Here is a 72089-nt window from a genome sequence, read left to right as displayed (position 1 = left end):
ATAAACCTACAGTGCAGTTCCAAAGAGGAGATCTTCTAGGCCACGAAAGTCAATCTTTGCTTCTGCAGTTACAGCTTCAGTTTCAGCAATTTCCGGCTTCAAACTAGGGCAGTCGATATCTTGCAAACCGTTCGTCGGATTGACTTCATTCCACCACCAAAAGTTGCGGCTTTCAGAGGAGGTTCAGATGAACCCATAGTGCAGTTCAGATGAGGAGATCGTCTAGGCCATGCAAGTCAATCTTTGCTTCTGCAGTTGCAGCTTCAAATTCAACAACTTCCGGCTTCACATGTGTGAGAGAGAGAGACCCATTTCAGCGCAGTAGAGAAGAGACTCATATCTGCGCAGTAGAGAGAGAGAGAGAGATATGTAATGAGATGAGTGAGTCCAAATGAGGAAAAGTCCTCTTATATTTATACACAACGTTGGTGGGTGAATATATGCAATTGTTGGGCTTCTGAGCCTTCATGAGTTGTAGGTCGGCTTGATAATAATTCAATAATCAAAATAAATTCATATCTCCATGAATACTTATCGGAATCGGATGATCTTTATATCAATCCTACACCTCTTGACGAGAGGAATCTAATAAAAATATTATCAGCCATGAATAAGATGACCCACATGAAGTTTTGCCTTGGTTTCCAATTTTAACACTCCCTCTCAACCATGGAGAACTTCATCTGCAATCTGTCTATCGGTCGTTACTATTCATCCATCAAATGCACTGCCCTGTATAGCCTGACCCTTGCCCTACTCTGCTCTATTCTGCCTGTTCTGCTTTGTCCTGTTCTGCCCTGCACTGATCTGTACTGTTTTGCTCTGTTCTGCTCTGCTTTTGTCCGAATTATGAAGAAGAAGAAATGATCGAGGATGTATCATACTGACTCAAAGTCAGTCTCAAAGTATGCACCACTGGTCCCAGACCAGTCTCAACCAACCCAAAGTCAACGTCATAGTGAGTACAACTCTAATGGTCCCAGACCAATATCATCCCCCACTGACTCAAAGTCAGTCCCAGAGTATGTACCACTGATCCCAGACTAGTCTCAACCGACCCGAAGTCAGCGTCATAGTATGGTACAACTCCTACCACTGGTCCCAGACCAGTATCATTGATCCCAGATCAATGGAGGTCATCCTAGCATAGGGAGTATGGTAGTTACAACGATGCGTCCATCAGTACTACTATGGTCCCTAACTTCATTTCCCTGCTCATTGATCAGATGAGAGGTACTTCCCATGAGTCCCAGATTGCATGGGTAGGATGCCTCGACAGGAGAACTAATCAATCCTGTCCTCACAGGAGAACACATCAATCCTGCTACAATTGCCATGGAGAACACATCAATCCAGGCCTCACAGGAGAACACATCAATCCTGCTACAATTGCCATGGAGAACACATCGATCCAGGCTGCCATGGAGAACACATCAATCCAGGCCTCACAGGAGAACACATCAATCCTGCTACACATGAGAGTGAATCATCCTGTTCCACAAGAGAGCGAATCATCTTGTCCCATAAGAGAGCGAATCATCTTGTTCCAGTGTGCACCACCAGGGGAGGGTGAGTCACCTTGTGGTCATATGTTGCTCCAGTAGGAACCGCAAGCCCTCAGAGCTCCCAGAGCTCAATGTATGCAACATGCAAGACCCTTGTACAAGGGTTTCTTGCCTACTCCAAGTCATTTGGGAAAATCACAGATTAGATCTTTCCTCAGAGCTTTGACAAGGTGTATCAACATATACATCATCTTAAAGTGATGGAACCTCCTTGCTCATCAACTTACCATATCCCAGATGATGTCTATCTGCTGGAGCAATCGACGAATACGGGATTCCTCAATATTCGAATCCCACCTCTGGTTGTTATAAAGAATCACAATGGTATCCAATGTAAATCCAAACAGCTCACTGAAGAGCTTTCACAACCAGACTGCCTCACACGAGGTCATGCTAGCAACAGTATATCCTGCTTCAGCGGTGCTCAAAGTCATCGACTTCTGCTTCCTGCTCATCCAGGATATCGAAGCAGATCCCAAGGTGAAACAGCACTCGGAAGTGCTCTTACGGTCCACCACACTGCCTGCCCAATCAGCATCAGTATATCCAAGTAGTCTCACATCTCCGACAGTGTATCTTAGCCCGTTGTGCCACGAAGATATCTCAGAAGATTCTTGGCATCAATCCAGTGAGGCTCAACCAAATATGAGCTCACAATGCTAACTGCAAGACATATGTTCGGACGAAGGTTCACCAAGAACACCAATGCGAATGAGTTTTTGAAACTCAAAGGCATTTCCCAGGTATGGTCTGACATCACTACCATATATCTTCTAAAAGTTAAGATCCTCGAGGTAGTCACAGGCTTGCAGTCCATCATACTGAATCTTTCCAATATATTTACCACATATTTTCCTTGAGATAGGAAAATTTCCCTTGGCTTCTGCCACACTTCAAGTCCTTGGTCCTTCATTTCAAATTCAGAAGCCATCTCCCTCTTACATTTGTGAATGAGAGGGTTTGCACCTGTTAGAAAGAGGTCATCCACATACAACACCAGTATGAGAGGCTTGTCATCTTCAACCTTAAAGTAAAGGTTAGGATCAGCTTCACTCCTAGTGAATCCCAGCTTCATCAAGTAGCTATCGATCCTCTCATACCATGCTCGGGGTGCTTTCTTCAGCCCATAGAGAGCCTTCTTCAACCTGCATACATGAGATTTTCAATCATAAATCTCAAATCCTTCAGGTTGCTCCACATAGACCTCTTCTTTCATAGAACCATGCAAGAACGCGGTCTTAACATCCATCTGATGTAGGTTCCATCCTTGTGAAGCCACAAGGGCTATGATCAAGCGGATGGTCGTATATCTGGCAACATGTGCAAATATCATAGTCTATACCTCCCTTCTGGGATAACCCACGAGCAACAAAATGAACCTTATACTTTTCCATACTTCCATTTGCTACATGCTTTATCTTGTAAAGCCATTTTGAAGTAACAATTGTCTTGTCCAGGGTCTGGGAACTACTTCCCAGACATCATTCTCCATAATAGACTCATATTCTATGGTCATAGCATCCTTCCATAGTTAATGCTTGATGACATCTGAGAATGATGAAGGTTCATTTTGTATGATCGTGCTCATGATGGTCAGGTATCCCTGATACCTGTTAAGTTTCTTACTTTGATGGAAGGTTCCTCAGGGTGCAGCATGTCCTTCAGCATCATCAAGTATCCCCCTAAGCCATGAAGGCCTCTTCCTAGAAGAGGAAGGCTCATGTGGATGAGGATCAATTGGATCCATGGGTTCTTCTACATCAGGCATTGATTCATCATCCTTTTCTTCCGGTTCCCTGGTGTCGGCTTCTTAAGAGCTACTCAAAGTCAGCAGATTTTCCACCTTGCTGAGAGCCATATCTTTGTCAAAGGTGACATCATGACTAAGCACGACTTCACTTTGACCGGTGGTGAACATTTCTTCAGGAGTTTAGGAACCCAATGCTTGATGAGGGCATAGATTTTGTACATATACGGCGGTGATTGCAGTTTCAGCCCATAGAAACTTTGGAAGTCTTTGATCATGTAGCATGGCCCGGACAACTTCCATCATCGTGTGGTTCTTCCTTTCCACCACACCATTCTGCTCAGGAGTATGTGGTGTAGTAGTCTCCCTCTTAATGCCAACCTCAGGTATGCCGGAGTAAACCAATTTTAATATATCGGAGGTCTTGCTTTGGCTTGAGGGGAATGGTCCCCTTTTGAGCTTTCCTTTGGCACATCCCGAACATACACCTTCTTTCTCTACTTGGAATTCTGGCATCCCTGTTACCATTTGTCTTACATCGGGTAGAGATTTGTAATGAAAGGTGTGCAAACCTCCGATGCCAAAGTTCGAACTAAAGAGTTGTGTCACAAGACATGACACCTAGCAGACTTCCATCGACCTGATATAATGAATCAACACTAAACCCAAGAGTAAAGGCATCTTTAACATTATTTTTCCATATACATACCTTGCCATTGCTGGAGGTTACCTTGTAGCCTCTGTCTTCCATTGCCAAGATGGACACTAGATTCCTTTTGAGGTCAGGTGCATTTAATACATCCTAGAATTTCTAGCCTTCTTGAATGCTTGTCCTTTTCCTTGATTCCCAGCTCTCCTCTTACCTTTGTTGTTGAATTTGTCATTCCTTTGATTGCTATCAGAGGGATTTCGAGTTGCACCACTGCATACTGTACCATGCTTCTCTAATCATGATTATCATCATGCTGCCCATGTCCATGATTTTATCCATCATAATGCTGCTCAAACTAGTGTGCATCATCATCATGCTATCCTATATGTCCATGATCTCATGTTGCCCTTTATGTCCATGATCTCATTCATTATGATTCTCATGGTCTCATACATAGTGACTTGCTTTATCGCAAATGTAACATCGTCATTTTCTTCTAGCCTTAGATCCAACCTTTCTTTTCGATTTAGACCCAGAATTATTTCTTTTCTTAGCATGAGAAGAAAAAAACAGCAGGACCTTTAATCAAGGGCATTTCCTGCTCTTCTACCCTTGTTTGTTCTTGAATGCATCTAGCCATTAATTCCTCGAAACTAGGAATTACACTATTGTTCAGAAGAGTAGTCCTGAACACATACCATTCAGATGGTAATCCTCCGAGAGTTGTGAGTGCCATTTCTCTGTCAGTAATGGTTTCCCCAATAGATAGGAGATCGTTCTTGATCTCGGTGATTCTTAAGAAGTATGCTTGCATACTTTCATCTTTACCCTTCTTGATTTCCCTCAGCTTATTTCTAAGAAACAAAACTTGATTTGCATCATTAACTTTAAATAAACTCACCAGTCTATCATAGATTTCCTTGGAGGTGTCCAGTTTAGAGATGTAGGCCACCAAGTGCTTGTCGATAGAGTCTCGGATGATCTTCTATTGTTTTGACTTCTCCATTTTTCCATTTGTTTCAGGCAGCAGTGGATGCATTTGATGGAGGCTCAACAATATTGCCTCTCACATGATCCAACACTCCTTGATTCTCAAGGGTTAGATCGATAAACATCTTCCATCCATGATAGTCAGCTTTCTCACGAAGCTTGTCTTCAGCAGGAAAGAGTGTTGAGGACCCCATAGTTCTTTTAGGATAGCCTTGCCAATATTCTCTTCGATGATTGCTCTTGCTCTTGCTTGGGCTTTGTCTTCACCTCAGCTCTGATACCATGTTAAGTTATGGTATGTTCTATGCTTATAACAGTTTACTTCTTTTTCTTATTATATTCCACCGATTAGCAATCACATGTACATAAAGTAAAGTGCAGATAGAACATTAAACGATCGACAGAAAACAAGCCAAGACAAGAGACACAAGATGTGGCTGCTAGCTAGGGACAAACCCCACAATGTGTGGGGAAACCCTTTGATCAAATCTTCTTTTATCTTCAATAATTCAGCAGAGAGAAATAGTACAATAAATCTGATTCATATAAGCAGTAGCAAACCCTAGATCAGTAGCATCAGCATTAGCGGCTTCATTATCAAACTAGGGCAGACCATATCTCACAAACCGACAGTCGGATTGACTTCATTCCACCACCAAAAGTTTCGGCTTCTAGAGGAGGTTCAAATGAACCTACAGCGCAGTTCAAATGAGGAGATTTTCTAGGCCACGCAAGTCAATATTTTCTTCTGCAGTTGCAGCTTCAGTTTCAGCAGTTTCCGGCTTCAAACTAGGGCAGTCGATATCTTGCAAACCGTTCGTCGGATTGACTTCATTCCACCACCAAAAGTTGCGGCTTTCAGAGGAGGTTTAGATAAACCTACAGCGCAGTTCCAAAGAGGATATATTCTAGGCCACACAAGTCAATCTTTGCTTCTGCAGTTGCAGCTTCAGTTTCAGCAGTTTCCGGCTTCAAACTAGGGCAGTCGATATCTTGCAAACCGTTCGTCGGATTGACTTCATTCCACCACCAAAAGTTGCGGCTTTTAGAGGAGGTTCAGATGAACCTACAGCATAGTTTAGATGAGGAGATCTTCTAGGCCACGCAAGTCAATCTTTGCTTCTGCAGTTGCAGCTTCAAATTCAACAGCTTCCGGCTTCACATGTGTGAGAGAGAGAGACCCATTTCAGCGCAGTAGAGAAGAGACTCATATCTGCGCAGTAGAGAGAGAGAGATATATGTAATGAGATGAGTGAGTCCAATTGAGGAAAATTCCTCTTATATTTATACACAACGTTGGTGGGTGAATATATGTGACTGTTGGGCTTCTAAGCCTACATGAGTTGTAGGTCGGCTTGATAATAATTCAATAATCAAAATAAATTCATATCTCCATGAATACTTATCGGAATCGGATGATCTTTATATCAATCCTACACCTCTCGACGAGAGGAATCTAATAAAAATATTATCAGCCATGAATAAGATGACCCACATGAAGTTTTACCTTGGTTGCCAATTTTAACACCTATATATAGAAAGGAGGTTTTGTCATTTGAATCATCAAAGAATCATTCATTTGTGTAATGTAAAGGAGGTTTCCCCCTCGAAGAGACTGAATTCTAAGGCGTTGATCTATCTTTTCTATCTTTTTGTGAGCTAGTTTCATAACAAAGAGATGATTTGCAAAATCTCACCATGGACCAGTTGCATGGAAATGTGAAATTAGGAAAGAAGAAGATGGTCCATCTAACTAAGAATAAACATTCACAACATCCAAGAAGACCAAGAAAGGAAAACAAGAATCAAGACCAAGCTCCAGTTGTTACAAAGAAGAAGAATACTCAAATGAAGAAATTTCTAACTTTGTGAGAAAGTTGAAAAGAGGAACAACTAAGTTCAAAGGTAAACTTCCATTAATATGTTTCAATTGTGATAAGGTTGGTCACTTTGCAGCTAAATTTCCTCATAATAATTCTAGTAACAAAGATGAAGCACCTAGGAAAGGGAAGAATGGTCAAAGAATATTCAACAAGCAAGGTAAGAAGAAAGGCTTTAAGAAAAAAAATCTCTAAAGAATAAGAAGGTGATAGTGACGAAGAAAAAAACATAGGAAGAGTATTATTCATGGCTAGGGACAACAAGAAGGAAGCACCTATAGAAGAAGGAGATGAAGATATGGAAGAGATCAAATTTTAAAATGAGATGGTTAGAGTTATAAAGGATCTGAAGGTTGAAAGGGGAAATGTCAAATCTATTGAAGTCAAGCTGAAGCTAGCAAAAAAACATGCCAGAAGCCTCAATAAGAAGAATGAAGAATAAAAGGAAGCCTTTATCAACCTTAAAGTAAAATTGGAAGAAACCTAAAATTTTGAAGATTGGTAAGAGAACTTGAAGAAAGAAATAAGGCAAGGGAATATTTAGAAGTAGAGATAATCTATCTAAGAAAGGAAACAAAGAAAAGAAGAAACGTTCATTTGAATTTTACAAACAACTCCAGAGCATTAGATGAGATCATCAACAATCAAAGGCCACATAATTAAAGGAAATGATTGGGATCCAAGGAAACCTTTGTAAAGGCTCAACCTCTTCCACAATAGAAAAGGGAGATGGACAAAAAAAATATGCAACAATTACTAGAGGATCTATTGAAAAGGAAAGAGGATTCCCAACAGAACAAAAGGTTCAATATAAGAAAAAAGGATCATGGATAACAATATCACGGAGAAGGTATACCCCTCTCAGGTATCAAAATATATTTCTTGGTGTTTTTTATTCATGTAGAAATTTTGGACATAAAGTTGTAAATTGTCATGCCTATGGTAGAAACAGAAGCAACTTTGGAAGGTCTTTCAAAAATTATTATCCAAGAAACTCACAGGAGGATTATAGGAAAAACTACAACAGGTTTGGTTATTTAATCAATGAAGAGGAATGCCATAAATGCAAAAAAAATGGACATTTGGGAAAAGATTGCAGGTTAACTACTCCCCCAAGGGAATCATGGCAGAATCAAAATGCTCAAGTCTAGAGGAAGAAAACTGAAATATGTGTAGAAATTTTGAATAATTTAACACATATTCAATGGAGATTATCCTGATCATGTACTAATGTGGAAAACATACACAATACATAAGCTCCTCTACGTTGATCAAGAATATAGCAGCATCAATAACAATAAAACATCAAGAGCATTCACACATTAACACAGTATGTATCACGGGGAAAGCATCTCGCTAAAAACCCCACACTATCTGTATATTAATGATTGAGTCATGTAACATTACACAGCATAATACTTCTCACAAGTATCTCCACCTCTGTTACACACAATACAGCTCAGATCTGATCTCCAAATCTCTTCCACTGCTTGCTTGCCTCCACTGCTCAATACCTGCTCAAGAACTGATGAGAATTGCTTCCCAAACTCGATTTTCACCTGCAAAATAGTCACTCACTCTTTGTGGACGTGAGCAAAGGCTAAAATGCGGGCCAAATACGTGAGCAAACTCATTGGCATACTCAATCCTTTGATTGTGCAAGATCTGGTGCACAACTATAGTCACAACTGATAGCAATCTGATTCTCTACCACCTGTCCCTGTTGAACTGAACATGCACTGACATGCAACTGAGTTAACTGATGTATTCTTTAGTTGTATTATGAGTTAATAATTAGTTTAACAACTCATCATTAGTCTATCTGCAGTTAGACTAACTACAACCAGTTTAACTAAGTTAAACTGAACACAACTCCATCAACTGTACCTCCAGTCCACTAAACTCAACTCACTTGAGTTCTAACTGAAGTCATGCATGCAACAACTCAACTGACTCATAAGAAAAACGAATTTCCTTCTGACAGCTGCATGTGCCACTTCCGTAGCTCAAACTGAAGTGCTCCAAGAGAATAAGATTAAGTTTATAGTCCAAATATTATTGTGAGATAATAATATTTGACTTTTCTATTTTTGACAGCCAGTCTAAAAATAGACTTGATCACTCACACTGTGATCACTCACACTTTCATCAAAAATAGAAGTCCATCTATTTTCCCAACTTGATCAATCATCCATAAACATAGACATGATCCATATGTCTAAAAATAGACATAGTCTAAAAATAGACTTGCGCCAAAAAATAGCCTGCGGGCCCACTTAGTGAAGGCGACTCTTTTCACTAAGCTCCATCATCTTGTTGCAATCTCAACACTCCCTCTCGACAAGATATGGATTATCAGCAACCCCTATCCTGCCTCGGTGGTACTCGAATTTGCTCCTGGTGAGAGCCTTCGTCAGAATATCAGCATCCTGATCCTCCGTTGGAATGTACGAAAGTAACATGATCCTCCGCTGCACACAATCTCTGATATGATGGTACCTGATGTCAATATGTTTAGATCTATCATGAAATACAGGATTAGCCGAGAGTTTAATGCAACTCTGGTTATCACAGTAAATCACAGTAGGATCCAAATGAGAACCGAACAAACCAACCAGGATCTTCCTCATCCATATAGCCTCGCATGCAGCCAAACTTGCTGCCATATACTCGGCCTCCGCTGAACTGAGTGCCACAGATCTCTGCTTCCTGCTGTACCAAGAAACTGCTGTCGATCCGATACTGAAGACCCCTCCTGATGTGCTCTTTCTGTCTGTTGGGCTCCCTACCCAATCTGCATCCGTGAAGCCACATAGCTTCACCTCATCCTCCTGTCTGTACCACAAACCATATCCCGATGTGCCTCTCAAGTAGCGCAATACATGCTTGCCCGCCTTCCAGAAGAGCTTGGTAGGCTTAACCATAGCTTGTGAAAGCTGGTTAACTGCATAGCATATATCAGGTCGTGTATTGACCAAATACATCAGCGACCCCACCAACTGTCGATAAACAGTGGCATCCACTTCTTCTCCCGAAGTGGCATCCTCCTTCCTCCAACCTCCAGGAAGAGGAGTATCAACAGGCTTGCAGCCATGCATGTTGAACTTCTCCAGTATCTCCCGAGCATACTTGCCCTGAGAAACAAACAGTCCACCACTGCGCTGCCATATTTCCAATCCTAGGAAATAGTGAAGGAGGCCCAAATCCTTCATCTCAAACTCTGTAGCAAGATCCTTCTTGCATGACAGTATCAACAGCTCATCACCCGTTAGAATCAAATCATCAACATACAGTACAATGATAAGCAACTTACCCTCCACCACAATCTGGTATAGGTTCGGATCCGCCTCGCTCTTGGAGAATCCAAGTCCTGTGAAATAGCTGTCTATCTGTGTGTACCAAGCACGTGGTGCTTGCTTCAACCCATACAGCGCTCTCTTGAGCCTGCACACATGCGACTCGCTGTTGAAGACTTCAAAGCCTTCGGGTTGCTCAATGTACACCTCCTCCTCAATGACTCCGTTGAGGAACACAGTCTTCACATCCATCTGATGAATGTGCCATCCCATCTGCGCTGAGAGAGCAAGAATCGTCCATATGGAAGAATACCTTGCGACAGGTGCAAAGGTCTCCTCATAATCGATCCCCTCAATCTGTGAAAAGCCTCGGGCAACAAATCTTGCCTTGTACTTCTCCACACTCCCGTCAGCTGCCTGCTTAACTTTGTAGATCCATCTCGAACCTACCACTGATTTCCCTTCCGGTCTAGGAACAATCTCCCATGCACTGTTTCTGACAATAGAATCATACTCTTCCACCATGGCGTCTACCCATGCGGGATCCTCCACAGCTTCCTCGAAAGAGGATGGCTCAGTCACAACACACTTGCTCATAAGAGCCATGTATCCAGTGTACCGATCAGGTGACTGTCTCTGCCTGCGTTGGGCTGTAGGTGGTCCTACAACTTTCTCTGCATCTTGAGCCAGTCGCTCAGCTTCTGTCAAGCGCTTTCGCCCTCTGATGGTTGGCGCTGCATGAGTGGTCTCTTCCACTCCATGAACCTCGTCCTGTGGCTGATCCACGTCCTGAAGCTCATCCTTAGGAACTAATAGCTCCTCATCTGCATGCAAGTGTAGCTCCCTCTCAAGCGAACACTTCATGGCTTTCTCCTCCTGAAATTTTATATCCCGTCGCACAACAGTTTTACCACTGTCTGGCAAATACACACGATAGTTGTGGGGCGTATCAGTGTACCCCACAAATATCCCAACCTCTGCAGTCGGCTCCAACTTCTTTCTGGCATCCTTCGTCACATGCATGTAAACGTTAGCACCAAAAATCCTCAAATGAGAAAAATCAGGCTTCTTACCAGAATAAGCCTCCTCGGGTGTACTCATGCCAAGTATCCTATGAGGACAACGGTTCTGCACATAAACTGCTGTATTGCATGCTTCCGCCCACAAGTGAAGGGGTAGGCCCTGATCATGCAACATTGCCCGTGCAGCACCCACAATCGTTCTGTTCTTCCGCTCAGCTACCCCGTTCTGCTGTGGGTTATGGGGAGCTATGAGCTCTCTACGAATCCCTTCTGCCTTGCAGAAATCCTTGAACTCGTCCGAGATGTATTCACCACCATTATCGCTCCTAAGAGCCTTCACCTTCTTCCCCGACTCCTTCTCGACCAGTGCTTTGAATTCACAGAACTTTGAATATGTCTCGCTCTTCTTCTGCATGAAGAAGATCCAGCACTTACGAGAGAAATCATCAACAAAAATCACATAATACATGTGTTTTGCTGTCGAAGCAACTGAGAAAGGTCCACACACGTCTGTGTGAATTCTCTCAAGGATCGTCGTGGCGCGACTATCCTTCTCGTGAAAGGTGGCTTTCACAAACTTCCCCAAAGTACACCCCTTGCATTGATCTGACTGCGCAAGTGTGCCTTTAGGAAGCCCTGTAGTGATCTGCTGCAGTATCTTCAAGGCTCCATGGTGAAGGTGACCCAATCTCCTGTGCCACAACTCGCCATCATCCCGGCTCACCAATCCTTCTGCCTTGCCTGCCATTGCTGCGCATCCATCTACATGCAACTGATAAAGGTTCCTCACTCGAACCCCTATCTTCCGGGTCTCACCAGTTGTCTTGCTGCGCAGGAAGGCCTTTCCCTCGCTGAAAACAACATCATACCCCTTGTCTTCTAACATCGCCACTGAGATGAGATTCTTCTTCAATCCTGGAACATGCATGACTTCCTTCAATACAAAGGGTTTACCATACTCCCTCTCAAAGGAAATGGTACCGATACCGGTCGCACTGTATCTACCATCATCGCCCATCTCGATGTGCACTCCAAGATCTTTGTCCTCTAGATCAGAGAACAAATCTCTATCTCCCGTCATGTGAAAAGACGCACCACTGTCCAAGAACCACACTGATCCCATCACACTTGAAACCAAGCATGTGATCAATGAAAAATCAAGCTCAAATTGAGAAGCTAAGGCCTCTCCCCCTGCAGATCCAGCAGCTTGCTTGTTCTTCTTCTTCTGCGGACAATTTGTGGCATAGTGTCCATGCTGGTGACAGTGAAAACACTTCACCTTGGACATATCCTGCTTCTTGCCTTTCGCACCGGAATGAGAAGCTTTCTCGTTCTTCCCCTTCTTTGCTTTGGCAACCAAAGCACAATTCTCTTCATCAGATACCTTTGATGAAGATCCATTCTCACCTTTATTGTTACTGAGTTTATCCTTGAGCGCCAGGTCGCTCTTGCTTTGGAATAACATTTGCAATCCGTTGAAAGACATTTCAACAACACTGCTGCAAATTCGATTTTCCACCAGCTCCAAACTCAACTGCTTCCGATCAACCCTCGCTTGATATCCTGTAAAAATCTCTTCTACAAATCAAGCTGCTCCGATACCATGTAGAAACTTTTTCTACAATTATCTAGCTCTGATACCATGTAGAAATCTCTTCTACAAATCAGCTAGCTCTGATACCATGTAGAAATTTTGAATAATTTAACACATATTCAATGGAGATTATCCTGATCATGTACTAATGCGGAAAACATACACAATACATAAGCTCCTCTACGTTGATCAAGAATATAGCAGCATCAATAACAATAAAACATCAAGAGCATTCACACATTAACACAGTATGTATCACGGGGAAAGCATCTTGCTAAAAACCCCACACTATCTGTATATTAATGATTGAGTCATGTAACATTACACAGCATAATACTTCTCACAAGTATCTCCACCTCTGTTACACACAATACAGCTCAGATCTGATCTCCAAATCTCTTCCACTGCTTGCTTGCCTCCACTGCTCAATACCTGCTCAAGAACTGATGAGAATTGCTTCCCAAACTCGATTTTCACCTGCAAAATAGTCACTCACTCTTTGTGGACGTGAGCAAAGGCTAAAATGCGGGCCAAATACGTGAGCAAACTCATTGGCATACTCAATCCTTTGATTGTGCAAGATCTGGTGCACAACTATAGTCACAACTGATAGCAATCTGATTCTCTACCACCTGTCCCTGTTGAACTGAACATGCACTGACATGCAACTGAGTTAACTGATGTATTCTTTAGTTGTATTATGAGTTAATAATTAGTTTAACAACTCATCATTAGTCTATCTGCAGTTAGACTAACTACAACCAGTTTAACTAAGTTAAACTGAACACAACTCCATCAACTGTACCTCCAGTCCACTAAACTCAACTCACTTGAGTTCTAACTGAAGTCATGCATGCAACAACTCAACTGACTCATAAGAAAAACGAATTTCCTTCTGACAGCTGCATGTGCCACTTCCGTAGCTCAAACTGAAGTGCTCCAAGAGAATAAGATTAAGTTTATAGTCCAAATATTATTGTGAGATAATAATATTTGACTTTTCTATTTTTGACAGCCAGTCTAAAAATAGACTTGATCACTCACACTTTCATCAAAAATAGAAGTCCATCTATTTTCCCAACTTGATCAATCATCCATAAACATAGACATGATCCATATGTCTAAAAATAGACTTGCGCCAAAAAATAGCCTGCGGGCCCACTTAGTGAAGGCGACTCTTTTCACTAAGCTCCATCATCTTGTTGCAATCTCAACAATATGCACACTTTCCCTAAAAGTTAAAAGCAAGAAGAATATGTGGTATGTTTATAGTGTTTTCTCAACATATATGATGAGAGATAAGAATAAATTCATATCTTTAAAGAAGGAAAGGATGGGTCAATGTCTTTTGGAAATGACATATACGCAAACATTATAGGAACAAGCACAATCAAGCTTGGAGGTAAGGATGCTATAGCAAAGGATGTGCTTCTCATTGAAAATATGAATCATAGTTTGTTGAGTGCAAGTCAATTGTGTGATCAAGGACGCACGTTACTCTTTGACTCAAAGAAATGTGAAATAAGAAGAGAGACCAACTAGTGGCTACTGCAACTAGGAATCCAAATAACATATAAACTGTGGATGAGACTGTTAAAGTTCGTTTCTTGGAAAAATAATATGAAAGTTGGCTCTGGCACAGATGGATGGGACACACAAACTTTGAAAACCTTTGATGAGTCCCATCAATAGGTATATTTTGAAGATCATCATGCCATCCTCCAGCCCTAAAAATATCCTTCTCTCACATTAATTCACATTTTTTTGTTATATTATGCTTAGTAAGAGGACTAAAAGGTGTTTGTCATAGTATGTGGCCTAATGTAGGTTAATTGCAAGAAAAAGAAGAAATTTTGAGGCAATTACTATGAAGTGACTTGATGGAGACAACAAAGAGAGAATCTAGGGGGTTTTTCCACATCCTTAACTCCTTAACTCAACTTGGGATCACATCATCCTTTGTCACCAGTTCAAATTCATTGGCAACCAAGTAACTCCTAGTCCAAGTGAATCTTAAGAGGGACAAGATCCACCATTTCCGATATCAAGGAGGGAATCACTCCTATTTTCAAGGGAGGTGTTATCAGCTACCCTTATGTATAAATAAACAAGAAGAAAAGCTTATTAGGATTCAAAGTTTTTATTCAACTAGGAGTAGCTATTGAGCTTGAAGCTTGGCATTGTCATTTTGAACTTTTATGTGATGTCTGAGATCTTTACTTTTTGATAATGAGAAGTTGGATACTAAATTGCATCCGAGTTAGTTTCAGAGGGCTGAGACCCTTAGGTTTGGGCCCAATCTAGAGGCTTTGGTCCCTCTTTTTGTACTTATGTTTTGTTCTTGATTCCAAGTAGTTCATATTTTCTTTCATTTTAGTATAGATTAAGCTATAAAAACCTATGGTTGCAAGATTCTACATCACCTCTCTTGTGGGAGAATGAGTGGAAGGATTCACAACCTCAGTCCAAAAATATTGTGTTTATGATTTCTTGGAAATAGATGAATGCTAGTTGTTTAGATTTACATTTTCTTTCTGTAGCTCAGAAGTCAATTTAGTGATTAGAGTAGAATTATGGCATAAAATAGATGTGATTTAAATTGAACTCATGTTTTCCATCATAGGTTATATCACTTTGTTAATGTTCAATGGATGTATGCATGTGATTGGTTGTAGGGTTGTGTTGGTCTGCATGGAAGGGCACATTTTCCACTTCCATCTTGGATTCCTCCATCTTCTCTTTCCACCCCTCAATTTTGTCCCAAACTATGTTTCCATAAGCCACTCTGCCTAGTAAACTTAGGACACCACGAGCATTCATCCTAGTTCAAGACATACCTCTGAGAGTTCATGAGCTTCGCTAAGGAGCTCAACACAAACTGCTTTCATTCTCTTTAACCTCCATTCACCTCTCCATACCCTCAAGACGTAATTTTCACCCTAGAAAGCCTATCGGAACTCCTCCTATAGCAATACATGACCTCCTATAGAAACCACCTGTAGCAAGCCTGTAACATCACTTTTCTTCACCAGTTTTGATCCCCATTCAATTTTAGCTTATTCAAGATGAATAATGATCCCCATCTATGATTTGATGACCAGGGGAAGCTCCTAGGCCACTCCCACCATTCCTTTTCCTCACTAAAAAAAAGTAGAATTATTTTTTTAATCACAAGTATGATGCAAGTTAGGTTTCTGATTTTCAAGAAAGTGTGAACTAGGTAGATGATACATGCAATTATGTTGGTAGTTTGATGAATTATGCAAGATAAAGTAGCTTCCTTTCTGCAAGTAGATTTGGTAGTTTGATGAATTTTGCAAGATAAAATAGCTTTCTTTCTGCAAGTAGATTAGCCCTTGTCCTTTCATGAATTGATTAATTAGCATCTACAAGTTGAGAAAATGGAATTTCCACTTTCATATCTAGAATTAGTTTTCAAATGTATTTTCATCAACAAGATTTCATTATAGTTAATTAGGAGGAATAGTCTCTTAGCATTTTGATAAAATGTCATTACTGAGGGTGGCATGAGAAGAATCCAATCTGATGTTCATGTAGCATTGTCACCTCTAATTTTGTACGAACCCTGGGTTGATAGTTTGAGTTGAGGAGCCCTTGGGAGTTGCAACATTCTTGGTGCAATACCAGGGCTCACCAACCTTGTTAGAATTAGTAAAAAAGAGGTTGTGAGAGAAATGCCACAGATTTTGAAACCAACCAGTACTACATGTAAACATTGTAGGCATGGAAACAAACAAGAGTTGAATTCAAGACCAAAGAACATTTTACATCAAAACCATTGGAACTGATACACATTGATCTATGTGTACCAATGAAGGTTAAAGGACTAATGGTGAACAATACTTCATGCTAATGATTGACGACTATACCATGATGATAATAGTCATCTTTTTGAAGAAAAAGTCAAAAGCATTTGAATGTTTCAAAATCTACAAGGAAATGGTTGAAAACGAAATTGATTTGAATATTAAATGTTTGAGATTGGATAATGGTGGAGAATTCACCTCCAAAGCATTTCAGCACTTCTATGAGGAACATGGAATAAAGAGATAGTTCACAACAACTAGGACACAACAACAAAATGGAGTCGTTGAAAGGAAAAATAGAACTGTAGAAGAGATGGCCAGAACAATGTTGAATGATTCAAAATTGGACAACGTATTTTAGTTCAGGAAATTAGTACAACAATGTACATTTTGAACAGAGGATTGTTAGAAGCAACTTTGATAAGACTCCATATTAACTATGTAGGGGAATACCAACGAATGTCAAACATTTTTGAGTCTTCGAAAGAAAATGTTAAATTAAAAGGGAAGATCAAAGGACGGGAAAATTTGATTCTTGAGTAGATGAAGGAACTTTTGTTGGTTACTAGTGCAAAAGAAAAGCATACAAATGTGATAATCAAAGACTCAACAAAATAATTGAGAGCATCAATGTAACATTTGATGAAGCTCATGGACCAAAGATTGAACAAGGAAGTTTATATTCAGGCAAACTAGAGACACAAAGGGAAGAAATGAAAAGAATGGAAAATTTCAAAAGGAAGTCCCGAAGTAGGTGCAATCAAATGAGGAAAAATCAACTAATTGGGAAGAGGCAAGAAATGAATAGTAGCACCTTCTAAAACTGCCAAGAATGGTATCAAAAGAACCATCCTTTAGATTAAATCATTGGGGACATCCATGAAGTCAAAGGTACTAGAAGAAACTGACAGTTACGCATGCCAAAACAAGCCAATCTTGTGCTCTTGGCCACATTTGAGCCTAGCAGCTTTAAGGAAGCTAGTCACTATGAACATTGGGTAGTAGTTATGAATGAAAAGTTGGATAAAATTGAAAAGAATGATACTTGGGAATTGGTTCCATGACCAAAGGACAAAAATGTCATTGGCACAAAATGGGTTTTTAGGAACAATTTGAATAAATATGGACAAGCTAATAAGAAAAAGGCAAAATTGGTCTATAAAGGGTATGCACAAGTTGAAGGAATAGATTTCGAAGAAACATTTTCTCCCGCTTTTAGAATGCAAAGCAATAAGATTGTTCTTGGATTGTGTATGTTTGAGGAAGATCAAAGTTTATTAGATGGATGTAAAATAAACCTTTCTAAATGGAGAGTTAGAAGAAGAGGTATACATAGAGAAACCTGAGGGATTTTTTCTCACTTACAAGAAAGATTGTGTTTGTAAATTGAAGAAGGCATTATATGGTCTCAAACCGACTCCTAGAGCTTCGTATACTCACCTTGATAGGTACTTGTAGAAACAAGGTTTCAAGAGAGGAAAGGTCGATAACAACCTTTATGTAAAGCCTTTGAGCAAGATAGCTTGATCATCATTGAAGCATATGTTGATGGCATCATTTTTTGGTAGTGATGATGACATGTTAAGAAAGAAGTTTGCATCATATATGCAAAGTGAATTTGAGATATCATTGCTTGGTGGCTTGATTTTCTTCTTGGGACATCATATATCTCAGGAAGATAAGGGAATATTCATCTGTCAAACCAAGTATATCAAAGAAATGTTGAAGATATTTCAGATGGAAAAATACAAACCCGTCAGCACCCAAATGGTGGCAGGTTGCAAGTTAAGCATGGATGACTTATCCAAGGATGTGAACTAGAGGATGTATAGATCAATGTTTGGTAGTCTTTTATATGTGATAGCTTCCAGACTATATGTGATGCAAGCAGTTGGATAGGTAGCACGTTTCCAACCAGCACCAAAAGAATCCCATGTTGATGTAGTGAAGAGAATCTTTTGATATCTAAAGAGAACATCAGATTTTGACTTGTGGTATCCAAAAGGAAATGAATTAATCATCATAGCCTTGATGATCAGAAAAGAACCAATGAAGAAACCTTTTATATTGGTGGTTATCTTTCTTCATGGTTGAGAAGGAATAAATCTCCAGTATACTTATCCATAGTGGAAGCAAAATATATTGCAGCAACAACATGTTGTACTCAAGTTTTCTGGATGAAGCACACATTATAGGATCTTCATGTGAAGTTTGATGAGACCATTCTGATGTTCTACGACAACACCAACACCATAAATATCTCCAAGAATCATGTCATGCATTCAAAAACAAAACACATTCATATTAAATATCACTTTGAGCAAGAGAAGGTAGCAGGAAGGAACATAAAGGTGGAATATATTGGGACAAAGAAGCAAATTGCTGACATCTTCACCCAACCTTTACCATGTAAGACATTTGAGTATCTTCGACAAAAAATTGGGATTCTCCCAAGTTGACATTAAATGCTCTTTATTTAGCCAAGCAGATAGGGGGATCACAAGCATGATAGATGTTCACAACAAGCGGACAGAGTGTTAGGGGGGAGTCACCCTTTACCATTGATGTCAAAGGGGGAGAGAAAGCAGGTCAAGAAGTTCAAAGGCATGAAGTCAAGGGGAGCAGCGATCGCAGGGGGAGTAAGTGTGTTTCCATTAATGCTAAATGGGGAGATTGTTGATATGTGCTTGTCATTGATGCCAACTCAAGAAACACCAGGAGGTGCCCTACCTTTTTTCAGCCAAAATGACATGAAAAATCATAATTTATCGAGATCAAATCATCCTTATTGGATTCTCCTCATTGAGATTATTTTGTTTGTATGTGGTGCACCACGTGTTCTTCACAGTTTGTGAATTATGCTTGTTTAAAGTTGAAGGACCCATCTTGTGGGCATAAGCCCCAAAATGAAAATGATGTAGCAACTACTCTTTGGTCAAGTCAAAAGGTTAAGTGATAAGACTCCTCTCCAAAAATTAAAATAATACATCTTGCGGCAAAAATATTTCTTTGTTTCTAAAGTCAAGGACATGTGGAGTTTTGGCTTGAATGTAAAATCAAAATTAAAAATTAAAAAACCCTCCAAGGGGTTTACCCTATTTAATTTGAATTTAAAAGTCAAATGATATCCCTCCTAAAAGAGAATTTGGTTGTCTTATAGAGATCCCCTCCAAAATCTATATATTAGCACTACATTTCACCTCCAAGGTGTGTACTCGAATAAATATCATTTGAAGCTATGAAATTTTCATTTTTCAACCCTGGAGAGTAACGTTGATCAAATGAGAGGGTTTGGATTTTGGTCTTTGTTTTACACTTGGGGATTTGTTGGGTCTTTTCTTTGCTTGTGGGACTATCTCATATGAATGTCCAAATCTACACTTTATGAACAATAATTCATGGAAGGATTGCATTATAATCTTAGATCATAACTCTTGAGGCAATTAATGTCTTTGATCATGCTTTCTAGGCATTGTATCATTTGTGACTTCATCAACTAAGGTTTGTTGTTAATCAGTTTCAAGTTTGTGACCCTCTCTTAGGGAAAGGTTATGTATACAATTTGGATCACGTAGACCTGTGGATTGGATATGAACCAATGACACTCAATCCTTGCGGCCTTATGAATAAAATAGAGACATACTATTTGGAAACGTATTCGTAATTGTCTTTGTATCCTATCTTGTTATCAATATCTAAGGATTGAATTTAGGCCTTCAAGAATTTGCACACTCATTTTTAATTAGAGTTCGCTGAAAGAATTGCGACCTATCTCTTCTAGCATTTTTGAAGGGTTTTTTGTTAAGGATTTTCATTTGAGAAGAAGCTGAATGGCCAAGAATCAAAGTTCAATTATATGAAGGGACTCATATAGTCTTGATCAACTGTTTGTGCCTTGACTCATAATTGTAGGATATGACTATTGACTAATGTTTGTCGTCAATCATCTGAAGTGTTCTAACTTGGAAATATCAACAAATCTACTAAGTCCTACACGCAATTTACGACATAGATAAGACTTCAATTCTAGATTACTTTTGGCTTATGGTTCAAAGACAAAAAGAGTAAGAGTACTGGAATATCACTTACTACAGGTAGTGCCACTCTTTGGAATTATTTATCATCAAAATAAATTAGTGTGAAGTTGTTTGAGCTTAAAGAACCAAATTGTTACAATGCAAGTTTGATGTGTTATAAAGACATACATAATTGTTCCAATACTTGATTGAAGCTGGCTTTTAGCAACCCAACCTATGCTCATTATGGTATGATTATGATTTTTTTATGGAAGAAGGTTTCAACAAGGTTACAAACAATATTCATACACTACAATTTGAAGCAATAACACCTACAACTGGCAACAATTCCTTCACAAGTTACACATGTTTCCTATACAATGAAGATGTATTGTCAAGTATTGAAAATTTTCTTAGCGTCTCTACAATCGAATCTTGTGCAAGAAAAGGAATCCCATTGTGTCATATTCATTAAAAATCTCAAGGTTTACATTGTTGCTACAGTAACTCAGAAGGGGTGTAATATTTTCCTTACCATCACAACCTTTAGTGCTTCTTATATGGACAAAAGTTGTTTACAACAGTAAGAACATCATCATAAGGTCTGGGCTTTATCTTCTTTATCTTACAAAATTCACATCATTCTCATAGTTACTACAGATAATGATACACTTTTTCATTAGCATTACTATGTTACAACTATTTTGATTAGAAGGGTAACTTGTTTCAAGTCTGGTTGTAAGGGTTTTGTAGTAGGGTTTTAGGTATAAAGTCTTCAAGGTTGATTGTAAGGGTTGTATTTATTATTGATTGTAAGGGGGTCATTTCCCCTAGTACGGGAGTCCAATATAGTTGTTGCAGTCTATTAGTTGTAAAGTGGGTCATTATCCCTAGTATAAGAGCCCACGATCGTTTGTCAAAATTTATTGTCATTTCAAGGAGGTTGGGTGGTGCTAGGAAGGTGCTTGAAATCACCTTCAGGTTGGAGCATGAAAACACTACAGGGTGTTAGGGTGGTGCTAGGGAAATTTGGAGCTTGCTAAGGTGTTGGAGGATCCTTCCAAAAATTACTAATAAAACTAGGGCGTTCGAGCGTCCTTCTAGTTGGAGATGGAGAATTTAATACTTTTTTAGGGTACTAGGGAGTTGGGGCTTCCCTTTTCAGTTGGAGATGAAGCGTTCATGTACTCATAAACTATTAGAGATTCAGTGTTTTTCGTCTTGTAGAGGGTTTTCCACCTAAAAATTCTTATATATACTATTTACAGTTTATTTATGTTTTGAATTGCCAATAAATATTAATTAATGCTATGAAAAGATTAATAAGTTACTAATTGCTAAGAAATATTGATTCACTCCCCTCTCAATATTTCCAACAAGAAATTACAAGAGCCAAAGCCAAACAATTTAGAAAATGACCCAACTTTTGAGGATCTAAATGAGGGATGAATATATAACATTAAATGCCAAATAAATATTCAAGGAACTTATCTATTTTATTTATATTTCATTTAGGAAACAACTGAAAAGAACCCAACATATAAGATCACAAGTATAAAATGTAAAGGATTTAACCTAAGGGTTTGATTTTGTGGCTATTGGGACTCTACAATGGGTTGTGATTTATCTGAATGGAAAGTGGCACCCACCCATGGTATTCATCCACCCATGGAATTTACGCATGGTATTGTAAGTGGCATCCACCCATGGTATTTAACCACCCGTTGATTGTAAGTGGCATCTACCCATGGTATTCATTCACCCATGGTATTTACCCACCCATAGAATTTACCCATGGTATTGTAACTAAAAAATACTATAAGTAACAAGTCACATTTTGCAAAAGGACAGATTGTCCACCACAAAGAAGCTTTTACAGTTACTCTCTATTTTAATAGAAAACAGTTTCTTTGTGGTTTTGCTTACTATGTTTTCTTCTGAAAATTCAATTTTTTAGATCTTGGGGGGCCTCCCCTCAAGATACAGATCAATGGTATCAGAGATAGGTTACTACTCCATGGGAATGAGGGTTTGAAGCATATTTCAGTTTCAAAGTTTTGTAGCAATATTTAGCAAACTCAATACAAGTGATATGACCTCCATAGAGAATTTTATAAGGTGAAAAGTATATCATTTGAAGGTATTATTTTCTATTAGCTCAAGTGCGTTTTTTATAGAATTCGATTTTGTTTCCCAGTTTGAGAGATATGAGCAATTGAAGTTACACACATCCGGAACATTGTGCGATCATGCGTACCATGAGTTTATGGAATCATTTTCTCACTTCGTAGGTCATGAAAGTTCAATTTTTTCTTATCAATGGAAATATCTCTTCAATATCTCAAATGGGTATTTGACACAATTTGATATCATCACCTGTAGTAGAAGTTATCAACAAAGTTGCAGCAAGAGGTCTATAATGTGAAAGAAGCATTTTACAACATCTCATTGGATAGGAGAATCTACTAGAAAATCCATCATACTTTTACCAAGAAGATTGACAAGTATCACAGTTATGGGTCAACGGCACAAAACTCTTCTCATCGAAGGCCATTTGGTAAGCTGCACATTGTTAGTATCATAGTTGGTCACAAGCATTATAGGGTATCTCTATCCTCATATTTTCATTTTTCATGGTTATGGTCATCCATAAATCCACACTTCATCGAAGTCCATTTTCTAGGTCGTACACTATCAGTATCACAGTTGGTCACAAGCATTACAGAGTATATCTATCCTCAGATCTTCGTTTGGCATGGTTATGGGCCATCCACAAACCCACACTTCATCGAAGTCCATTTGCTAGTCCGCACACTATCAGTTTCACAATTAGTCACCAGCATTACAAGGTATCTCTATCCTCAGATATTTGTTCATCATGGTTATGGGTTAACCACACAAAATCATTCTCTTTAATGGCTCTTCATATTCAATAAAGGCTTCTCAAAAGGGAACTTCGCGCAATGGGGACCATTGCTTCTTAAGTGGGGAGGAATGATCTGAATGGAAAGTGGCATCCACCCATGGTATTCATCCACCCATGGTATTTATCCACCCATGATATTTACCCATGGTATTTATCCACCCATGGTGTTGTAAGTGACATCAACCATGGTCTTCATTCACCCATGGTATTTACCCATAGTGTTGTAAGTGGTATCGACCTATGGTATTCATTCACCCATGGTATTTATCCACTCATGGTATTCATCCACCCATGATATTTTAAGTGGCATCTACCCATGCTATTTACCCACCCATGGTATCTACCCATGATATTGTAACTAAAAAAGATTATAAGTAACAAATCAAATTTTGTAAAAGGACAGATTGTTCACCACAATGTAGCTTTTGCCGTTACTCTTTGTTTTAATAAAAAACAATATTTGTGGTTTTGTTGACTGTGTTTTCTTCTTTTTTCTTCTAGCATTAAAATTTCTTAGATCTTGGGGGGCTCCCCCAAGATCCGGATAAGTTTTAAGCAGCTACATTGTGGTGGACAATTTATCCTTTTACAAAATGTCACTTGTTACTTATAGACTTTTTTAGTTACAATATGACACGTAAATTCCATGGGTCGGTAAATACCATGGGTAGATATCACTTACAATACTATGGATAAATACTATGGGTAGATACCACTTAAAATAACATGGGTGGATGAATACCATAGGTGAATGAATACCATGGGTAGATGCCACTTAAAACAACATGGGTAAATACCATGGGTGGATAAATATCATGGGTGAATGAATACCATGGGTGGATGCCACTTTCCATTTGGATCATGATTCTTAGAAATATTTTTCCAAATTGAAGATTTTGTGATTTGACTTGAGTTGAGTTTCTTCTTTTGGATCCAACACATTGAAATTTTTTGTGTTGACCTTTTGAACCAACAAGTGTGGTTTATCCTCAAGGCAAATATGAATGGACAAGTATCTTCTTCTCAAAGATACAATATTTTGTTAATGGAATATTTTGATGATGCCTATTTCATGGCGTTATATTCAACTATAATTGTTTTACTTAGTTTATTGTGATGGGTAGCTATGTTTGCATTATACTTGTATGGATGGTGTAGTATAAGTTAAAATGTTAATGCAAGGGAATGGCCAAATTGTGGAATAGATTTTGAAGGTAAGAATAGTTGCAACTACCTTCTATAAATTTCTTCTAGTCATTTAATATCTTAGAAATGCACTTCAAATGAAACCTTTCCTATTGTTAGAGATGGATCTGTCAATGCTAAACTACAACCCCTTTCTTGAGAAATCCTATGGAGCCTAGTCTATTATTTTTGAACCAACACAATACATACTCTATAATGTAGTAAATAATAGCTACCTTCCACCAAAAAGCAATTGAAAAATAGTGTCATGACAAGACCAATCAATACCTTCCCTTGATAAAGAGTGTGCAACATTTACGAAAAACAAGATCAAGAAGAATGTGAATTAACCATTAGATGCTTGCCATGGTGTAGATAGTATCAAATAAATTAACACAAACATTCCCCAAATTTCAAGCATACCCTGGGACACTATAATTATTTTTAACACAATATCACAAGGAGATAATATAATCCCATTGGGGTGGAAGAGGAATTAAAACTAGTGAAAGATGGATATGGTAATTTATTTTTAATGGGAATGGGTATTTTAACAACTAAGGAAACCAAAGAGAACACTAGTAAGGATGGAATAAACTTCCATGATTATTTTTAACATAATATCACAAGGAGATAACATAATCCCATTGGGGTGGAAGAGGAATTAAAACTCGTGAAAGATGGATATGATAATTTATTTTTAATGGGAATGGGCATTTTAAGAACTAAGGAAACCAAAGAGAACACTAGTAAGGATAGAATAAACTTCCATATTGACATGAAGGAGCAAGTTTTCTAAAGTTTAAGAATATATATGAAAAGCATTGGTCCAAGCAATGCATCGATATTGTTATGAGAATACATAACAAGAAGTCATATTTTAATGCTACAAAAATATTAAAGAGATTAAACTAACATAATAATAAGATTTAATTGAGATTGATAAAGGATACACAAAATTCATTTGAAACATTTATAACAACTTTCAAAAGAAATTGAAAAAAAAAAAAAGGGAAAAATTGTCATGGAGATAAGTTTCATAATTGCATTTGCAAAATATATACTCACTCATAGAATTAGATAAAGTGGGAATATAATTTGGAGAATCCTTCTCCTCATGCGTCTTCTCTTTCTTTAAAGGAAGTTATATTAAACATTTATTTAAGAAATTGATAAAAAGGAAAGCAATTGAAACGCTTTCAACATAATCTTATATTCTTTCTTAGAGTAGATAGCGTTGATATTTTAATGTTATTACTTTTTAATTTGCTATATTATTAATGGTTTAATTTATTTATTAATGTATGTATGTGGATTATTATTTATTTAGCTTATTTTTAAATGTTTATTATTTTTTTCACTGGGTAAAAAAAATTATTTAAATTATTTTGAAAATGAAAAGAAAATTAATAATAACATAAAAATGAAAGAATTTTTTTTTATGAAAACCAAATATTTTATTATATAAATAATGGTGGAAAGCATTATATGTTTGAGAAAAGGTGTGTCTTTTTGAAAAAACCTTTAAAAATAAGTTGAAACTATGTTTTTTTAATTCTAAAAACCTAAGATGTAATAATGGTAACTCTAACATGAAATTGGAATTGAGCGTGAATGTTGAGTTGTAGCAAAATAAGGGGAGTTTATATTATGATGTTTTAATATGAATTTTATAGATAATTCTAGATGAAAATAAAGATAAAAATAACATAAAGAAGAAACGCATAGTTATTATGACAACAATATTTATAACTTACATTATGATTTTATATATATATATATATAACGGCTAGAATTGTACTAATTATTTCTTAGAAGAGATATGTCGCTTACTTCCAAAAAGTGATAACAAGAGGCCAATCTATATTTTACCATAATGCAAAAATCCTAAGATGAAAGAACTCGAACTTTAACATGAATTTGGAGTTAAGTGTGAATGTTGAGTTGTACAAAAAGCTCGCTTAATTCGCAATTTTTATACTATAATATGTATGAATAATTTGATCAACAATACTATGTTGATAAAAACATCACATAAGAGAAATATAAAGTGTGATGAAAACCAAATTATATTCTTCAAGTAATGATGAAAATTAATGTAGATATGAAACTTCAGGGTCCCCACAGTGGGTGCCTATCAATTGTGCAAAGGGGCAGTGATGATGGAAGTTAAGTTTAATGAGGGGTAGTAAGTTGCCCCCACCTGGAAACCAACATGATCACACCACCGCCATGAAGGCAAGTCAACCTTAGAGAGTTTGCATTTTCTCTACCTATAAGTGTGCGAGCATTTAGGAAGGTACATTGGCATGGGAGTTAAGACATACAAGGACTTAGAGTCACAATTATGGCTATTGATGGGTGGGATCAAAGCTATAATATAAAGAAGTGGTCATAAAGTCATTGTGTAGCTGGTCGAAGCAAGTTTGATCTATTTATAATCTTTCAACCATGGAATCTACTTCACAGAAGCTACAACTTTGGGATATCAAAGCAAGTGTGTGGAAAACATGAAAATACAGGCTATAACCACGGCAGCTCATCTAAAAAATTTGCAGCTCTCAGTGTTCTTGTGGCTCTCTCCTCTTCATGGATCTCTCTTACTTAGGTTCGACCTCTTATTTCTAATTCCTTGCAACTCTTCTTAAAATTGGCATCATTTAATGTTTACTCTATTTTCCCTATAATATTCTTTCGGTTATTGGATTTTCCATTCCCATTCTCGGCTCAATGTTCTTCAAGCGCTTTCTTTTGTTAGCCTCGTTTTGGTCTCACCTTGCCTTCCTTTTTGTACATTAGACTCTCTTTACTATTATCCTCTCCTATTCCTTGGCTTCCCCCCTTTCTATCAGGGTCCTTTCCCTTTTTCTACCTTTACCTTCTCTCCCTTTTATCCCTTTCTTCTGTTCCATCCTCTACAATGGTCCCTCGTCAACTAGTTAACCCTACAAGAAGATGCCACAAAGGTCTACATGGTACTACCTCTCCTCCAATTCATATCCCCCTATCCTGTATGGTACCTGTTCACAGGTCTCTTCCAGAGCCACATAGAGTGGTAGAGAACAATTATACCTAAAGCCATTCATAACTCAATCTCATACATTGAAAACCAAATAAGGAAAACTCACAAAATTGCTCCAAACACACACGTGGAGTGAGAATCTAGAGATTGGATCCCTAATTTCGATCATTTTAACAGGGACAAGGCTTCTATTTACATGCAAACAGTTAATCTGTATTAGCATGTCAAAAATCTAATGAGGAAGGTCCTCATTGACAAATCGAACACTCAAAAGGAGCTCATCATTTGCATGGAGTAACTCCTGGAGAAACTGGAAAACGTGGACGGGAAAGTCAATCTATTGATCAAGAAAATTACTAACATGACCCTTCATTGTCAGATACAAGTGGTGATCCTAAACCACCTGATGATCCAAGGGATTAGTAAAGTGCTCAAAATTCAAAGTGTTCAAAAGTACTCTAAACTTGTACCAAATTATAGATCTCGATGACCTGAATCCAATGCAACTTGAATCACTCAAAACCAATATTGTGTGCTCTTGATATTGCGTTTAGATCGTTTTTCCAAAGAAGTAAAAAAATTGCAGATTGGTTGCAAGACTATTGATTGGGTAGTTCTTAGGCTAAATGGACAAGGTGACTAGACAGGTTGACTGGGTTTCTCAGGCCAATGGCATACTTCCACTTGGCCTCACCACATTGGTTGAAATTTGCTGAGTTTTGATTGGTTGATGGAATTTTTGTGGGATAATGATTGGGTGCCATGTGCCCCAATCACAGGTCGTGGCTAAGCCTTAGCCCGTGGTCGCCCCCTGCCCATGAGACCACAGACATAGGAGCCAAGTGCTCGGGCCTATACCCAACCCAATGTTTTGGTACCCACTATTTATAAATCATCAGACCAATGCCAACAGATAGAAGCGCCAACAGTCGTGAGGGGGTGAAACTTTGGGAACTAGCCCCTAATCACATGGTGTCCATGTAAACACATGTCATGGCAGAGTGTTAACAGCTGGGGGCAAAATTTTAGGTACCAGACCACAATCACCACATAGCATGGAACCACAGTGGATCATCACAGAGGGATCGAAGTTTGGGCACGAAAATTAGGGAATGACCCTAGTTTCATGGGCTCCACAAAAACATATGTGAAGAGCCAGGGGGCTATGCTAATGGGGGCAGGTGGTTAGCCCTAGCCCCCAAGCGCATGGCCCCATGTGGCCTTGTTTTTCCACTCCAGGCCTTACTGGACATTTAAAATAAGCGACATTTTGCACCAAATTATGCGTGAATCTCACTGTCTCCGGGCGAAATTGTCGCTCGGCGCGCCTGGGAAAGGCGAATTCATAGGATGGATAGTAGATCAGTGCAGTTTGTAGATCAATTAGAAAGGAAAGCTTGGAGAGATCGTAACTTCTTCATATTTTGGCCAAATTGAGCCCAACAAAAGCCCAACTAGGGGTTTTTTATTATTCTAAAGCCATTGGAGACATAATATTTACATTCTAAGAACTGTAAATCTATGTAAACACAAATTTCAGCACTTAATGAAAGAGGCCCAACATCGGAAGTTGAACCAGGAGATGTAACCCAGGAGAGGGGTGAACTCCTTTATTATTTTTGTTGTTATATGTTTCTAATATGGAATTTTGTATCTGTTTATGATGTTAAGTAACTTTAAAATCCATAATTTTATGTGTTTTGCAAAGTCGTCCATTGCCTACAATTCATAAAATTTTACTTGCAATTTTTACATCACCTTCAACTTTACATTACAAATCAATTTGGTATCAGAGCTCAAGGCTATTTTGAAGGTTTGATTTTGTTTGCAAGTGGTTTTTTATGCTTACAAGGTTGAATCTTAAAATAGAAGGAGAACTTGTGGAGCTAGGGTCTGAAATTATTTCAAGGAGTACACTCATACCTCAAGCTTCACTAGTCATGGCACATGAAGAAGGTCCTGAAGGGATGTCTGAAGATAAAAGAAATTTTAGAAAAGATTTCTTTGAAATGTCTGAAATGGTAAAGGTTCTTTATGAGGAGAGGAATTCATGGTTGCAAGGAGAGAGCTCGAAACCTCCAAAAGGATATGGAGGAAAAGGAGACAAACCTCCAAAAGGGAATGGAGGGAATGGTGACAAGCCACCACCTTCACCTTCATCCTCATATTCTTATACTTATTCTACCCTTTCACAAACACCTCCAAATTCTCCAAAAAGACATGGTAAAACTCCTTCGTTAAAGCTTAAAATAAAGTTTGAATTGCCTATGTATGATGGAAAGGTAAATTCTGAGAAATTAGATAATTGTATTTGTTAGATTGAAGTGTATTGCAGGATACAAAGAATCAAGGATGATGAGACCAAAATTCAACTTGCTTCTCTTAGGTTGGAAAGTTCAACACTTATTGTTGGGAGGCCAAAACTCAAGAGGACAAGAAGAAACATGGTAAGGTTTTATCCTCTTGGAATAATTTTGTTGTTGCAATAAGAAGACAATTTTATCCATTAGCATACATGCAAAAAACTATAATGGATTGGAAAAACTTTAGGCAAGCTAAGGGTCAAAATGTGTAAAACTATACTCAAGAATTTAGGAAAAGATCTTTGATTTTGGGTATATATTTTTCCTCCCAAGATACTATACTGAAATACATCGGAGGTTTACATAGTTATTTAAGACACATAATTCTCATGTTTGACCCTACAAAAGTAGATGAAGTTTGTGTACAAGCAACTCGCTTAGAAGCAAGAGGGAAGAATGTTTCTGGAGAACTAGTGAGAAGTAATTTAAGTCTGGAGACAAAGGAAAATGGAAGTTCAAATGCAAGGATAAAAAGAATGCTTCATTCAAAGAAAGAAGGAGAAAAATGCACATGTAAGCATTGTTCAAAAGAAGGCCATGATGAAGACCATTATTGGAAACTTCATCCTGAGATGAGACTTAAAAAAGTTTAATAACAAGGAGAAAGAAAATATTATTGCAACTACACATAAAGATCTAGGATTTGATTCCGGAGATGAAACAAAAATCATGGTCATGGGATCGAAATGTAAGAATTCAATTTCAAGTACTAGTTCTTATAGAAAGCCCATTGAAACTCAATATGAAAGCAAAAGAATTGAGCTTTTCCATATTAGAGTTATCACAAAACATAACAAAGTAGATACTTTGTTTGATAGTGGATCACAAGAAAGCCTCATTTCAAAAGACATTGTTAAGAAACTAAATTTGGAAACGATTCCTCATCGTAAACCTTATCCTTTAGGGTGGGTATGTGACAATGCCAAATTGCAAGTGACAAGAAAATGTATCCTTAAATTTTCCATCACTGCAACTTTTATTAATGAGGTAGAACTTGATGTGGTACCACTTGACATTTGTGGGATTGTTTTGGGAAGCCCATACTTATATGATAGGAAATCCATCTTTCATCGCCATGAGAACAAGTATCATTTGTTTAAAAATGGGATTGAGTATATTGTTAGAGCACATCGCAAGAAGTTGAATTTGTCTCTTGTGAATGTTGGACAAATGAAGAGGTTTGTTAATGATAGTCATAATTTTTTATTGTTTATGATTAAACATAAAGATTTTGATGAATTTGAAGCCTTACAAGAATGTGATGAAAGAATAAAATTTGATTTAGTTGAAGTTTTTAACACATGTAATAAGATGTTTTAGGAATCTGACATGTTGCCTCCTAAAAGAGGAAAACAACATGAAGTTCAATTGCAATAGGATTGTCCTAATCCAAACATTGGTTTGAACAAGATGTCAGTGTTAGAGAATGTAGGAATCAAGAAGCAAATGCAAGAGCTACTTGACAAAGGGAACATTAGTTCTAATACATCTTCTTGTGGGTCTCCTAGTGTTTTGGCTTTGAGGAAGGATGGTGCATGGCGATGGAAATCACATTTGGTGAAGATTCAAACCAAGTACAAGGCGAAACATGATAAGCATCATGTTGACCATAGTTTTCAGGTTGGAGATGAAGTAAGGCTTTGCATCAACAAAGAAAAGCTTCAAGGTGAAAAGAAATTGAAATTGGGTAAGCCTCCTTTGATTTAATACCCAGGAGAGAATGTTCATATTCTTTCAATAGGAGTTTTCTTTCTTGAAAATCTTGAAGAATTGCAGCAAGACCTTATCCTTGACAAAAAAACAAGAACTTCAAGAAGAAGGAACGAGAAGCACCCTTGTAGGTGGATAAAAGGTGAAAAACTAGGAAAAGCGAAATGGATTGAGATTGGAAGGGTGAGGGAATTGTACCCTCATGTGTTTGTTGACTCAAAATAGTCTTTTGGAGGTCCAAAATCTTGCAGTTGGGAGGAGTGATCTAGGGGATCAGTAAAGTGCTCATACTTCAAAGTGTCCAAAAGTGCTCGAAACCTGTACCAAAGCGTAGATCTCAAAGACCAGAATCCAATACAACTTGAATCGCTCAAAACCATTATTGCATGCTCCTGATATCGTGTTATGATTGTTTTTCCAAACATATAAAAAAATTGCAAATTGGTTGTAGGAATGTTGACTGGGAAATCCGTACGTTGACTGGGCAAGGTGACTGGACATGTTAACTAGGTTTCTCGGGACAATGGTAGTTTTCCACTTGTCCTCACCACATTGATTGAAATTTGTTGGGTTTTGATTGGTTGATGGAATTTTTGTGGCCCAATGATTAGGTGCCACATGGCCTAATCACAGGCTTCCACGTGGCACCCTAAGGTGGCACAAAATTTGGTTGAGGTCCAAACAGGCCTCCTGCTGATAGTGTTGGACCCACCAACATTCAAGGGGATCTCCCCAGTAAGAATTCCCAACTAGACCTCCGACCATTTGGAGTAGGAATCCCAGCAATGGGTGGTAATGTAGTTCCTTGACCATGGTAGCGTGCAAAGATAAGTATGATGAATTTGGGTGGAATCAAGTGTGTGAACTTGCAGCGATTCGAGTGAGATGCATGGGGGTTCTAACATATGGATGGGAAAAGGAAGTGTGCCCCTTAGAAGCTTGTAATAGTACGCAGTTTCAAAGGGACACACGAGCGAAATGACATCGCAGGCTAAGATGTAGAATAGTCCACAAGTTAAAGTGATGGGTTAATCCAACAACATTCATTCAACAAGATTCATACAATTTCATACAAATTATTTCATAAGAAAATGTGTAAGTTAAACAACATAGATTGCTAACCATAATAGTCCGACTACAATAACAACATATGCATGAAAGTGTGCTGGCTCTGTTACTATTATTATAAGTGAAATTTCCATTCACACATACACCATTGACAACCACTATCCCCAATAGTGGAACATTACAGTCAAGAACACCTGCTCCTCAAAAGAAGTATGCTCATTCTACACTATGGAGAAGTCAAGTCTCATCACAATACTCCCAAGCCTTCTCAAAGCCTAAGCCCAGCCAAAAGCTTGGCTCCCAAAATCTTGTTCTATGAATTATGAGGTTCTATTTATAACAAAGGGTGGGGTGACCCTTGACATTCCCCTTTATGACTCTTTGACTATACTCATGACTCTTCAACTCCTTTACAAATAACTCATTACATTGCATAGTGAATGTTCAAATTCCACTAATGACACTTGGAACTTGACTTACAACACATTTACAAATAATATACATTTTCCACATGTACCCATGTGAGACAAAATAGGCCAGAGATAGCCTAACAAGACAAAACACTATGACTCTGAAGTTTGGGGAAAGACCAACTTGGAAACCTCCACTTGATGCTTCTTGATCACGTATTGATGCCAAGATTGGTACTATGTGATGATGTCCCCAAACTACTTGATGGTGTCTTTCTGATAGCAGACCCTTGCCTCCATAGTTTCTGGGTATATGGTCTTGGAACCTATGTCCAACTCATCCTGAAGCATGTGCAGCATGGTGTTGACCATGACAGGACTACCAATGTACTTTTGCATGTTTTATGTGCTCAACTCCAAGTCATCTCTGGTGGCCTCTCACCTTAGCTGCTCCATGTACTTGTTGATCTCTAGCTGAACATGGTTCTTATGCTTAGCTTTAGTGAGGAAACTGATTGACGAGATCCTGTGTGTTCTTATCATGACATCCAAACTCTTATACAACTGTGCATATGAACCCTGTATGTTGATGACGAACGGGGCGAGTTGCTCATAGTTCTGGATCAACATCCGTACCTTTGCTTTCTCCAGCTTTGCCTAAGGCTTCATCATCTTTGGAAATTGAATCGGGGCCCCTTTGTATCGCATTGTCCACTCTTACACATGGGTGATGGTAGCATGTATGTCCCTGAGAGTTTGAACAAACTTTTTTCTCCGCTATTGTAAGCCATGAAGATGAACAACTGCTTTATGCACGGTGACGAATCTATTATAGAGTTTCTGCATGGTAGTCTCAAGTGTTGATACTTCATCAAGTATCACTTTCCTCATCTCTGCCATTACGTAAGCTGCACTCGTCTCTCTGAGTTGTTCTACCTCTTTCCCATCCACCTACAAGTTCTTTTCCATTTGTTCATTCTCAACCAACAGGAACTTAACATTAGAGCTTGTGGCTCTTACATAGGCCAAGGTGGCATCGATAATGACAATTGGATGTTGTCTAAGATCTGACGCTATCACCCTTTCCTTCATGAATGTAGGTGACGCATGATGATCCGAAAAGTGTTTCCTCTGCACCTGTACAATATTCTTCTGCAACTCATCAAATGAAATATTGTACACATCCATAAATGGATCATCAACAAGGAGAAAAAACTCTCCTTGCTCACTCAGGACTGGTTCTGACACTGGAGGTGGAGGAGACTGAGAAGTGCCCTCGAGTGATCTTGGCATGAGGTTGGTGTCTTCATTCTATGGCTCATCCCCCAACTCCTTGTTCGTTACTTCAATCAGTTGCTTAATCTACTAATAAAGCTCTCGATCCTACATCTGTTCACCCTCTTCTCCAGACTTTGATTGTTTCAATTCCTCAACATGTATGGGCATTGTTTGCTCTTTCATCGCACCTTTCCTTTCTTCTTCCTCTTTTTATGCTTCTCTTCCCTTTCTCTCCTTCTCAGCTCCTGCTCTTCCTTCAACTTCTTCTTCGTTTCCTGTAACTTTCATTCTACTTCCTCCAGCCTTTCATTTTATTTATTCCTTTTCTCTTCCCTCTTTATCTGCTACTGCCTCTTTTCCTTTGCTTCCAAAGTTGCTTTCTTAGTGATGGGACCTGCTCTCATCTTCTAGCTTTTCTCAACCTTTGGGTTCTCGGAAATCTTCCTCTTACCTTTTTCCTGCATGGGATTGTTGCTAATTGTAGTTGTTGTTGTTTCTTACCGCATTGTTGCTGCCTCCAGAGAAGCCTTCCAAGCTATGCCTATGCTAGCCAGCTCGTGGAGTTTAGAGTCATTGTAACAGTATCTCCAAGGATCCTCCTCGTGCCAGTGAAATGTCCTGCGGATCCATGGATAGTACACCTTTGCACAGTGGTTCTTGCAAATACTGTGGGGATCATATGAATTGAAGTCTTTGGTGCCAAACTCAAACTTCAATATCTCCTTCACTTCAAAATCAACATCTTTCAAGCTCTTAATCTCGGACAATCCGATCCGCAAAGGAAGAGCGGGCCATGGTGCATTCTTCTTCCTGTGCAACCCTGATGATAACCCTATGGAGAGGTGATATGATACCTCTTGCATGACTATATTTTCCATGGCATACCTTGGTAGAACATGCAGAGGCTTCTCTTCGCCAAACACTCTGATGAAGGTGCCACTGGGTGAGGCATACCAATCTGCAATGTTAAGTATCACCTCCATCGCTTCTCGGGACATGCAAGGTGGATCCTGCTCAAAGATCAACTTGTACAACGGGATGATGAAATGGTCAGTCAACCTTGCCATTACTCCTTGGTAGCTGTAGTCGGAAAGAAACTTGCAATAAATATTGATGATAGTCTCTTTCGGTGTCCATGTCCAGCTCATGCTAGGAAACTGTTGTTGGGCACAGATTGCATCCAGTAAGTATGCAGACATGTAGAATCTCACTTGCTCATCCTTGGGTGGATTTCGGGCATTAGTCACATGGACTTTCAACTAAAGATCTAACAAATATGACTAGTTGAATGGCCTTCCATCATTCACCAACTAGTCCAACACAACCACCCAACCTTCAGGAAAGGTCTTCGTGCTCTCTTGACCATATAATCAGCATGCAAAGATGATCAAGAACTGGTAGGCCTTCCTAAGATACTTTGTCTTGTAAACATGATTGTGTGTCATTCTGAACTTTGATGACTCTTTCACCCAGTGCTTGACAATATCTTTGGTGTTCACAAAGCTATGGGTGGCATAGAAAATTGTGTCCATGTGATTCACTGGCTGAGGTAAATGATACATTTGATGATATTTCTACACCCTGAAGGTGGCAAGCTTTACCCCACTGGCACTGCTCAATGTCATAGTCTCTGGGTCTCTGTGTGAGACAATCTAGTGGATGATGTCCGCACCTGGGAAGGAAGGGTACTTGCATGCAACCTTTTATAAGCCTGATTGTTGGATACTGATATAAACATGTCGATCCTCGAGTCTTCCTTGAAGTCCTCTACAAAGTTATCTTTGATCTGCTGCCATGTCAACTTCATGCCCTTCTTGATGAACAACTGAGTGTCTGTATAAATTGGCAAGTTCACTGACACCTACTCAACTTCTTCCCCAGTACTACTCTCGACAGTGTCCTTTGATGCAGCTGTCTTGGAGGCCATGTTAACTACAACTTCTAGAGAGTTTCTCACAACTGTTGTACCTAGAGACAGAGAGGACACTCATGGAATGCAAATGTTAGCTTAAAACCAAAAGAAACTTCAAGAACAGACCAAGAAACAAACCGAGCTAATGTTGGGAGGGATCATGCAATCTTGGTTCATAGAGGTGACTGGATGCCTACTGGAACTATGCATTTCACAGTCCCAACAATTAGTGGGGGAGGCTTCCTAACTAGAACTGCAAAATGCGCAGTTCAGCCTGGGCATAAGTCAGGAGAGACTGCGCATTGCGCAGTCTTAGTGGCCAAGGCATGGGGCTAGCTCCTGGAACTGCATAGTGCACAGTTGAAGCCAGGCCTACGAAGCCTCTACGCAATTCTAGAAGCTAAGGCCGAGGCCTTGAGCTCCAAAAATACTCAGTGCATGCTGGGAAAACAAGATCCGGGGCAAGGAAGCCCAGATCTGCCCAAGGGGAGTGTGAAATCGTATAGATCTGAAGGGTAGAAAGATGATGAGTGCATATCTAAGCGAATGATGATGCATGCAAGTGAAACAAGTGTAGGAATCAATCAAACTGAAGGAAAATGAAGCATGTGGAGAGAGTCGTTGCAACAGTGACCGTTAGTGCAAAAACTGGATAATGCATGTGACTCTTGGGAAAAGAAATGAAAAACTTAAAACAACACTTCTACAAGCTAAAATAAGTTAAAAATATAGCATTCATTCAACAAAACGAGTGAAACAACATTCTCACAAGCTAAACAAACAAAAGAGACAAAAAAAGTAGCAAAAGACTAGAAAAGCGAGACTTACCCGAAAAAGCAATGACAATTGCACTGAAGGTTCCTTGATCTCCTCAGGAATTCTAGAGCTCCAATATCGAATGTGAAAATGAGCTCTGGCTATGTCGATTAAATAGATTTGGCATATTTAGGGTTTATGACGCGAAGGCCAAAAATCAAGAAAAAAGCGACACTTGACGACAGTTAACAAAATAACTCAAGTGTCTCCTCTGGGCTGCTAAAAATAGATCCTTATTTTCTAGGGATGTTTTGTTGCTTTTTTCTTTTTTCTTTTTTGCGAGAAGCTAATTTACATTTCCCAGAGAGATTACGCAGTTCTAGGGAGAATCAGGAAACTCCTCGGTTCATGCACTGAGAAGCTTCTGAGGAAGAAGCTTTTGCGCAATTTCTAGGCTGAGTAGCTTTGGTATGCCTCTCATGCTCTGCACATTTTCCCAGTTGAAGGCTAACTGTCAACTGGCTCTGTGCAATTTTGGAGCTAAAGGCTCACTTTCAGCTTTGATTGCGCAATTCCAGAAGGCAAGGCTGGTTGCCCTCAAGGATTGTGCAGTTCACTAAGGCAAGCCTAGAACTAGGTGAAAACCAAGTCAAGAGATCAACTTGTGGGTTATACAGTAAACCAAGTATTAAAATACAAGCCATAATCCAAAGGATGAAGCTCAATCAAAGCACAAGTACCTAGGTCATTGCGAGATGAGTTGTTGTGATTTAGAAGGGAGGCTCCAAAACGAAGCATAGGTAAAATTTTGGAGGGTGGTTGTAGCTGCTAAAACATTAGTGACACACTAGTAGAAATCTAGCTCTCTGTAAGGACCTTGTCTTGTGTAACTCAAGTCTAACTCTTCCGGAAGTATTGTTCTATTCTTCAATTGTCATAACTTCTTCACTAGCTTGAGTTAAAGATGTAGTCCTTACCATTCTCTTTATCAACGTCACACATACCAAGCCAAGTCAACTGTGTTTTTTTTATTGGGTATGAGGGGTATATTGATGCACAAGTAATATAGACTGTCAGAGTTTTAGTTTCATCTCTGGTGTTGTTCCACTGCCAGCAGGCCTGGAAAGTACCCCTACAGAGTCACTTCATGAACATAAGCATTGCTCTGTTTCTAGCGAGCCTGGACAGTACCCTGGCGGAGTTACTTGCTTCACCTCTCTACAAAAGAATCCTTTCTCTTCTTTTGCCTTTATTTTATTTTTTTCATTTTTCAAAGAATTGTGCATCGGCACTTATTTATTTCGTGAGGTGGAAGAGGGATCCTAATTTATTGGGAGTAGAAGAGGTTGTCCCTTCAGAGAAGGATGTTTATATATACCTCTGAAATACTTCTTAAGGTTTCCCCCTCTCCTTACTCTACTTGATTGAGTTGACAAGGGTTAATCGAATATAGAAAACTGATAAGAGCAGGTGGTACTAGTTAAGAGTGCAAGTGTTGATAGTTGTACAATTCCTCTTGGGTTTCACCCTGCTTGTCTCAAGAAGCTAAATGTGGTTTCATGCGGAAACTAATCCTATGGGTGCACAAACAAACAAGCAAAGGAAAGAAGCAAGACGAAGAAAAACAGAGTAATAAAAAAAAAAACAAGAAATAAAACACTACTCCTACTCCTAAACTAAGTAGAGCATGTGCCAACTCATGTGAAGTGATATTGTCAATGCATCCACTAGTGCATCGGTTGATCCATGTAGGTGACAACGTGATTGACAAGAAATATATTCAAGAAAACCAACAGACAAGAAAGATGAAACAATGCAAACCAAATTGTTCAAAGTTTATATGCATCGACAAAAAATAAAAGGTTGAAATCACATGAAAGGCACTCTGCAGATGTATCATGGTGTTATGTCACATTGCGTGTGGAAGACAAGGATGTACACACCTTAGAACTTGGAAAATGAGCAAACATGAAGAAAGAAGAAATTTTTTGTTTCACAACAATGTTTGCTATGTATGACTCCTCCAATGCATGAGAAATAGGATCATGTGATTCTGGTGGAGGATGTGAAAACTGTGGATTGAATTGATTTTCAATGTGAACAAGAGAGTGATGAGGAGCATGGGGAGACTCAACAAATTTCTAATCAGAATTGAAAATGGCCTCAAGGCTATGAGAACCTGAAATAACCATCAGCTTGGACTGAAGTGCCTCGACAACTTGAGGTGTTTCCACTTCATTAGAAGATGGATCATCAAAGACCGGTGGCTTAGAAATAGCAGCAGTAGGTGAATCGGAATCATGATCAAATGAATGAGTGAAAAGATCATTAAAACCATGATCAGAAAATTCAACATGAAGAATGACATCCTCATTATCTGACGAATCATAAAGAGGGGGTGATGAAAAACAAGAATTTTCACCCTCCGAGTTTCTAGAAATGTAAGATGAGAGATCGAGTAGATCCAGGAAGATAGATTTGTCCTCCTCGTAATCACGTAATCAAATGAAATACTAACATCCCACGTGTTTTGTGAATGATCGAAAGTGGAAACATCCGGAGATGAATTTTCACAAGAGGGAACAAAAATGGCAGAATCACAGAAGATGCCAGGATAAAGCAGATGAGGTGCAGATGAAAGGAGATCATCCTTCACCGCAACTTCTTGTTCAGACTCCCATACATATTCATAAAAAATAATAGCACAGGTTGGATGTTCAACACCAACTCTGTCCAAAACTTCATCCTCATGAACATCACATATGGAATCCGAAATGGATGAACACAACCTAGAAAAATCTAGAGGATCAAAGGAACCAGTGGACGAGGCTGAGAAGATAAGACCATGGGAAAACCATCAGGCTTGCAGTCCAAATATGTGCAGAAATCCTGAGCAGGTGGGGTAAGAAGAGATGGTGACAGTTCAACAAGTGGATTCACAACTTGTCCCACTTCTTCCTGCGAAGCTAGAGCTGTTTGATGAGAAGGGGAAGGAGGTTCACTTGGGACAACAATCTCGTTCATCTCAGATGTAGAGGCTCTAAAATCGAGGTATGTTAGGAGGTAGTCAGAAGTTTCTAACTTGTGTCGATTGTCAGAGATGTGAACAAGATATTGAAATATTCCCTCCAAAAATTTCCAGTCAACTTCATCTTCAAGAAATTGAAAACGATCATAAAAATGCTCAAGTGGTTCGTCATGTGCTTTTCGCAATTTTAAAATTTTTCGATGAAGTGCTTTACAGTCACAAAGGACAAAAGCATGGCAGAATTCTCTGAGAATGTGATCGAAAGAGTGTATATAGGTTGCGGGCAATATGTGACATCATTACTTGACACGCCCTTCGAACATGAAAGCGAACAACCCACAAGAAATGTCATCCAAGGAGACAACATGCATGTCACAGAAGCTCAAAAAGGCAATTGTGTTCCCAAATAGGGGTGTTCTATTTTCTCCATTGAAATTTTATTTTGACAAGTCAACTATAACATCCGTCGACACATCAAAATCAACAATGTGAGGAAAACATGTTAGGGTCGTGATTGAGACATAAGTCATGAATGATGTGCAGAAATTCAACACATACTTCAAGGGCTCAACTTGTCATTTGGACCTCCTTCTAGAAAAATAAATGTTTACAATGTTGGACCCACCAACATTCAAGGGGATCTCCTAGGTAAGAAGTCCCAACTAGACCTCAAACCGTTTGGAATAGGAGTCCCAACAGTGGGTGGTAATGTAGTGCCTTGACCGCAATAGCGCGCAGAGATAAGTATGATGACTTTGGGTGGAAGCAAGTGTGTGACCTTGCAGCGAGTCAAGTGAGATGCATGGGGGTTCTAACACATGGAGGGGAAAAGGAAGTGTGCCCCTTAGAAGCCTATAATAGTACGCAACTTGAAAGGGACATATGAGCGGAATGAAATCACAAGCGAAGATGTGGAATAGTCCACAAGTTAAAGTGATGGGTTAATCCAACAACACGCATTCAACAATATTCATACAATTGTATAAAAATTTGTTCATAAACAAATGTGTAAGTTAAACAACACACATTGTTAAAGCAACCAGAATAGTCCAATTACAATAAGAACATATGCATGAAAGTGTGTTGGCTCTGTTACTATTATTATAAGTGAAAGTTTCATCCATACATACACCATTGAAAACCACTAGCCACAATAGTGGAAAATTACAGTCAATAACACCTCCTCCTCCAAAGAAGTATGCTCACTCTATGTTGAGGAGAATCTAAGGCTCGTCACAATACTCCTAAGCCTTCTCTAAGCCTAAGCCTAGAGAAAAGCTTGGCTCCCAAAATCATGTTCTATGATTTATGAGGTTCTATTCATAACAAAGGGTGGGGTGACCCTTGACATTCCCCTTTGTGAGTCTTTGACTACCCTCGTGACTCTTCAACTCCTTTACAAATAACTAATTACATTACATAGTGACTATTCACATTCCACTAATGACACTTGGAATTTCACTTACAACATATTTACAAATAATATACATTTTCCACATGTACCCATGTGAGACAAAACGGGCTAGAGACAACCTATCAAGACAAAACACAATGACTCCGAAGTTTGGGGAAATACCAACTCGATAACCTCCACTTGATGCTTCTCGGTCATGTACTAATGCCAATCTTGGTACTGTGCGATGATGTCCCCAAACTACTTCATGGTGTCTTTTTGATAGCGGACTCTTGCCTCCATACCTTCTGGGTATATGGTCTTGGAACCTATTTCCAACTCATCCTAAATCATTTGCAACATCGTGTTGACCATGACAGGACCACCAATTTACTTCTGCATGTTTTGTGCTCTCAGCTCCAAGTCATCTTTGGTGGCCTCTTGCCTTAGCTGCTCCATGTACCTGTTGATTTCTAGTCGGACTTGGTTCTTGTGCTTATCTTCGGTGAGGGAACTGATTGACGGGATCCTGTGCATTCTTACCATGACATCCAAACTCTTACAACCATGCATATGAAGCTTGTATGTTGCTGACGAACGGGGTGAGATGCTCATATTTTTGGATCAACATTTGTACCTTTTCTTTCTCTAGCTCTGCCTGAGGCTTCATCATCTTTGCCAAGTGAATCGGGGCCCCTTTGTACCACATTTTCCACTCTTGCACATGGGCGATGGCAGCATGTATGTCCCTGAGAGTTTGAACAAACTTTTTGCTCTGCTGCTATAAGCCATGCACATGGAAAACTGCTTTATGCATGGTGACGAATCTGTTATAGCGCTTTCGCATGGTAGTCTCAAGTGCTGATACTTCATCAAGTATCGCTTTTCTCATCTCTGCCATTGCGGAAACTATGCTCTACTCTCTGAATTGTTCTACCTCTTGCTGTGCCACCTGCAAGTTCTTTGCCAATTTTTCGTTCTTGGCCAACATAAACTTAACATTAGAGCTTGAGGCTCCTGCATAGGCCAAGTTGGCATCGACAATGATAGCTGGATGTTGTATGACATCTGACACTATCACGCTTTCCTTCATGAATGCAGGTGATGCGTGATCATATGAAAATTGTTTCCTCCACGCCTATAAATTCTTCTTCTGCAACTCATCGAATGAAAGATTGTACACATCCATAACGAGATCATCATCAAGGAGAACAACCTCTCCTTGCTAGCTCTAGACTGGTTCTAACATTAGAGGTGGAGGAGACTAAGAGGTGATCTTGGGTGCTCTTGGCATGAGGTTGGTGTCTCCATTCTATGGCTCATCCCCCAACTCCATGTCAGTTACTTCAATCAGTTGCTCAAACTGCTGAGCAAGCTCCCGATCCTGCATCTATTCACCCTCTTCTTCAGCTACTAGCTATTCCAACTCCTCAACCTATATAGGTGTTGTTTGCCCTGTCATCACGCCTTGCCTTTCTTCTTCCTCCTATTTTTTATTATATTCCCTTTCTCTCCTTCTCAGCTCTTGCTCTTTCTTCAACTTCTTCTCAGTTTCCTACAACTTCTGTTCTGCTTCCTCTAGCCTTTACTTTTCTTTCTTCCTTTGTTCTGCCTTCTTTATCCACTACTTGCTCTTTTCCTCCACTACCAAAGCTTCTTTCTCAATGATGGGATATTCTCTCATCTTGTAGCTTTTCTCAACCTATGGGTTCTTGGAAATCTTCTTCTTACCTTTTTCCTACACCAGATTGTTGCTTATTGTTTCTTCCTGTGCTCCTACTTCCTGCAAAGCAACCTTCCAAGTTGTGGCTATATTGACTGGCTCGTGGAGCTTGGAGTCATTGTAACAATATCTCCAAGGGTGCTTCTCGTGCTAGTGAAATGTCCAATGGATCCATGGATAGGACACCTTTGCACAATGTTTCTTACAAATATCATGGGGATCATACGGATTGAAGTCTTTGGTGCCAAACTCGAACTTCAATATATCCTTCGCTTTAGAATCAACATCTTTCAAGCTCTTAATCTCAAACAATCTAATTCGCAAAGGAAGAGCAAGCCATGGTGCATTCTTCTTCCCATGCAACCCTGATGATAACCCTGTGGAGAGGTGATATGAGACCTCTTACATTACTAGCTTGTTTGTGGCATACCTTGGTAGAACATGTAGAGGCCTCTCTCTGCCAAACACTCTAATGAAGGTGCCACCGGGTGAGGCATATCAATCTGCAATGTTAAGTATCGCCTCCATCGCTTCTTGGGACATGCAAGGTGGATCCTACTTAAAGATAATTTTGTACAATGGGATGATGAAATGGTCATTCAACCTTGCCATCACTCCTTGGTAGTTGCAGTCAGAAAGAAACTTGCAATAAATATTGATGATAGTCTCTTTCGATGTCCATGTCCAGCTCATGCCAGGAAATTGTTGCTGGGTACATATTACATCCAATAAGTATGTGGACATGTAGAATCTCACTTGCTCATTATTGGGCGGATTTTGGGTGTTAGTCACATGGAATTTCAACTGAAGATCCAACAAATATGACCAGTTGAATGGCCTTCCATTATTTAACAATTGGTCCAACATAACCACCCAACCTTCAAGAAAGGTCTCAGTGCTCTCTTGACCTTATAATCGACATGAAAATATGATCAAGAACTGGTAGGCCTTCTTGAGAGACTTTATCTTGTAAACATGATTGGGTGTTGTTCTCAACTTTGACGGCTCTTTCACCTAGGTCTTGACAATATATCTGGTGTTCAAAAAGCTATGGGTGGCGTACAAAAGTGTGTCCATGCGATTCACCGGCTGAGGTAAATGATACATCTATTGATAGTTCCGTTCCCTAAAGGTGGCAAGCTCTACCCCGCTGACACTGCTCAATGTCATGGTCTCTGGGTCTGTGTGTGAGATAATCCAATGGATGATGTCTGCACATGGGAAGGAGGGGTACCTACATGCAACCTTGTATAAGCATGATTGTTGGATACTGATATAAACATGTCGATCCTCTAAGTCTTCCTTGAAGTCCTCTGCAAAGGTATCCTTGATATGCTGCCATGTCAACTTCATGCCCTTCTCGATGGAAAACTGAGTGTTTGCATAAACTAGCAAGTTCATTGACACTTGCTCAACTTCTTCCCTAGTACTACTCTTGACATTATCGTTTGATGCAGCTCTCTTGGAGGCCATGTTAACTGTAACTGCTAGAGAGTTTCCCAAAAATTATTGTACTTGGAGACAAACAGGACACTCATGACATGGAAATGTTAGCTTGAAACCAAAAGTAACTTCAAGAACAAACTAAGCAATAAATCAAGCTAATTCTAGGAGGGATTGCACAATCTTGGTTCACAGAGGTGATTGAATTCCTGCTAGAACTTTGCATTGCGCAGTCCCAATAGTTAGTGGGGAAGGCTTGCTGACTGGAACTATGCAATGCGCAGTTCAGTCTGGGCACATGCTAGGAGAGACTGTGCATTGCACAGTCTCAGTGTCCAAGGCTTGGGGCTGGTTCCTAGAACTGCACATTACGCAGTTGGATCCAAGCCTAGACAACCTCTACGCAATTCCAGAAGCCAAGGCTAAGGCCTTGAGCTCTAGAAATACACAGTGCGTGATGGGAAAACGAGATTTGGGCCAAGGAATCCCAAATCTACCCAAGGGGAGTGTGAAATCGAATGGATCTGAAGGGTAGCATGATGCTGAGAGCATATCTAAGTGAAGAGATGCATGCGAGTGAAACAAGTGCATGAATGAATCAAACTAAAGGAAAATTAAGCATGTGGAGAGAGTTGTCGCAACGACAACGTTAGTGCAAAAACTAGTTAATGCATGCGACACTTGGGAAAGGCAATGAAAAACTTTAAACAACACTTCTACAAGCTAAAACAAGTTAAAATGCCAGCGGTCATTCAACAAAATGAGTGAAACAACACTCTCACAATCTAAACAAACAAAAGTGACATAAAAAGTAGCAAAAGACTAGAAAAGCAAGACTTACCCAAAAAAGCAACGATGATCATACCGAAGGTTTCTTGATCTCCTCAAGAATGCCATAGATCCAAGATCGAATGTGAAAATGAGCTCTAGCTACACCGATTAAATAGATTTGGCCAATTCAGGACTTATGACGCGAAGGCCAAAAATCAAGGAAAAAGCGACACTTAGCGTCGAGCACCTAAAGGTCCTTATGGTCGAGTACCTAAAGGTCCTATGGTCGAGCCTGCTTACGCATCCTCTCCTCTCCCTCTCCTCTCCCTCTCCTCTCCCTTATGGTCGAGCACCCTAAAGGGTCCTCTCCCTATGGTCGAGCCTGCTTACGCATCCTTAACAGTGCCGTGCTCGTAAAGAAATTGTATCGGAATGCATTGGTCGATCTTGCGGCAATCACTCTCTTTCTTCCCACCCGGGAGAGGGTAGTTGGTTAGGTAAGGGCTGACATTTAACTCAAGTGTCTCCTCGAGGATGCTAAAAATAGGTCCATATTTTCTGGGGATGATTTTTCACTTTTTCTTTTTTTCTTTTTTGGGAAAATCTGCCATGCATTTCCCAAAGATATTGCGCAGTTCTGGGGAGAACTGGGCAACTCCCTAGTTCATACACTCAATAACTTCTTAGGAAGAAGCTTCTATGCAATTTCTGGGTTGACTAGCTCTGGGTTGCCTCTCATACTCTGCACAGTTTCCCAGCTGAAGGATGGTTTTCAACTGGCTCTGCATAATTTTCAAGCTGAAGGCTCACTGTCAACTTGGACTGTGCAATTCTCGAGAGCAAGGCTGGTTGCCCTCAAGGATTGCGCAATTCACTAAGGCAAGCCTGGAACTGGGTGAAAACCAAGTCAAGAGATTGGCTTGTGGGTTAGACAGTAAACCAAGTAAGAAAACACAATCCATAATGCAAAGGATGAAGCTCAATCAAATCTCAAGTACCTGGGTTAGTGCAAGATGAGTTTTTGTGATTTAGGAGGGAGGCTCCAAAATTAAGCATAGGAAAAATTTTGGAGAGTGGTTACAACTACTACAACACCTCCATAAGATTCGAATGGTAAACCTCATCGTACAAGCCAAGTGCATTACCATTAGTCCATGTGTTCCTTGTTAAACCATAGTTCCTAATACATATTTAAATTTTATGTGGATTTTTATTGGGGATGGAGCTGGGGATAATCCCTGGCCCCAGGTCACCCCAGCCCAAGGTTTCAGAACCCAATGTTTATAAACCATCGGACCAGCACCAACAGATGGAAGCACCAACAATCATGAGTTGACCAAACTTTGGGAACTATCCCCTGATCACATGGTTTCCATGTAACCACATGCCAACACGGAGTGTTAATAATTAGGGGCAGAGTTTTGGGGACCAGCCCACAATCACCACGGAGCATGGAACCACAGCAGATCACCGCAAAGGGCTTGTATTTCGTGCACAAAAATTTAGGGAACGACCCCGATTTCATGGGCTTCACAGAACCATATGCGAAGAGCCAAGGGGCTATGCCAACGAGGGCAAGCAGTTAGCCCCAGCCCTCGGGCGCATGGCCCCATGTGGCCTTGGTTTTTCATTCCAGGCCTTATTGGACATTTAAACTAAATGACATTTTGCACCAAATTTAGTGGAACCTTGCTGGCGCTGGGCGAAATTGTCGCTCTGCACACCCGAGAAAGGAAAATTCATATGATGGATATCAGATCAGTGCAATTTGTAGATAAGTTAGCAGGGAAAACTTGGAGAGAGCATAGATTTTTCAATTTTTAGCCAAATTGAGCCCAACAAAAGCTCAGCTCGGGGGATTTTACTATTCTAAAGCCATTAAAGACATAATATTTATATTCTGAGCACTATAAATCCATGCAAACACAAAATTGAGCACTTAATGAAATAGTCCCAGCATTGGAAGTTGGACAAGTAGATGTAGCCCAGGAGAGGGGTGAACTCCTTTATCATTTTTGTTGTTATGTGTTTTTGATATGGTATTTTGTATTTGTTTATGTTGTTAACTAATTTTAAAATCCATAATTTTATGTGTTTTGCAAAGTGATCCATTGCCTACAATACATCAAATTTTACTTGCAAATTTTCCATCACATTCAAGTTTGCATTATCGATCACCTGATCATACACTTAATACGACTAAATAAATACACTCAGGGCTTAGGATTCAATCAATATTATGTTCTCTAATTTGGTCATATTTACTAGTCCATGCAGTGCTATCTATGTAGTTCTTCCTTTCTATTTTATATTATCTTATCAAAATATTAGGAATAATAGATACAATATCAAAATTTTGAATTATGTTAATGAACTAGTTTCCCTAGTGGTAGACTAATAGAGACTATCTATATTGTATCTCAGTTCTTTTCTAAATAATATAATATCTCTTATCTTACAAAAAAAAATGATGAAAAATAATGCATATGTACAATCTTAAAAAGGGTAGTTATTTTTTAGAAGAATGTTCCTGTTATGTTCATTTGTAAAAAATCCATAAAAATGCACTAAAAATGCATCTTATCATAATACTAAACCTTAAGAGGCAAAAACCACATGATGAAAGAACCCTAACTCTAACATGAAGTTAGGGCTAAGTGTGAAAATTGAGTTGTATGAAGAGAAGTGGAGCCTTGTTGAGGCCATAATTTTCACTTCTTGGTCTTTTTTGGCTTGTTACAAATATAATTTGTAGTTGAGTCCTAGTGATCTTCTCAAAGGCACTTCAAAATTAAAATAAAATAAAAGAATGAAAACGATCCAAAAATGTTAAAAAAAGAATAAAAATCCAAAAAAATTGCACATATAAGAATAATTTATGAGATGACTTTAAAAAACTACCTCAACCAACTCCTTAAGTGTTTTAAATACATTAAACTCAAGTCCTTAAGTGTTTTAAATCGTTGCTGTTGACATTATGTTGGCAAAAATATCACAGGTGGTTTAGAAAAGCAAAATATTGTAAATATCAGGATTATATATATATATATATATATATATATATATATATATATATATATATATATATATATATAAACATTTAAAACAAAAACAACATTAAATAAATACACTAACACATAAATATCGAAACATAATCATCTATAAGATGTATGTTGGGTGTAGGATCCCCCCCAAGGCAAGTTTTCGGGCTTAAAGCCCAAGTTTTGACTAAGTCCATTGTAAAGACTCCGCTAATTGTGGGTGCGGAGCGCGAAGTTGTAATAGAGTCGTAGGGTTGTCTGCCCTCACTTTTGTAATGTAGTGTCAGTTTGAGATATCTACCCATGGTCCACGGACCATGGGATTGTATAAATAGAGTGAGGCTCTAAGTATTTAAGAGGGGGATGGATCATCTAAGAAATTGATGAAGCAGTAAGTTGAAGTGTAGAGTTGTGTCTTTGAGTCGTAAAGTAGGAGAAGGTTCTGCAACTGAGTGTGCAGAGGCCTAGTAGTCCGCAGTTGAGTGCGCAGACCCCTGCAGCTGAGTGCGCAAGGCGGGTCGAGTCTGTAACCGTTGGAAGCATTAACAAAGATAAATTTTATCATATTTTTGTGTATCTTTTCTTGTTTTACGTATTATTGGGTATGAATTACAAGTTTATTGTTTATTTACTGCGTGAATTTATATAAAGGTGTTGAGTAAATGAATATAATACAAGGTATCTGTTTATGTGAAGATAACTAACTGTTATAAGAAGATAGGTAAGATCCACAGTGTGACTTAGGGAAGTAGTACAGACCGCCGCTCTGTAGAAATTCTCATTGTAGATTAACCTGATAATGAAATATAACTAAAGCAAAATACTTTAATCTACTTCTACAATCAAACTTGCGGAAGCTTAATAGATTTGAGCAAGATCAAGCATAACACATATAACTAGAAGAAGAATCAATACACATGAAACACAAAAGAATACTCAGGGGAAAGCCTCAGCAAAAAACCCTGCAATCTGTATTATCATACAAGGTGGAAATACATGAGAATTATACAAAACTTTAGCTCCCACAGCTAGCCAGCTCTCAGTACAATCCTCCTGGATGCTCACAGGCAAACAAGGCTTCTCACAAACCTTCTCCTCTACCCTCCAAGCCTCCTATTTCCTTGTGTAGTTTCTCCTGGTGATCCAGTTGTTACCAAGTGTAACACTGATCACTCACACTGGTCCTACACCCTGTAAGAACTGCAAAATCCTCAAGGAACCTTGTTCCTTATGCATCTATGAGTTTCCTTTATAGGAAAACTCATGCAATTGATAATAACCTATCCCTGCCTTTAATCTTGACTGGGTCTTTCTCTGAATAGACATGCATGAGTTATTTATGAGAGAATCTTCAGCTATATGGAGTACACTAGTTTGATGCATGCATGCTTAACTGACTGAACTCACAATTAGTTCCTCAAACTGTTTGGAACTAATTTAACTAGACATAACTCAGATAACTGAGCTAACTAATTACAACTCATCCTTATCTCCTTAATTAAGGGATGGTCTCCTTAATTTAAGGGATAATTGTTGCATGACTTCACAAAGACTTCTAGCATGAATTTCTCCAACTAATTAATCCAAGATGAATTAATTAATTATTTTTCAAACAGCTGGTGAGACTAAATTCGAATTTTAATTCTCAATTTTAATTCAAGGACAAATTAAAATTGGAATATTTTGAATGTTATTTTTAGCATCTCTTGTTGCTATTCTCAACACTCTCTCTCAACAAGAAAGGAATTCAACTCGATCCCGATCCTGAACCTTTGTAATGTTCTGCATGCAACACTTCTCTCTAGTCTTGTTGCTCTAGCAACTCCAGAAACAAACAAAAAAATTTCCAACCTGAATCAGTATGATGCATCTGTCATCAAAGTCTCTGACTGCATCAATCCCACTAATTCCTCCCACTACTATGTACTTTTGGCTCCCGTAGCAAGGTATGATCCATGAGATAAAACCTCTCAATGGACCCTGCCCAATTTCAACCTTCTTGAGACTATCACTTCACATCGCCCCACCTCACACCTGGAGGTATGGCTGCATGTGATCCATCTGCTGACTTGGATCGAAATTTCCCCCTACTGGGGGTCTCTTCATGAGTGGATGCCTCCACTCGGTCTCCTCTCAGCATCTCCAATTGTGGCTCCTCCACAATTGTCTAAGACTTCTTTTGGGACTGCAGGTTGAGAGGTAATTTACTCTCCCTCTCAACCACCAAGTCTTTAGCATTTTCCTTGCTCCTCAAGGCTTTGCATGCATCCTGAACCTCAAGAGCATACAGGTTATTAACTCGTGAACCAATCTGTTTCACCTGTCCCGTGGTGATGTGTCTAAGGAAAACCTTTCCCTTACTGAAGACAACATCGTATCCTTTGTCCTCCAGCATCGCAATCGATACCAAGTTCTTCTTCAGTCCAGGCACATACTTCACATATATCAAGGTGATAAGAGCTCCATGCTCCCTCTAAAAAGCAACCGTGCCCACTCCTGAAACACTAAACCCATCTCTATGAGTATCTTGAGGTATTTCTCCTCCAGGGTACTGAATAAAATTTTATCGTCGGTCATGTGGAATGAGGCTCCACTGTCAAGAAACCAACCACAACCCATCTTCGATGACACCATGCATGCAATGAGAGTGAAGTCCATCTTGAACTGAGAGGCTAATGCCTCAACTTCCGATCCTTCCAAGGATCCCTTCTTGGACTTCTTCGATGGGAAATTACTTGCATAATGACCCATCTCATGACAATTAAAGCATCTCACTTTAGATTTTCCACCCTTCTTCCCTCCATGAGAAGAATTCGATTTGGGATGAGAATCATTCTTCTTCCCTTTCCTTGCCTTACTTTCTAAGGCCATATTTTCTTCATCATCCTTGGATGAAGAACCATCTCGTGTGCTCCTCCTCATCTCCTCCTTCATGAGATCTGACCACAGTTGTTCCCAATCCAGCAATTTCTTCCTTCCATTCATAGAGTCCTGGTAGCTATGCCAGCTCTTTGGAAGACTGAGGAGAGTAAGGCTCACCATATCATCATCGGCAATAGTTTTTCCCACACTGCTAAGCTCATCTCTGCAAGTGGTGAGCTTGTTTAGATATGTGGAAATAGTATCGCAGTTCTCCATCTTGATTCTTCAAAGCTTATCCTTGAGCGCCAATTTCCTCTAGTCATTATTGTTATGGTAGAGGTCCTTCAATGTCTTCCACATTGAATATGGAGTATCCTTCCCATGGAGACTCGAGACAATATGGTCTTGAACTCCCTCAAGGATTATCTATCTCACCCTCGCCACACACTTATTCCACTCAGCCAACTCTTGTGCAATATTTGAGGCTGGCTTTTGGATTTCTTGATCAATGAAATCCTTCAAGCCGTTTCCTTCTAATACAACCTCCATGCAATCTTTCCATGCTATGTAATTTGAGCTGCCTTCTGTTATCGGGAAAACTAGTGTCTATGCAGAGCTGCTAGTCCCACTAAGGTTGGTAGCTACCTTAGAAACAAACAAACTAAAAACTACTTTTGTTTTCCTTTATGAGAAATAGATAAGAGGGGAATAAGGAGACCAACCTCTGTCTTGCGCTTGGTTCCTTGCTCGATTCCTCTCCCTTATGATAGGTCTTCGCCACTCGCTTCCTCGTCTACCCAGCTTCAGAGAGCACCTGTAGAATCAAAGCAACATAACACTATCCAAGGACATAGATCTATTATCATAAACAATATAGGACCAGATATATATTGACCACACAAATGCATATAACATCAATCATACAAGAATGTGGAGGAAAACTTGAATAGCTTTATTGATAATCAAGAAAGAGCAAAGAGGATTACAACCAATTGTTCTGACCTAGCATCATCCTCTCAGAAAGAAAGCCCTTCTTCACCTCATGAAAATCTTAGATCACCCAACACTATGATATTGCACCAAGAAACCAACAGCACTTCCTTACAAGATACAAAATTCCAGCCTCTGGATCTCTGGGATGAGGGATCCATATATAGATGTTTGCAAGGGGGGTGAGTCAGCTTTTGAGATTTGATTAGTGTCCTCTCTCTGATAGTTCTTGATTCCACTTGGAGACTAATGATCTCTTACTCATCCCTGGGCGAATGCAGAGAGGTAAGTGTCACAGGAGAAGTTTCTGGAAGATTCCATGCTCCTCCACCTTGCGGATTGACCCTGACATTTGTCCACTCTCGCCCATCACACCCCATAGAAGGGCTTCTCGACATGCATCACACCTACTGTGTGTAGGCAGGTGGGATGCAACGCACTTTGACCATGGAGCAGGTGAAATGGTCCAGTTTTGACCAGTTCTGAGTAGTTTTTCATGGAGAACTTCTGGGAGATGCTGTAATCAGTTGACCTTGTTCTTTTAGGGGTCGGAATAACACCTTTAGGGACTTAGGAACCCTTGGTTTATGGACATTTATGATTGGGGTTGCAGTGCCCAAAAATGTCTATAACAGTTGCCCCCTAAAGCATGAGGTCGTTAATCTTTTGATGTCGGGTGAAATGCTTTATCATGAGGATCCAAAGTTTTTTCAAGCTGGAAGGCGACCTGTAATAAGATACAATACAATACATTATCTTCATAATATTTTCATGATCAAGCTGAGGCGGGCATTCCCATGCTCAGCTTTATAAATTCATTTTCATGTACATGAGACCGACAATCGTCTGAGTGTAGACTGATGATTCTGGTAGAGCCATCATCCCTTAGATTGGATGATTATCTATGCAGCAGTGATGTACATTTGATGTCTTTATTTTCTTGAATATATATCGCATCCCGGATGGATGAAACTAGATCCAGGGTCTTCAATCTTGTTCGATCTTTACTCAAAGTACAAGTCGATCTATGTGAGAGATGTTATGGAGTCGAACATGGAAATACATCGCCTGATTACGAGCCAATGATGTAAGCTGTTAACAGGCGTGAGAGGAATCACCGATAATGATGATGACCCTCAAGGTACTACAGTACAATTCACGTGGTGTGAATAAGGGACTTGGCGTCGAACACCACGCAAAATCTTTCGGTAGAAGGCCATTGATGTAAACCTGTCGCCGGAAGTGAGAAACTTGCCATTGAGGCATGCAAGCTTCAAAGTACTGAAAGGGTTGTTCCTAGATCGAATTCTTGGATAATGAGCTGATGTCGACAAGAAGCGATTCGTCATAGGAGGGCCTTAGTGAATCCCACATCAATGACACGGAACGGAGCAAATAATTTTAATGGAGGTGAAAACGATCTAGTGATATAAGGTTCAGGGTGGCGGTCATGAAAGAATGGAGCGTAAATGTATTGCAGCAGATGAGACACAGGTGAATTCTCTGAGCGACTTCTATTGAACATATCAGCGACACTGACATGATGGATTGGTAGCATTAACCCCAAATGTGGATGGTGTGACGGAACCATGGTGATGTGACCAGTGAATGGAACAACCCAACCCGACTCAAATGCGGAGTGAGAGTGTCATGTTCAAGAGCGACTTGTTACCAACAAAGTTTCTTCAAGTTTTCTTCCCAATTTTTCCCCAGTCATTGCTGACTAGTACCTCTTTATTTTTGTCAAGCTTGAGGAGGATAACATATGCTTGTTCTATAATTTTCCCTTCGGGCAAACCCATCACTATGTTTTAACGAGCCTAGCGATAGTGAAACTCGTTCTTGTCTGTTATGGACAAGTTTGTTGCTATTTGGTTTTAACGAGTTTAACGACAAAGATAACTTGGTCCTTTTCAATTTTAGAGAGTCTGAAAAGGGACGTAAAGGAAACTCCAAAAATCCTTTTTCGTCATCTAATCCATTAAGTGTGAAAAAGTATAAAATAATACAAAAGGGATGAATTTTCGATAATTTTAACGAGCCAAACAAAACAAGCGCTCGATCTTTTTGTGTAATAATCCCTCAGGTCCAAAAAGATTAAAATCTAAAGGAGGGATAGCACTTCCGGTCACTTTAACGAGCTGGACAGGCTAATGGATCGGCAATCTTTTCATATTTTACGAGTCAGTTGAAAAGAGCTTAAAGGAGACTCGTTTTTTGAGGAACAATTGATAGATTTGTGTAGCAGCTGATTCCAGTTAAGGTTTGGAATTTTCCGATCACGACAGTGTCACAAGGATGGCTAACAGGATCACTCTTCGCAGCTGTTCCTCAAAAGGGGTAAATAATCAAGTTGAGGTGAATGATCGACCAATACAGAGTGGAGGCGATGATGAGAACACGACCAAGGCTTCAAAGGCTGATGATAATACATTCACGATGGTTATTTACTGTAAATTGGTTCATTTTTTAATGAGCTTAAACTCTGGAGGAACATTTTCTCATTGCTTATGTTTATTTTTTAACGAGCTTGAATTCCGCGTTAAAACTACTCGATATAATGGTCATTGATTTTCTTGATTTTACCATTAATAACTTTGTTCCTTCAAAGGTTGTACTTCCTGCTCAATTGCTTCATCAAACTAGTTAGAAATGAACAATATATGTTTGAAAAATGAGTTAAGACACTAATATTTTACTTGAATTACGTAAAAAGTAATTTAAAAGTGCTTTTACCCCTCATTTTACCATTTCATTTGAACTTTGGTTTGTTGGAGCTTTGGAGGTGCTTTCCCCCTTGATTTTCACCAGCTGATTCCGGGAGATTCTGTGGACGATTTTTGGTGCCGTCTGGACCAGGTAGGAGCTAAACCTGAGCTCTTTCATTTCATCCTTTCCATTTTGCATTCTGAGCATGTTTTCTAGTTTTTCTGAGCCTCTGGGGTTTTAAAAACTCGCCCTGGCTCCATCACACCCTTTCTATATCAAAAGGTGCATTGCATGTTGGCCTGACCATTGGCCAGTTAGCATGCAATGCACCCAGAACACTACTGGGGGTGCGATGGGCACAAGGAGGGAAATTTGTGCACAGTTTTCCATGGAAATTTTTGCCTGTTTTTCACCAAATCAGGATCTAACTCTTCTCTTGTTTGTTTTCAAAGATTTATTGGAGCAAAATGCCTGCTACATGGCAAGAATGTGAGCATGAAGAAGAGGACATGATTGCTTTACATGATCCGGTTACGGTAAATGCACTGCGGAACTGTGGCATGTTCAAGTTTTTCCGCATCTCTAGCATGAGGCAACAAATCAACTTGTTGCAGTATTTTCTCGATGCCTGGGATCCTACCAGCCAGGTGTTCCAGATTAGGGGCAAATCTATCCCCTTGACTGTCGTGGACATCTATTTTTTGACCAGCTTATCGAGGTGGGGTGCCCCTATCTCATTATCAGGTTCGGCCCGTGGGGGTGAATCTGTGAGAGATTACATTCGCAGGTATTGCAGAGAGGGATCTCAGTCAAGTAAGGACAGAAAGATCAATATCTGAGATGTCACTGACAAGCCCTTGAGGACCATTCTATTCACTTTTGCTAGAATGGCTAGTAGTGCGGCTCTTCATGTGGCCAACCGATCTTATATGCAGTATGCCTTAGAATGCCTTGAACCAAAGGTGTTCAACTGGTGTGATGCAGTACTCTTTGTGATGAAAGAACAATTTACCAAGGTAAAAAACGGAAGATTGAAGAACTTTGGGTACGGTTCTATTTTGACCGCTTTTGCCTTGGAAAAGATCCCGCTGATGCAGCCGCAGTATATTTCACTTGGTTTACCTCCACCGATTGAGCCACGGATGCAGAGATGGGTCGACCATATGTCCAGACATGCTGGTCAGTCTCAGGTTTCCTTTTCTGATACCTTCTTCGGGTGGTTCGATCGTCAGGAGATGGTTTTTTTCCGAGTATCCATATGCTGGTATGGATTTCCGGGGTGACCTAGATTTGGTGTTGTTGGCTGGCGAGCAGTGGGGTGCCATTGGTAAATTCTTTGACCATATCTTTGTTTATAATTCTCTTTGTAATGTCCTTGTGCTTTATTCTATCAAGACTAATCAGAACTCATGTGCCCATGCAGATGTTGGACCAGTTCGGCCAGTAGTACGCCTGAGAGTGCCAGCTGCCGCTCCAATAGGAGAGGTTGTGGGAAGGGCTATCCTTCGCGACCTTTATGTGGCCGAGACTCTTTCAGCATTACAGGATCAGGTCGAGGGCCTCACTCTCCGTATTCCAAATGTGAGGACTGACGAGCTGCCTCTGAGGTTGCAGTGACATACTACTGGCGTGCCAAGTCGATGGACTAGGTTTTTACGCATGATTGCACAGGCGGTGACTTGTTATCACTAGCATCATTAGACTAGGGTGACCCCTAGTGTTTTGAGTTTTGGGACATTTGACCAATTTTGTCTTGGTTACAGAACATTATGTGTAAACCATAAACAGTATATATATATATATATATATATATTTTTTTTTTTTTTTTTTTTTTTTTCGGAGTTTTATTTTGGTTAAGTTACATGATCCTGATGCAAATATTGATGAAATGCTTCTTTTTATAAATGTTGCAAATGTCTATCTAACACATAATTTGCCAATGAGTCTGTTAATGTGTTTAAGTTTCTGGAAATATGTTGATATTGAATAAAATCAAATTGCCTTTCCAAAATCTTGACCCTTAGGAACATGTGATAGATAGCTGGATTTCGGATGGAGTAGATACCAGTGAGTTGTAGTATGACAAGCTGTGAGTCTAGCCTGAAGACAAGTCAGCGTATGCCATGTGTGATGGCATCAGAGAGAAGTTCTATCAACGCACTATATTCAGCGATGTTATTCGTTGACCGACCAATACATACCCCTCTGAAACTTACTAACTCGCCACTTGGATCAAAAATGGCCCAGGCCGCAGAAGATAGGTTCCGCGAACTACGAATCGCTCTGTCGGCATATCCAACAAATGATTCCAATAGGTTCGACATCTGCAACAAATGTAAAAAGTGGATAACTTGACCAAAACGATTACCCTTAGCGAAAACAAAAATGTAACAAAAGCATATGGGTTACTACACTACATCATGCGTAGTAACGCTTAAGGTACAACCCGTTACGGGGTTGCGCCAGCGGAATCCCATCATAAACCATTAACTCGCAGGCTCCTTTTGCTAATACACGTTTAACAATATAGGGGCCCATCCATAAAGACTTGAATTTACCTGCTCCCAATTTATCGGATTCTTGGTCGTAAAGTAAGACCAAATCACCTTTTGAGAAGACACGGGGTTTGACATTCTTGTCGAACTGCGCCTTGACTCGTTTCTTATGGGCTTCGTTAGCCAAAGTGGCATCACAATGCGTTTCATCCAATTAGATTAGTTCCAAGAAACGAGCCTCCTCTTCTGAAGTTCCGGGGAGAAGGTCGATTGTGAGTTTGAGGGACGAGATTTCACACTGAACTGGTAAGACTGCTTCTAGGCCATACACCAGTTGGAAGGGTGTAAACTCAGTTGCATTCCTTACTGATGTTCGATATGCCCACAAGGCCGAGTACAGGATCAGGTGCCAACTCCTTTTGTGGACTCCAATCATCCTTTGCAGCATCCACTTCAAGACTTTGTTGATTGCTTCAACTTGTCCATTGGCCTGCGGGTAATATGGAGTAGAGATGTCGTGAGACAACCCTAATTTGGCAGCCAGTTCGGCCATCATGTGATTGCGAAAATGTGATCCATGATCTTTGACTATAGCCTGTGGTACGCTGAATCTGGCGACTACATGATTGAAAAAGAAAAGGGCAGTTGTTTCACCAGTGTTATCTAATGTAGGCATCGCCTCGGCCCATTTGGTAAAATAGTCTACAGCGACTATGATATACCCATGCCCCCCGATCGAGGTGGGGTTACATGTCATGAAATCACTGCCCCATTTGGCGAATGGCCCAACAAGCAACTATTGGCTGTAGAGGTGCGGGTGGTCTTCTGGTTTTACTATCGAAAATCTGACAGGCATGGCAACTTCTGACTGCGGTTATGCAATCTTTGAACATTGTTGGCCAGAAGTATCCTGCTCGTAAAAAATTTTGCGCCGTAGCGTAACCAGATTGATGCCCCCCACACGTGCCTGAATGGCAATCATTCAGGACTTTTTCAGCTTCCTCATGGCTGAGGCACCTCCTCAGAACTGTATCGACACCACGACAGTAAAGCGTATCACCGACGATCATGTAGTCTTTTGATTGGTATCGAATACGTCTTTGTTCTGAGCGGGAGGTATTAGGCCTATATTTTTGGGTTTGGAGATAGATGATTATATCTCCATACCACAGATTTCTTGAAGATATCATAAACAAAGATTCATCCACGATTGTTTCTTCTCATGTTTCATTGTTGGACGACGATGGGAGATTCCATAGTAATTCCACAAAAACCAAGGATTTCTTTGACTTGGATTTTACAAATTCCAGATCAAACTCTTGAAGAATTGCTATCCATTTTGAATATTTGCCCCCCAGCAATTGTCGCGACAATATATAAGTCATGGGATTGCAATCTGACAGAATGGTAGTTTTTCGAAAGAGGACATAGTGTCGAAATCTCTGTATCACTTGAACAGCTGCGAGTGCCATCTTTTCAACATAGGAATATTTGCTTTCTGTATCATTTAAGTTCCTACTTAAATAATATATAGGATGTTCAATTTCGTTGTCTTCTTGAACTAAAAGCATTGCGATGGTTGTATCCACTGCAGCCAGATACAGGTTAAAGTCTTTTTGATAATCAGGGGTGTACATTAATGATGCTTTCATTAGGGATTCTTTTAAAGCATCAAAGGAAGCTTGCGTGACCTGATCCCAGACGAAGGGCACTTCCTTTTTCAATAGATGTGTATAACCTTTAGCAAGTTCAGCGTAATTTGGAATGAACCTCCTCAGAAAGTTTGCTTTCCCTTGGAGTTTCTGAATCTGAAGCAAATTTGAAGGTGGAGGCAAATTTATGATTGCCTAAACCTTACATGGGTCGAGACGAATCCCGTCTTTTGAGACTACAAAGACAAGTAACGACCAGAACTGACACAAAACACACATTTGTGTGGATTGAGTCGTATCTTGTAGTGTCAGCAACGTAGAAATATCGCTCTCAAATGCTGCGGATGATCCGTCCGCTTTCGCGAATGAGCTGGAAGGTCGTCGAGATATGGTTAAACGATGTTTTTGATGTCATGGAAGGCATAATTCATTGCCCTCTGAAACGTTGCCCCTGTGTTCTTTAAACCAAAGGGTAATTTGCGATATGCGAATGTGCCCCGCGGACAAATAAATGCAGTCTTTGACTGGTCCTGTGGGCGGATATTTATTTGATTATACCCGGAGAATCCATCCATGAATGAAAAGATTTCACATCCAACGCATTCATCAATTATCTGGTCAATAAAGGGTGTAGGGTAGTTGTCTTTTGGAAAAGCATGATTTACATCCCTATAATCGACGCACACTCTGATCGTAACTTGTTTTTTCATCACAGGAACAATGTTCGATACCCAATCGGTTAGAGGAACCGGGTAAATGAAACCAACATGGAGAAGATTTTCAACTTCTGCTTTGATGGCAGTGGATTTCTTGGGGTGCACCTGCCGTAGCCGTTGTCGTACTGGTTTGACATCTGGATACATCTTGATTTCGTGTTCAACTATACTCGAGTCGACGCCTGGCATTTCATCATATGACCAAGCAAAGACATCTCTGAATTCGCGAAAAAGAGCGTTATATATTTCCAGTTCTGAAGGAGAACAACATTTGCCAATATAAATATTCTCTACAACATCCGTTTTGGTCGAGATATTTATGGCGATAGTCTCTTCAATATTGGACAAGTTTCACTCGGAATCCACCGTGTTTACAGTATTTGATAGGAAATCAAAAACTGAAGGATGATGAAGGTCATCAGGAGTATCTTCTTAACAATCCGGAAGATGGGAACGATGGTGGTAATCTTCCCATGGCGCCCCTTCAATTACCATTGACTGAACAATTCCTTCGTCGGTGTGATGCACTTGTGACCAAGGATCTAAAGGGGTACCATATTCCTTAGACCTATCTATCCAAACGCTTGATGAGCGTTGATTCGGGTCTGCCTCCCATGCCGAAAACATTGATTGCTACAATATTTCTATTGGGCTTGGAGGCAATACCTGCGGATGATCCATGTTTATATCGTTTTCTGAGATCTTTTGAATCGAAGATATCATATTGTAGGTTCCTACCGTCGCCACTTCCACTAGATTGATCGGAGGCGGGAGGGAAAAAGTCCCCATTGATATAGGGTCTTTTAGTAGGCCTACTCCAATATTTTGAAGCGTATGGGGGCTTCCATGGATCATCAGAATGCTTCCCGTAACTTGGGAACTATTGGGGAGAAATGTTTGTTGGTCGACAATTGTAATTCCTCCTTGAAAAGGAAATGCAATCTTCCTAAAGTAGTTCGACACAGCTGTAGCCATAACATATATCCATGGTCTTCCCAGTAGGATGTTGTAATCGAGGTTTCCGTCGATTACTTCGACATCTATTTCTACTGTTTTCCCTCCTAGTTCAACTTGCAAGTTACTTAGAATACCATATGGGGTATACGTTCATCTGTCAAATGCTTTTAATGTTGTCGAAGATCGCGACAAGGTTGGAGATCCTAAAGTTTTCCAGCAACTCATCGACATAATACATGTAGATGCCCCCTAATCAACAATTGTTTGATGAGCAATTTTGTTGAGGTCTTTCACTTGAATGAGGAAAGCTAGTTGAGCTGGTAACTGAGGATCGTATCCTTTATGATTAAAGGACACAAGATTAGAATCCTTTGGGTCTATCCCACCTATAGCTGATAATAAAGCCTGCTTTGGGATGGACAATTTTGCAGTACCTCAAGTGTCGACATAGCGGATGGGCCAGATCTTCCACTATATTATAATGTTGTGTTGCTCTGGCACGAGGATTAAATGTCAACTTGTGTACTACTTCCTTTGGCGGTTTTATGTTAGCTCTGGAATGATGGGCGGCGCAACTTCTGTTGAAGTTGTTGTCGAACTACTAGGTTTATCTTTATCCTTGTTATTCGACAGCTGTGGATTCCCATAATCTTTATTCCTTGTCGATATCAAAGCATCATTTTGTTGTTTCGAAACCGACAACATCAGTACTTGGGACGGGGAAGCATTTTCACTAGCAACCAGATTTGTTCCTGGATTTGGAAATGGATCAGTCAATACTGCCGAGGTGTTTGAATTCTTGAAGAATCTTTTAAGCTCAGCTTTATGTGGACAATTTTTTTTCTAATGATCCTCATCACATATTAAGCATGGATTTTTTGGTTTCCTATCTCCAGGAGGGTTTGCAGAAGAATTTTTAGGTGATGATTCCTCCTGTTTCTTCTTCTTCCCTTTGTTTTTCTTCTTGCCTCCTGGTTGCTTGGTTTCTTTACCTTTATCAGTCGAGACGGCATTTACTTCCGAGGCGAGAAGTTCTTCTTTTGAATTTTGACTGGAAATCTTATGAGCCTTTTTAGATGTAGCCTTTGTCGATTTTGTGTCTGTTGTACAAATCATGCCATCGCCGGCATGAGAGTCATTGTTCGATTTAGGAGGAGGAGGGACAGAAAATTCCGGTCTAGGAGCGTCAGGGATTTTATCGTAGAGCGTGCCAAACTGAGTATAAATCAAGTCCAAATATTGTGCACGAGCAATTACTTGCTCTTAAGTGATGACTCCTCCCTTTTCCACATCTTCTGTAATGGAAGGTAATAATGACTTAATAAACCATTCAGCTAAAAGTTGATCAGGAACATACGTTTTTACCATTCTATGACGACGTTGCCACTCATGAATATGATCGGATATGTGAGTGGATGTTGTTTGTTTAAAATTGGAAAGAAGTTTTGTTCCCATTTCGTACCATATTGGTAACTGAAAATGGGTTAAAAAGGTTGTGGCCAGGGCACTGAAGTTGTCAAATGAAGCTTTGGGTAACTCGATATACCATTTTTCTGTCGGACCAGTTAACGTCCTCTAAAAAAGGCGAAGCCTAATCGAATCATCGTTTAGGGTGTTTGATGAACACCACAGATGAAATGTCATCACATGATTCGACGGGTCTTCACCCGGATTTCCATTAAATTTAGGAATATCTGACGGAAGTTTATGCGGAATCGCTGGCCACCAAGAGGTGTAAGCAATTGGATCGTTCGTTAACCTATTTAGATCCGGTAACTCCAAAGTTGCCACAAAGGGTAACTGTTGATTCAGGTTTGGCGAAGCATACCCAGGATAAGATGGGATTGCCTGAGCAGGTTGTCTCTGCATACCAGCATAATGCATTTGATGCTGGTAACTTTGGTAAGGTTTATGGGCATAACCATTGTAGAATGGTTGATTTTGACCGTTTTGAATATACGGCTGCCCAATATTTGCAAAGATTTGTTGCTCATATCCTTGGTATACTTGTTCGAATTGCGGTTGTTGGTATTGTACCAGCCATGGTTGCGAAGCCATGTGCTGTTGTCCAATACTAACCGTTTGACCAAGATGAGGGGTAATTGTGCCCGTTTGGGCCTGTGTCATTCCACTAGTTGGTGATTGTGGTTGAGTCGCAGGGACAAGAGGCTGTTGCATTACAACCTGAGAAACCTATGGTTGGCATACAACGAGCAGCGCTTGTACTTGTTACACCATCACAATAGCTGGCGTAGTTGGTATATTTGACATAGGTAAACATTGTTGCATCGAATATACAACTCTTGGTTGTTGAGGTAGTATCGGCACCCAACCGCTAGATGTAATTCCAGGATAACCTGAATTTTGTTGTGAACTCTCGTATGGTTATCCTCCCGGAGGAGACAATGAAAGGGTATACTGCCCCCCATACGGCGGTAATCCGGTACTGGTGGGCCCCAGTATTGTAGCAATAATGCTACGACTCCTGGAACTCCCTTCTTTAATTTTATCAACCCAGTAGTTCGTAACAAACTTGGAAGCGACGGTGTTGTATGCACAAGTACTAGCTCTTGCCGCAGCTGTCACTTGGTCAGCTGGCACAAGTCCACTAGGAGCTTAAGCCAACCTCTATGAGCTCTTAGAAGAACCTTTTTAATTGATGGATGAAAGCTAACTCGAAGGAAGCTAATCTAATTGCAAAAAGAAACTGAAAGCCAAAAAGAAACGCAAACCCTAGCAAACCCTAATTCTACCAGCTAGTCCTACTGACGCAAAGGAGAGCATGCAAACTACTAAAAGAGATGCCATTACTTCTATGAAGGTAAAATACATGTGTCTAGACTACCTCTATCTGAAGAAAACATATTTTTGTATTTTTGATTAAGTTGTTGGAATTATCATGCGTGTGCTTTTAACTATTTTTTACTGTGCAGAGGTGGATCAAGGAGGAGAAATGCTTGGAAGAGGTCGGGAAGATTCAGAGAGGGTCTAAGGAGTCCCCAACACCCTTCCAGAGAGTTTCACAAAGTTTGGCTACCAAGAAACCTCATTCGTGAGCTTCTACAGAAAGTCTGCAGGGGTTCTACAGGATGTTCTGTAATTTTTCTACAGGATGTTCAGAAATGGGGTTTTGAAGCATGGATGGAGGAAAAAAGGTGGAGGAATGAGTATGGAGGTGGAATAGGGGTGTAGGGGAGTTCAAGACTTGGAGGATGGAGTTGAGGAGTGGCGTAGATGGTGAGATTTGTTCAAGGAGGGATGAAACGATGTTGCACAAGAAGATGAGAATCATGGCAAAGTAAGCGAATGAGGCAAATGTAAGGTAAGGGTTTTGAGTGAAGGGTGAAGCAGGTAGGTTGGATGGAGTATGGGTAGGTAAGGAAGGATAACAAGTACTCTGCAAGCGGTTTTTCAAACTGAACAAGCAAACACTTATAAAACCTATGACCTAGTTACTTCACTCTAATCTGACCTAACAGCAAAAGGAAATGAACAGAAGTTTATTTGCAAGGAAACCATGTGAAAAAACTATGCAACTAAGCAATCATAAACCTAAACATGCATCCAAAACTGATATCAAGTTCTGCAAATGAGATTCGAACACTAATAATTGCATGGTGAAGCAAAGAATGTGTTTTTGTGGGCAGCAAGGTTACATTGGTCCCAGCTCATGATTCCACTGAAGGGGAGGTGAGATCCAAAGTACTTGGTAGCCTTTTTCTAAATATACTCCATGTGATTAACCTATCAAGTAAATCTGAACATGAAGAACCTTTTTAATCATCGAAAGCAACCTAAATAACAACACAATATTTAAATCTAAATAGCAGATTTTATTCTATGAATGCAACAAAAACACATAAATATAAACAAAGGAGGTATTGGGCACTTGAGATGGGCCCAACCCCAAGAGCTACAGCCTCCTGAGAGAGATTTAGAGCTGGTGCAAAGCTGGATTCATCTTTATTGAGCAAGAAAAGAAGAGTTACATCAAAACTGTCCACAAGGAGAACTTGAAAATGAGCTGAAAGCAAAGCTAATCTATTGCCTCAAAATCGAAATACAAACTAGCTAACTTCTGCCTACAAAATGACTAACCATTGGCTAACTACCAGCTACAAATTGACTAACCACTAGCTAACCCAAATGAGGCCCTAAGCCTTCTTATTTATACAAATTGAGGACCCAACAGTCCTCCTAAACTTTAGGGACTCGGCTGCCCAAAACTTGTAGTTAACAATAGTCCTACTTGACTTGCTTGGCTGCCCTTGTGCTAATTGATTTGGTGGCCCTTGAAATCCAAGATGATGGTGGAGAATTCGAGGTAAGGGCCCATAAATGAAGGGAACACCTTCCTAAAATTACTCTCCACGAATTTGGCTGCCAAGTGCTCATTTCAACCATCGACTTTGTCTCCAAATTGACCAAAAAGGCTACACAAAGCACACATTAGACTTGTTGGGATAATGACTAACCCAATTCACTCTATTAGCATAAATATAATAAAAAACATGCAATAAACTAATGAGAATGGTGGATTAAGTCGAATTAGGAGGTTGAATGAGCCCAAATAATTATCCATTTTTGGGGCTCATCATCACCCCCCTACTGAAAGTGTTGCTCATCCTCTGAGCAACCAATCTATCTCCTCATCTTTGATGGCCCTGGTGGCCTCCCTGTCATGCCAAGCTTCTGAAGTGATGCCCTCTTCTTAGTCATGAAACCATGCTTTTCTCTTTGCTTCTTCCCACTGCCTGTGCTTCTTTTTCTAGAGTATCTGCATGCCCTTTCTTGCCTTAAAATATAGTGGAAGCTCCCTCTTTCATTTCTCCTTCAGCTTGGGAGAGGTACTTAGGGCGGCCAGCACAGTTGCTACCTCCCTAGCTAGGATTTCAGCCAATTTCTCCTTCTGCTTCCCTTTTTCAGGACTTCCTGTAGAAACAGTTCTCTGTCTTCCTGTAAAAACAGTCTGCTGGCTTCCTGTAGATCCAATTTTCTCTGATTTGGCTTGCTTGGTTGGGGGTGCCTTCCCCTTGACCTGTGATGTGGTTGCCTTGGGTGTATCCCTACTTGTTTGGCCTTTTTCAGTCTTCTTTGCCCGGGTTTGCAACCGCTTCTCCTTTGGCATTTGTGTCTTTATTTCACCCGCTTGCCTCAACAGCTTGTCCTTTTCTTGCTTTTCCTGTGGCTTCTCCTGTGATTTTTCCTGTGATGGTCTGCCCTGGGTTTTCTTAACCTTCACTTTCTTCCCCTTTGTTTTCCTCTCTACCTCGATGTGCTCCTTGTCCTCGCTGTTGGATGAGGTGAATTCTTCGGCCAGAGTCTGGATGTCATCACCCTTGGACATATTGTGGAAAACCTCCCAAGAAATAGGGACAGTATAAGTATGGAGGGAATATTCTACAAGGAGCTTGATGAGCCCATGATGGGCCAGCTGGTCTGGTGTTCCCTCCTTTAGTTTCGTGCTACACTCAACCAATGACTATAGGAGGAAGTATGGAATGCTCAATTTTTGTTTTGAGGGCAGATCCATTTGATGCCTGAGTTCTGTTAGTAAATAGAAATGATAACCATATACGATGTTGAATCGCCCCTCACAGGTAATATACTTCATAACTTGAAGGCTGACCTCGCTCCAATAATGGCTGAAGGCTGGCTCTCCGGACCCCATTCTTATCCTCTGAAAACTGTTCTTCTGGTAGAAAAAATTCCTTTTTGGCTTTTTGGCCCAATGACCTCTCCTCTTTACTCCATGATGTCCCCAATGGCAGCTCAGTGACTCGACTAATGAGTTGTGGGGTTAGTTTTAGGGTCAAACCTCTGAAATTTACAGTGGCCAGTATTTTGGATTTAGGCTGCAAGGATATTAGGAATTCTTCGGTTACCTCATCATCATAGCCTTGGATTCTGTCACAGAAGGTCATCCAATTGGCATGGGTAAACAGGTCTACCACCTCGGGAGTTCCCCTCAATTTTTTTTGTATTTTCCTTTGCACCAAATCCCCATTTAGAATGCTGCTGCTGCCCAAATTCGACTGACAAAAGGGAATTAGGCTCTCTCAGACAGGGCGCAGAGCTTGTTTTTTATTCCAACCACATAACAGTCACAAATTTTTTTATGCACAAGTAAGCCTTACAGTGGTTTATCATTATCATATGGAGCATTTGTTAACAAGAACCTTGGAAGAGAATGTGATGCAGCGCTATTTGAAAGAAATTCCGTGTATCCCACGAGCAAACCACCATTCTTGACCCACAGGCAGACTGGTTTTAATTGTCCCCATTTCAACCAAGCTAGTTCACCACCTTTCAAAATATCATGCATGGGAATGGTGTTTTTGAGCCTACCTTTCTTCAAGCTCCAAACTTGATGAAGAAAAACTCAGGCTCCTCTGCTTCAGAAGGATATAACGTACTTCCTATAGAAGACCCCTCCCGTTTCCTGTAGAATGTTATTCTACCTTTGAGTGAGCCCGATACACTAGAGAAATTCGAACCAAGCTGCAAAGCTCAGTGGAGGACGATAGGTTAACCAATTGTGGGAGCAGAGGACGCATACTTCAGCTAAGAATGTTGCAAGTGCAAATTAATCAGCGAATGGTGAGAGTCAGCCAAGCATTTTTAATTGTGGCGTGATTTGTGGTGAGGTGGCAGAGACATGCGTTGGCCCATGCAAACTATTGGTCCCCTGCAGTGCTTAACTATTTTTTCTCTGCCTGTAATTTCGTCCATTAATCACGCTGAAGTTTAACTGTCCATCACTACCTGTTTTCTAATTCCCTCTTGAGATGGCTGAGCGCACGTGTCTCATTCACCCACCGAGCGCTATTGAACTGGATGACGGTGGTCAGTTAGCTGGCCACTGATTTTTTTAATCCCTACCATCTCATTGCTCATGCAGTTTCTAAATTACATTCATGCAATTAGAGGAATGAGTTTCAGTCACGTACCTGGAAGTCCAATGGCTGCTGTGAGGTGTTGTGGCCTGTCATTTGCTGCATGCACTGGTTTTTGCGGTTGCATGTGGCTTGGCTACTGATTTTTTGGTTGTTTTCCTTGTGCAGGTGTCCTCTGACCAGATCTAAGCTACAAGCATTTGTTTCCACGTTCAAATCTGCAACTTCAAGCTGCTGCTGCTGAATTTCACAGGACCAGAACTTGTTTTCGCCATTGCTCCCAAACGGTAAACCAGATTGATCTGAAACTTGCTGAGCACATTCCTATCATCATTATGCACCTCCCATAGCAAAATCGTGATCAATGGATGCATAGATTTCGAGAAAAATGGAAAATGGCTGAAGATTTCAAAGATCAATTTCTCGGAAACCGTGCATCGGAATCGGCTGAAACTACTTGGGTAGGTTACTATCACCCATATGCATATCCCCATGAAACAGGTTTTAAAATGGATGCATGGATATGGAGAAAATGCAAAAATGGCTGATGGTGATGGAGGCTGATTTCTTGGAAACCGTGCACCGGAATTGGCTGAAACTTCTCAGGCATGTTGCCATCACCCTGTACAATTCCCCGTAAAATGGTTTTTCAAATGGATGCATGGTTTTCAAGTTATGGAAGAAACAAATTCTGTTCTAGGTATTTTTGCTTCAAGGCATTTTTCAGTTTTGTTGCATGGTAAGAAAAACTGAGCTTGGGTTGTGATGCAGGGATGGAGATGATGGAGGAGGAGTTTGAAAAGTGTAGGAGGACTTCTGAACCCTTAAGGAAGCTACCATGTTCGCCAAACCACCTTTTTGAAATCCATTTCTAGCTTCCTCCAATTTCTACAGGAACTTCCTGTAGAAGCACAATGAAGAAGCACAATGAGGTGGAAAAGATGATGGAAAAGGGTGAGGAATGGGAACATGGATGCTTGCAGGCATAACCAATGGATTCCAAGCTTTAGATCCCCTTCAAAAATTGAATCTGGCTCACTTGAAGGTTCTACAGGATGTTTCCTGTAGAAATATAGAACTTCCTCTAGAAGGCACAAAAATTTCTTTGTCTTTGTTTTGAGTGATCCTCCTGACCTGCAATGTCATTGCTGCAACCTGAAATTATTCAATGGAAATTAGATTTCTTTTTCTTTTTCTTTTTCTCCTTTTTTTTTTTGAAAAACAACTAGGGCGCCTCATGGAGGTTTTCACCCTAATTGCCTGCCCTGGGCGCCTCCAAGGGAGGTTTTCACCCAGAGATCTTATTCTCTTTTCTCTTTTTTCCAACCCATTGACCGCCTCATGGAGGTTTTCAATCAATGAGCCAATCTAAGGCGCCTCTGAGGAGTTTTTCACCTTAGATTTTTATTTTTCTTGTTTTTTCCATTTTTTCTACCCTACCCTACTTGAAAAACAAAATCATTTTCAAGTATAAGAATACTTCCAATGGAGCCATGTGCACATCGAGATTAGAGACAAGATTATGTGAAGGCTCGAAATGCATGCTTTGACAGCGATCCAGATTTCAGAGACAAAATGATCTGACTTTGAAGGGATCAAACATAGCTGAGGAAGAGAGTACTGTTGCAACTTAGTGACTGTCTGGAACCATATCTCAATATAGCTTTGATATCCTTGGTCCTTTTGCTGATCTGGGTCATGTTTCATGTCACTTCCTACTATGACTTCCTCATCTTCCTCTTTTTGCTGATCTTTCTCTTGAATACATGGAAGATTTGATGGTAACCATGAGGAATCTTTCTTGATCTCTGATTCTGATCTCTTCTCTTCATCAAGTGCAGCCCATGTTTCTTTGATCTCCTCTTTTGAATCTTCTTTTGCTGGATGTGGTCCTTCAATGCTTTCAATATAGTCTCTTTTTTGCAATACTCTTCTTGAGCTATGGTGAAGATCATTGAGCTCAAGAGCAGGTGTTTGGACATGTTGTGCCTCAGCTTTGCAATTGGGTTGAGCTGCTCCATGGTATGGTTTTGGACATGGTGGTACGGGTAGTTGAGTGGAGGTGTGTATTTGAGATGGATGCAGATGGGGTTGTGGTTGGGTAGGCATTTGGGGTTGCCTTGGTGGAGGAGGAGGTGATGGTTGCGGTTGAGCAGGTGGTGGAGGAAAAGAAGTGGGAGGAGTGTTGTACTGGGGCCTCCACCCCTGATGAGGTGCATTCCACTGAGGCTGTGGCTGAGCATAAGAGTGAAACGAATGAGCAACTGGTTGGGCATAATATAGATCTATGAAGGAATAAGGAGGAGGTGTGAACTAGGAAGGATGAGCAGGGGGACCCCAAGAAGGCATGAAAGTGGCTTGATAGGGGTCATAATATGTCTCGGATGTCCCTTGCAGTTCCTGCTGGTAAGATCTAGGTCCATGTGGCCTCCTTTGGTTCATATAATAGAGTGATTCAGTGGCTCCCTTGGCTCTTTGATATGCAGCTTTGATTCTGGGCAAGGAAGGGCACTGATTCGTAGGATGGTCTCTTTCACAGACAAAACACACTTCTATGGAGTGCAATGGACATTCATTCCTAGGATGCTTTCTAGTGCACCTGGGACAAAAGATGACCAAAGCCCTCTTGGCTTCCTCTTGCTTCTTTTGGATCCGCAAGGTATCCAGTTGCATGGCAAGAAACTGCCTCATATCACTCTTGAAATCTTCCACCTGATCTTCAAATTCGTCTTTGGACAAGGTGCTGCTCCCAACATTTCTGCTTGTAGCCATTTGCTCCAGAGGAATGGTTTCTTCTTCTTCTTCCCTTGAGGTTCTTCAAATATGTCTTGATGTCCACCTAAGGGTTCTTTAATCACAGCCATCGAAGAAGAGAGAAGGTTGACTGTGTGAAGCAGTGGGGGCGTTGTGCAATCATTTTTCTAACTTATCTCTACTCCTACAAGGCATGAAATGAAATCTTTTTGGTTGATTTTTCTTTTTTTCTACTTCTACCTGCAAAACTGAAATAGATTGAACTGCAACTAACTATCTTGCTAAAATGAAAATGCGGAATTGAAATGAAAGCAGGAAAGGACTAATCTATTTTGCTCAAATGAAATTGCAGGAATGAAATGCTAGTCTACGCTTGCGGAATTGAAATGATAATCTACGCTTGCAGAAATGAAATTGCAGAATTGAAATGCTAATCTATGAAAGCGGGAAATGTCTACTCTACTTTTGCGGAAACGAAATTGCATAATGGAAATGAGATAAACTACTTAGCAGAAGATTGTAGTGGAAAATAGAAGAAAAGCGGCAATCACCAATACTCTGACGCTTCCCCGACAACGGCGCCAAAAAGATGGTGGGCCCCAGTATTGTAGCAATAATGCTACAACTCCTGGAACTCCCTTCTTTAATTTTATCAACCCAGTAGTTCGTAACAAACTTGGAAGCGACGGTGTTGTATGCACAAGTACTAGCTCTTGCCGCAGCTGTCACTTGGTCAGCTGGCACAAGTCCACTAGGAGCTTAAGCCAACTTCTTTGAGCTCTTAGAAGAAGCTTTTTAATTGATGGATGAAAGCTAACTCGAAGGAAGCTAATCTAATTGCAAAAAGAAACGCAAACCCTAGCAAACCCTAATTCTACCAGCTAGTCCTACTGACGCAAAGGAGAGCATGCAAACTACTAAAAGAGATGCCATTACTTCTATGAAGGTAAAATACATGTGTCTAGACTACCTCTATCTGAAGAAAACATCTTTTTGTATTTTTGATTAAGTTGTTGGAATTATCATGCATGTGCTTTTAACTATTTTTTACTGTGCAAAGGTGGATCAAGGAGGATAAATGCTTGGAAGAGGTCGGGAAGATTCAGAGAGGGTCTAAGGAGTCCCCAACACCCTTCCAGAGAGTTTCACAAAGTTTGGCTGCCAAGAAACCTCATTCGTGAGCTTCTACAGAAAGTCTGCAGGGGTTCTACAGGATGTTTAGGATTTCTACAGGATGTTCAGAAATGGGGTTTTGAAGCATGGATGGAGGAAAAAAGGTGGAGGAATGAGTATGGAGGTGGAATAGGGGTGTAGGGGAGTTCAAGACTTGGAGGATGGAGTTGAGGAGTGGCGTAGATGGTGAGATTTGTTCAAGGAGGGATGAAACGATGTTGCACAAGAAGATGAGAATCATGGCAAAGTAAGCGAATGAGGCAAATG

Source organism: Pinus tabuliformis, chromosome 7 (genome assembly GCF_031772625.1).
Source record: "Pinus tabuliformis cultivar Carrire ecotype Pingquan chromosome 7, CPIR1, whole genome shotgun sequence".
Taxonomy (NCBI): Eukaryota; Viridiplantae; Streptophyta; class Pinopsida; order Pinales; family Pinaceae; genus Pinus; species Pinus tabuliformis.
The sequence above is the reverse complement of the archived record's forward strand: the minus strand, read 5'-3'. Positions refer to the sequence as shown.